At 38.6% G+C, this 62,303-nt stretch overlaps 1 long non-coding RNA gene across 1 annotated transcript; it reads right to left on the minus strand.

Moving 5' to 3' along the window:
• Window positions 1-27,647: 27,647 nt before the first annotated feature.
• On the minus strand, window positions 27,648-43,552 carry LOC150064554 (uncharacterized). Its single transcript, XR_016535165.1, has 3 exons — window positions 43,472-43,552; window positions 41,009-41,077; window positions 27,648-27,727 (listed from the first exon to the last, which is right to left on the minus strand). It is a non-coding gene; the product is annotated as an uncharacterized LOC150064554 (long non-coding RNA).
• Between the last annotated feature and the right edge of the window lie 18,751 nt (window positions 43,553-62,303).

Genomic DNA, 62,303 nt, shown 5'->3' on the forward strand with positions numbered 1-62,303 from the left:
GACACTCCACAAGGTACTAAGGGGAAACATTTGAAAATAAATTGTGTACAATGACAAAGTATACTTATATGTATGACTCGTGAAAATGGATATGTACAAAGTTTTAGATAGAAATGAGAACCTAAACAATGAGAACACAGGTTGGGCTTGGGCTTAATTTTATTCGTATTACAAAATGAGGATGGCAATAAATGTGACATGTGCTTGTGACACTTCTTCAGTAAATTAGAATCATGTCATTTCCAGGTGATGGATGTGGAAGAAAATGCCTATTTTTCTCCTAAATGTAACACGTGATCCATAATCATTTACCTATTTTATTTTTTCATGTAAAGATTGATATGCAGTTTATAATATTGTTGTAATATAGTAAATAATATATAAGTTCTCATTTAATATATGTTAGACAAAAACGGGAGGTAAGGAGGAAGGAATGAAGGGTGGGAGGGAGGAACAGGAGGGAGGGAGACAAGGGAGGAAGGGAAGAGGGAGAAGACAGAAGGGAGAAAGTGAAGGTGATATAAAAATAGAGAACCTCCTTTCTCCATCCTCTATAAAGTGCATACATTTTTCTATAAATTAGAGCACAAATAGCACATTGCTTTCCTTTTAATGATCTACTTCTATTTTAGTATTTCATTCCATAAGGTAAATGAGAAGCTGGGTTTCAGTGGTCTTTATAGTCTGTAGCCTGCTCGGTGTCCAAAGCAAGGACTTTGTTCCACCACCATCCTTCTGTGTCTTCTCCTTCAAGTACCATGATGGCCCTCAGGCTTCACCCTTTCCCTCTCATATCATACCGTGTTCTCTCATCTAGATAATGATGCAGGCCACTGTAGGAGGGTGCAAAATGGATTGGAATAGAAATATCATAAAAAGTCTCTTCAGCTCTTGTTGCTACTGTTTTCTCTTTGAGACACTTTCTATGCAGCCCAGGCTGACCTCAAACTCACTATGCCTTTGAACTCATGAACTTCCCTCCTGTCCTGGAAATCAGGTGCATGATGTTGTACCCAACCTGAAAATAAATAACAGCTTTCCTTTGCCATAACAACATGAAAAGCCTCTGAGTCTGAGACTACCAATGGCCCCATCTCTTTATAGTCAGAAGTAATTTAAAATGTAATGGTTTTCTTACCATATGACTTAGTCTTACTTAATTCTGAGTCTATGTGTCACTGAAAATAATTGTACCTCATGCTTTGAGAAGCACTGGTATAGCTTTCTCCTCTTCCTTAACTAATGTAGAATTGACCCCTGGAGAAAAGGGGTTTGTAAATCTCACTCCTGGACTTCTTAGTTGGTCTCCTAAATTTTTGATCAGTGTTTTTGCCCTCCAAAGCCCTATCTTGTTTCTAATTTGTTATCTAATCATCATTTATCCATGCCCTGGTGTCCAAGCTCTGGAGCTATGACTATTTTATTTATGTGCTTACTCGTATTTGGTATCTTTCACTCACTAGAGACTCAATTTAGAGCTAAAGTGTGATTTCACGTAACATGCTGGTAGTAGTATAGCACTTGAATAATGTTTATGAGGAAATAGAATTGTTCCTCTTCTGACTGAAGAGAATAAAGGAACATCATTGCCAAGCATTGTCAGAGGATTGGGTAATTGAGGCACCATTCTGCCACCAGGATGTCCAGGTGTGGAAGGAAGGATGGGAGATTGGAAATGTGGTGGGGAGAAGGAGGGGGTGGGTGGGGTCATAAGTAGAACTCTCCTACAGGCAAATGCAATAGTAGAAATTTTCTACAAAAATTTAAGGAGTCCAATGGAAAGAATCACTGTAAGAGCAAACAGAGGAGAAGCTAAAGAGGAGTGGGGAAGTAGAAGAGAAGAAAGATGAATTAAGTAAGATAAACACATGTGCACAGAGGAGTAGGTAAGAGCCCAGCTAAGTACCAGGTAGAAGGACAATTTATCTTTCATTAAAACAATGAAGTGAAGCTTCATAGATTACGAATTGAATGAAAAGTAGCCAAAACTTCCAGAACAACGCTAATGGATAGTGATTTTCAAACTCTGTATATGATGTGGTTTGGCCATGATCATTTTTATATTTCTATCTCCAGCTGTCCTGAAATCAAGTTGGTACCCTAAGGATTTGCTCAGCAGAATTTTCTGTGAAAAGCTTGGAGCCCTAAGCCAGCCAAGCCTCCAGCAATAGGTAGAAGAGCAGTTAACAGGAAGTTGAGCTGTGCCCAGCCATCCAGCCAGATCTGACACAGAATGTCCTCATGTACCACATAGGAACTTTGCTCTTTTCTTTGTTTCTGAATGTGCCTGAGGGCAAATTTATTGGCATGGATTTATGTTTCTGAGAAAACTTGTTCCCTGGGTAGTAGCCATCTCCAATTTCGCTTCATTGCCATTTTGTCATAAACAGAAGACAACTCTGGGCAGCTGCTTTGGCAGAATATACTAGTTCAGAACCCTACTCTGGTATGGTGAATACCTAAGAGCTTCTCAGCCTCCCTTATTCCAGTTCCTCTTCCAGCTCTCCACCCTCACACCCCTACCATCCATTCCCACTCCTACTCCTCTGGACTCACTATTTTTCTTGGAGATGTACATTTCTATGTCAACCAACCACAGCAATTGACGCTGATGTGTTATAATCTAACAGTGCCCCTTGAGAGGGTTTGCAGTTATGTCAGATTGAGGAAATGGCCATGTTCACTCCAAGAGAACTAATTAGCCTCTAATAACATACCATCTCCAGAGAATGCAAAAATCCTAGTGTCAGAACAGGCCAAACTATGTTCACATTTATCCCATTCCAAGATGTCAGAAATCAGCTTTTTCAAATTCCTCTTATATGCTTGTACTCTTTCTCCTTTGAATAATTCTGCCGGATTGTGAAGGTGCTGGTGGCCTTTGCTTTAGGAACTTTCACTCACCGTGCCTAAATCCCCCAAATCTAACGCAGAAGTTGAAGTGAGACTAATGCTCAACAAAGTTTTGCCAAATGAGTGATTCGTGATGTCTTTCTCACAACTAAGCCTGGAGATTACGCATGAAGGTGAAGCCCATGTTGTGTACAAATATAGAACTGGGAACTTTCTGGTCATTCAGTCCCTCCTGAAAATCAACAACTTGAAAATTTTCCCTAGATCACTCACATTGAAAAACTTCTAGCCAGCATGTGACTTTCACAAACTCCACAACCTTCAAAGAGCTGCTTAAACTTCTGTGATGGAATGAATTGAATTCTAAGTTCGCAGTGCCTGGGAGAGTGCTAGTATTTCTTGAAGGCCTACCATGAGACTTTCCCAGATATCATGCAAGCATACAGACCAGTGTGGAAAAATGGTATACGGATCACAGTGAAAGCAATCGATGGAAATATAGAAAGCAGGTCGGTAGACTGTCTATGAAACAAGGCTCAAAACGGGAAAAGGAAATAGGTGAAAGCATAGATATGAAATGTTCCGGCATTATCAGTCTGTCCCTGGATTATTATTGATACCTGAGGTATCTGATCTGCTCTATTGAATATGTACAGGGATTCTGCCCTGGGGTGTTTTTTGAGTCAAGTGAGCAGCAATTAGATTGGTGACCCTAAGAGATCTATCTGATTTTTCTTTTTTTTTTTTTGCCAGTCCTGGGCTTGAGCTCAGGGCCTGAGCACTGTCCTTGGACTTTCTCAAGGCTAGAGCTCTACCACTTGAGCCTCAGCACCACTTCCGGCTTTTTCTATGTATGTGGTACCAAGGAATTGAACCCGGGTCTTCGCGCATGCTAGCCAAGCACTTTAACCACTAGGCCAAACTCCTGGCCCGATCTATCTGATTTTTAAGCTTAATTTCTGTTGAAAGCTAAGAATGCAAGTAGGAAATTCCAGGTACAACAAAAGCAGTTTGCTGGAGAAAGAATGAGTACCTATCTTCTCTGCAGCTCTATAGTCCCAGGTGGTAGAGGTCCGTAGGACTGCAGATGAAGACCAGCCTACAAAATACTAAATGAGACCTCATCTCCATCAATAGTGCCTTGTATCTCTAATTCCAGCTACAAGAGAACCATTAATAGTAGGATTATCATTCAAACCTTCCTTGGGTAAAAAGTGGCTGGATGCAGTGGCTCACACTTATAATCCTAGCTACTCAGGAGGCTGAGATCTGAGGATCAAGGTTCAAAGCCATCCCAGGCACAAAAGGACCTGAGACCCTTATCTCCAATTAACCTCTAGAAAATGGGAAGTGGGGCTGTGGCTCAGGAGTAGGGCAGTAGCTTTAAGCTGAAGAGCTCAGGGAGAGCACCCAGGCCTAGCTCGAGCCCCATGACCCACCAAAAAAAAAGTGAAATACTCTTTTTAAAAAAATAACTAAAACAGGGCTGGGAATTTAGCCTAGTGGTAGAGTGCTTGCCTAGCATGCATGATGACCCAGGTTCAATTCCTCCGTACCACATACATAGAAAAAAAAGCCAGAAATGGTGCTGTGGCTCAAGTGATAGACCTGTAGCCTTGAGAAAGCCCAAGGACAGTGCCCACGCCCTGAGTTCAAGGCCCAGGACTGGCAAAAAAAAATAGCTAAAACAAAAAGGGCTGGGCTTGGCTCAAGTGGTAAATGTCTACCTAGCATATAAGAGGACCTGAGTTCAAATTTCAATTCTTAATTTAAAAATAAAAGAAGAAATAATATACCTGTCTCTTCCAGAGTCTTCATTTTGTTAGCATAAAGGTTTGCAAAGTATTCCCTTACAATGTTCTTAACCTTGATTGGTTTTGCCATGATGTCCTCATTTTATTTCTAATTTCATTTATTTTGATGTGTTCTCTTCTATTTTTATGGTCAGATTTGTTAAGGATATGTAAATTTTGTTAATTTTTTCAAAGAACCAAACCTCTGTTTTGTTGGTTCTTCCTGTGGCTTTTTTAGTCTCTAATTCATTTATTACTAATTGAATTTTTATTATTTCTGTCTATTTGTTTGGGTTTTAGCTTATTCCTGCTTGTCAGTGAGCTTAAGGTGCATCATTAAACTTTTGATTTGAGATTTTTCCCATCTGTCCATGTAAGCACTTAGAACTACAAATTTTCCTCTGAGTACTGCCTTCGCTGTATCCCAGAGGAGCTAGTATGTTATGTGTTCATTTTCATTAAATTCTATAAATGTTTGAATTTCTGTAAAAATCTAATGATCCACAGCAATGTACTGTTCTGCCTCCATGAATTAGAGAATTTTCTATTACAAAGCCATAGTAATAAAAAAGCAGCTTGGTACTGGCACAAGAATAGGCTTTAGGACTAATGAAATAGAATAGAAAACCCAGAAATGAACCCACAGACAAATACCCTCCTAATCTTTGATCAGGGAGCTAAAAACACAGGCTGGAAGAAAGATATCCTCCTCAATAAACAGTGCTGAAAGAACTAGCTATACAGATACAGAAAACTAAACTAGATTCTTATATATCACCTTGCAGCAGAATCACCTCTAGATGGATAAAAGACTTCATTGTAAAACTAGATACCATGAAAATATTACAGGTGTGGGTAAGGGAAACATAAAGGCTCTTAGGCACTGGTTGAATCTTCCTAAGTAAAGATACAGAATCACAAGGAGCCAAAGAAAGATTGGATAAATGGGATTGTATCAAATTGAAGAATTTGCATGGCAAAGGACATAGCTAGCAAGATTTTTTTAAGTTCACAAAAATGCATCATAAAGGGCATATCTAATGCATAGAGCTCAAAATAAACCCTCAAAGAAACAACACAATTAATAAATAGGCTGAAGACTTAGAGATTTCATAGAAGAATTAAGATTGACCAAGAGAGGCATGAAGAAATTTTCAACATCTCTTTCCATAAAGGAAATGCAAATCCAAACTATATTGATATTCCACTCCACCTCAGTTAAAATGACCATTAGCAAGAAATTTAACAATAATAGACTCTGGCAGGGATTTGGCCAAAAGGGAGCTCTATTAAACTGTTGATGGGAATGTAAGCTGGTTCAACCACTCTGGGAAACGGTATGGAGGCTCCTCAAAAGACTAAACATAGAGCTTTCATATGATCTACTAATTCCATCGCTGAACATGTATCCAATAGATCACAAATAAGGCTACACTAAAGCTACCAGAACAACTATGTTCATTGCAGTATTGTTTACCATAGTCAAGATATGGAATCAACCTTGATGTCCCTAAATGAACAAGCAGATCAAGAAAGTGTGGTTTATATAAACAATGGAATTCTTTTGCTCCTGTTAGAATGATAGTCCACTACTTCCAAGGAAATGAAAAAAACTTGGGAAAAAACACATTAAGTGAAATAAGCCAGACCCAAACATAGGTTGCATGATTTCCCTAATTTTTGGTCATTAGAATATAGCTATAAGTCTACAAGTAAACACACTAGTTGGTAAAAGACAAAAATTACACTTGGACGTGATAAATTACCCAGGACTCTAAACACTCACAAAGTGAGACGAAAGGAGAATATTCTTAGAAGAGGATCACAAAAAGTCAATAGTTATATATCTATGAGCATATAAAATGATATTTATAGACATGAGTTCCAAATAGAACCAAGAGGTTTTTTGTTATTGTTTTGTCCCTTGTCACTAGATTTGTTTAATGTACCTTTTTCTTATATGTAAGTTTAGGTATGTTTTGGGGAGGGTAACAGCAAGCACAGAAACCACAGGCCAAAGGATGAGCAATTGAAGCCATGACACTCACTAGACATGGAAAATGAACTGTACAACCTGTGGGAAGGTGGTTGGAGGGAAAAATTGAAAAAAATAGGAAGAAATGACAATGTTCAAAAAGAAATGCATTGAATGCTGGAAATGTGGCTTCGTGGTAAAGTGCTTGCCTACCATGCATGAAGTCCAGGGTTTGATTTCTAAATACCACATAAACAGAAAAAGCCAGAAGCAGTGCTGTGGGTCAAGTGGTAGAGTGCTAGCCATAAGCAAAATGAAGCTCAAGGACAGTACCCAGGCCCTGAGTTCAAGCCTTCACAGGTATTGTCCTATCAAACTCTTCACTAGATAGGACAGGAAAATAAAAAGGAAATATATTCAATAGTTGACTTATATAACTGTAAGCCCTCTGTACATCACCTTTACAATAACAATAAAAAATAAAACAAAGACAGAAAAGCTATCTGGTTAAAAGAAGAAGAAATCTGTCATAGCCCCCTTCCTCTGTTCATACTTGAAAGTCTAACTCCTAGATCCTAGATAGTGACCTTATTTGGAAATAGGGAGATTGTAAATGTTGTTAGTTAAGATGAGGAGGGTGGATCTCCTTGCTCAACATAACTGATGACCCCCTGAAAAGGAGAACTTTGGACATGGCTAAGCACACGAGGAGAATCTTCTGGAAAATATGAAGGCACAGACTATGCTGATACTGCAGAGATAAGAGGACATCCCAGATATTCTAATCACTATGCTACTTTGGGTCTTTATGTGGCTCCCTCCTCCCCACTCTGGCTTTGTGTATATTTCTCTCCGACCTCTTGAAACTGTCTGGCTTCATGTACCACAGACACTATTTCTGCTAAGTTCTGCCCCATAGGACAGGACACTTCCCAGACAGGCGGCCAGAAGTCTGGGTAATCCCATGATCCAAGGCAGGAGTTGTGGGATAGTTTGATAATCCAATGTGATGCAAGTACAGAAAAGTATTAGCTATCTAAAAAGCATAGAAGTATAGTAGGAAATAACTATAGAGATTTATCTAAGTCATCTTATATTGCTATGGAAACACACCAGCAATTGCATCTGATTCTAGGCTTGGGTCATTAGAAGAGTCAAAGATTTTCATTCACCTAGGACTTTGCTGTATGGAGCAGGAGCAGAACTTCATAGAGAGACAAAGCAACAGTAGAGGCCAGTGGTGATAACAGAAGAGTCGATGACTGCTTCCAGCAGAGGTGAGTAGGAGTCTATAGCAGACTCTTAAGACAAAATCTGCCCGGCCCAGATTGAGCCAGGCCAAGGGGAGGAAGGGAAATACTTAGGATTCTCAGAGGGGCTGACAGAGGTATTTGCTCCTGACACATACATGAGAGTCCTAACAGCAGCTTGTTGTATGGGGTATTGGGATAGAAGAATGGAAATTAAAAGGAAATATGAATGTGAGTCTCATTCATTTTTACTAACTAGACACCATGATAGAGAAATCATGCATGGATTGTCCTGAGGCTTCGGAGAATATAAAATTATGCACCCACTGCTAAGGATCACCAAGATTTAGGGACCATCAAGAAACAAACTAGGAACCGGGCGCAGTGGCTCACGCCTGTAATCCTAGCTACTCGGGAGGCTGAGATCTGAGGATCTTGCTTCAAAGCCAGTCCAGGCACTAAAGAATGTGAGACCCTTATCTCCAATTAACTACTAGAAATATGGGAAGTGACACTGTGGCTCAAGGATAGGGCAGTAGCCTTGAGCTGAAGAGCTCAGGGACAACGCCCAGGCCCAGAGTTCAAGCTCCAAGATGGGAGAAAGAAAAAGAAAGAAAGAAGGAAAGAAAGAAGGAAAGAAAGAAAGGAGGAAAGAAAGGAGGAAAGAAAGAAAGAAAGAAAGAAAGAAAGAAAGAAAGAAAGAAAGAAAGAAAGAAAGGAGAAAAGAAAAGAGAAGAAAAGAAATAAACTAGGAGCTGATTTCTTTTCATAGCCTCCTCTTTTATCCATGATCCTTATGTATCCCAAACTGATGACCCAAAGCTATGAATGAAATCAAAACTCAGTTTACATCCAAGGATTTTTATAGCCCATGTGTTGGGTTTGTGTTTGCACAGGGAGTCAGGATCGGGTGGTATAATTTTTATTAAAATAAAATCTTAATTTTCTGAAACTTAGATGAAAAAGAAAAATTGAAGATATTATTACTTATCATTTGTAAGAAAGCATTGGGTAATTTTGCTAAAATAATAGCAGACAGAATTACTTTGAGTTAGAGTTTGAAGACTAGAAGCAGGCTGCCAAGGGCAGGGAACAAAGAATTCCTATACTGAATGACTTTCATTTCCTTGCTGGGATACATGGGGTGACTGTGGCTCAATAATTTGATGGACTTCCTGTAATCCCAGACACTGATGGCACCTAGCTTGTCAGCACCTGAGCCTTGAAATAGTCCAAGCAGCATGCTTTCAAGGGGAATCAAAGGGCAAATTGTCCTGTGCTCCTTAAGACTGAAACTGGAGCTGTGCACACCCAGGCCAAGAATAAAGTTAATCAAGTTTAACACACACACACACACACACACACACACACAAACACACACACACACACACATTTTTTAAACAATCAAAATGCAGGAGTCACCTGGTAAATACTTTTGCCAGCAGCAGCACTCAGTCTTTAGACTTGATTACTTTTCTCTCCTTTTGCATTTTGAGGTATTTTAAAAATTTTACTTTTGTCTGTTGATTTCTTGTGCTTGCAGTAGGGCTTGAACTCAGGGCCTGGGTGCGCTGTTTCTTAGCACTGTATCATTTAAGCCATAGCTCCACTTTGAACTTTTTAGTGGTTAATTGGAGATAAGAGTTTCATAGGCTTTTCTGTCCTGGCTGGCTTTGAACCACACTCTTGAGGCATAATAAAATAATAATAATAATAATAATAGAGCACGGGCAAGATCTATGTTAATTCATCAAGCGCAATGAACTAGGATCACTTACTTTTCCCACTTTTTCTCTTTTGCCCGATATGTAGAAATACAGATTTAAAAAAAAAAAACAAACGAATTTGAAACCCTGTGAAAATGTTATAAATGGTTTCTGTGAATCACACCAGAGTCTTCCAACAGGAGGCCTCCCTATCCCATTCCAGTAAATGTTATTCAAGTTCATGACTGTTTGCTGGCTCTGGTTGCTCCCTGGGAACGGCTTGGCCCCGGCCAGGCAGACCCTTTGGGCAATGGCCTTCCTTTGCCTGCTGGAAAGAATCACTTTTTAAACTCAAGAACAAATATCTTCTTTTGCATTTCAGTTGTTAGTTTTTATTAACCAACTGTGTCTGCTGAAGACATCTTGACCTAAATACTAAAATTCCATTTGAATTTGTTTTTATATCTTTATAGTCAATTTTTTTCACGTGTTTATCCACAGTAGATATTGAATATCTGGCTAATGCTGAGTATTGCTGAGCTGCTATTAGAATTGTCAGGCCTGGAGCTAGGAATGTGGCTTAGTGGTAGAGTGCTTGCCTATTATGCACAAAGCCCTGGGTTCGATTCTTCAGTACCATATAAACAGAAAAAAAGCCAGAAGTAGGACTATGGCTCAAGTGCCAGAGTGCTGGCCTTGAGCAAAAGGAGCTCAGGGACAGTGCTCAGGCCCTGGGACTAGAAAAAGAGGAAGAGGAAGAGGAAGAAGAAGAAGAGGAAGAGGAGGAGGAGGAGGAGGAGGATTATCAGGCCTGTATGTAGCCAACAATATTTTCTTTCTGTAAGACTCCACATATGATTAAATGTTAAAATTAGACAGGACATTCAAATTTTAAAAGATTTGCTACTTTTGACAACTAGACATATCACAGATCACTCATAATATATATGCCCATACGTAAAATAAGCTTTAAATCACATGCTTAGAGACTCAAATGATAACAAGATTCTGAGCCATGGGTATTAGGCAATAAGTCTAACATAGTTGACACGTACATACTTCTGTCTCCCCTTTTTTTAACTGATAGCAGATGAATTTTAATTTAAATCTGCAATTATGGGGAGTTTTATAAATGTCATTGTTCTTGTCAGCGTGTAATCAGATCTGTAGTCTTCTTGCTTTGACTCTCTTGTGATAGCTGTAGTAAAAGATTCCTTCTGGAGACCAATGCTGTCACCACGTACACTTGAAAAAGACGAAAGATAATTTTGCTGATGTGACTAGAAAGTCTTTACTCAGTCATTTTTACTCAGTTGTTTTTAGAACACTATTTTCAGAGTTGGATTAACCCAGGTTAAAGTTAACTTGTATAAGGCAGTCCTTCCTGCATCTCTGTGACTTAGCCACTGTATATTGACATGCTATTTCAGTACTGCTTAAAAGCAGACAGGAAAACAGAATTACATTTGCCAGTGACTTTCTAGGAGAGGAAGCAGAAGAAAGTAAAGAGATCTTTAAGATGATATTATAGGTCTCACATCCATGGAGAAGAGAGAAAGAAGAAAAGAAGCACAGCATTCAGTAACACAACTCTAAAAGGGCTTTGGCCAAACCAATAGGAACTTCTTGGGGTTGTGGAAAATTCTTGTTTCTCTCAGAAATTAGCCTTTGTTCACTTCCCCATTCCTCCTCACACATTTCCCAGTGACTGGCAAGAGGCAGTTCTTGGAAGCATGACTTCAGAACAGGTGATTGTAAATACAGCAGGGCTAAGCCTGTACCCTCAGCCACTGAAAATCTCCAAAGCAGGTGATAAGCGTGACCCACGGGAATGGCTGGCATACTCTATTAGTTTAAGCATCATCATCATCATAGCAAGTTTGTGGGATGTTTTTGTATGATTGTTTTTTCAGCGAATATTTATTATGTTGTTCTTATCTGGCAGGTACCATGTTCAGTATCAGAATTTATGGGAGGCAAAGGTCTCTGTCCTCATATAATATACTGCAGCATACAATAATTTATTCCCCTTGAAAATTAGTATCTTTAGCTAGATCACGCTCAAGGAAACAAATGTTTTTATAAGAAAATATTCACAGATACCATTTTCTTCTTGTTACAATAATCAGATATAGAGATTATTTCACGAATGAGAAAACCATTAGGGCAATTACTATTTACTTTATTGATATATATTAATTACCTAAATTGGTTTCATTATAATATTTCCATACACATGTAATGTAATTTAATCTTATTTATTCCTTGTATTACTCTTTCAAATTCCCTTTCTTTTTTTTGCATTTTTTAATTGTAATTAGTAAAAGGGTTACATGATATTTGCCAGATAGAAGGTGCATTAATTCACATACATTGATACCCTTTCACATGTCTTGGTACCCAGTTCCCTCCCCCCCCCCACACCCCCCACCCGTCTTGGTTTTCCCCCCTTCCCTATCAAATTTCAAATAACCAAATACAAATAAATTCAATATATCAGATAACAAAGTGAGATACTATAACAATATGAGATAACCAAGGGACAGCAAAGGAGATGAGAGACAACATAGTACATTAAGGACAACAATCATTTGTTATATGGCTTTTGTTTCGATATCCTGGAGGTCCTTTCAATTAGCTTCATACTATATGGCCTTATGTATCAAGATGTTGCTCTATTGCAGATCTCTGCTAGTAGATCCCAAGGTTTCTACTGATTATGACGAATGAGGGAAACCATTGAGCCTAAGTTCCTTTGAGTCTGGCTTACTTCACTTAATATGATTTTTTCTAAGTCTTTCCATTTCCTAACAAATGGGGAGATGTCGTTCTTTCTGACAGCAGCATAGAATTCCATTGTGTACAAATACAACTTGTTGATTCACTCATCAACTGAGGGACATCTAGGTTGGTTCCATATCTTTGCTATGGTGAATAGTGCGTCAATGAACATTGTTGTGCTAGTGGATTTAGTATGCCCTTGTTTCTGGATGGTTGGGTAAATGCCAAGTAGTGGAATTGCTGGGTCATAGGGGAGTTCTATGTTTAGCCTTTTGAGGCACTGCCACACTGCTTTCCATAGTGGTTGAACGAGTTTGTACTCCTACCAGATGCTGGAGGGGATGTGGTCAGGAGGGATCACTACTACACTGTTGGTGGGAATGCAAATTCCCTCATTTCTCACAATGTTTTGTGAGTTGAATCATTCTACTTGCATACATGTGGCCAGTGTGCTTCCTTCTTCACTGTTTCATCACTTTCTCCTTATTCCCTCCTCTTCTTGCTGGTTCCTCTAGTTATAAAGAGTACACTCCATTTTCCTTTTAAATCTACATTCCTCATCTGAGAAAAAAAAATGCATCATTTACCTCTCTGAGTCTACCTTTTTTCACTTAACAAGATGATCTCCAGTTCAATCTTAGGAAAAAATTTACTTTGCTGATCTTAATCCATAGTGTTGATTTGAGAATACAGTTTATTCTATTTCCTTATTATAATTTTCATGAGGTTTGTTGTAGACATATAAAATAGTGTTGCTCACTTTTTAAAACTTGAATGCATTTGAGTGAACAATAGTATGTTTTAGTTTACTTATGACATTATTTGTTTAGCACTGTTTAGAAGTGAAATCAGGGTCTCATGCTTGTAGACAAACCCTCTACAACTTGAGCAATATCTTAGTCCTTCCTGACTATAAGATTTTTTTTCTAGAGTTCTGCACTTTGTCTGGGCAAACCTTTACAAAATCCTCCCACCTCTGCCTTCCTAGTAGCTAGGATTACAGAGCCACCATACCCATACAAAAATAATGTATTTTCAACATATCAATTTATCATCAGTACATTTGTCCCAACAACATCTACATCCATGTGTATTTGTGGTAGTTCTTTCTAATGTCCTAAAGTGACAGAAAGAGTAGGAGAGGGCATAGATAAAGAGAGGGAGAAATCTAATGCTAGGGCTGAGAGTTTGGCCTAGTGGTAGAGTGCTTGCCTAGAATGCACAAAGACCCGGGTTCAATTCCTCAGTACCACATACATAGAAAAAAGCCAGAAGTGGTGCTGAGGCTCAAGTGGTAGAGCTCTAGCCTTGAGGAAGTCCAAGAACAGTGCTCAGGCCCTGATCTCAAGCCCAGGACTGATAAGAAGGAGGAGGAGGAGGAGGAGGAGGAGGAGGAGGAGGAGGAGGAGGAGGAGAAGACATCCTAGCATTTTTCCCTCAACCGCCTATCTAGTTTCCTGTGTCAAATTCTACACACATAACCCACACTGGATTTATTTTGACTAATAGTTGAAGGTTTTGTAACAGTTTTACTACAAAGGAAAGTTCTTCATCAAGTGAATCTCTGAGACCTGTGTATTCTTTGTGAAAATACTTAGCATTATGTACATGCTGCTCCTTCCTGGTAGATTGAGATAGCTCAACAGGGTCTATTACATGTCAATTAACACTGGGCTAATCACTGCCACAGCACTGGAGATCTGTCTGGGTTCTTAGCATCACCTTGTCATGATCTTGCCCTCCATGGTTTTGTATTGCCATCCCTACCAAGTTTCCAAGCAAATAATAATAATAATAATAATAATAATAATAATGCATTATCTTTTTCCTACAGTGAGACAGTATCACAATCGGCAAATAATGTCTATCTTAACACCTTTGTTTCATTTCCAAATGAATGAAGTCAGTCCAGAGGAATGACCTATTGAGCATTTTTCAGTCTAGATAAGAATAATAATATTAAGCCATGTGATTAGCTACTATCTATGGTGCATTCATTCTTTCAACACACACATGTTTGATATCATCTCTCTGCCAGGCTCTATGAAAGTTTCTGGGAATATGGTGAGCAAAACATATTTCTGAGTTTCACAGGGCCAATAGTGTAGAATTCCAATTCCCAAACTGTGCCAATAACAGCTATATTCTTTGAGTATTTACACACCTGGGACCTTATGCAGATTAATTTCAAGCTTTACAACAACTATATGAATTACATAGAAGATAATTAGCTCTATTTAACAGATTCCAAAGGTCATATTGTTTGCTTAGTATCATGTAGCTAGTAAGGACAAAAGCAGTATGAAAAATATCTACATTTGACTATGGAGTCTATTTTTTCCATTGTTATTCCTTTAAAATAAGATACAAGGCACCTAGTATTTTGTCCTACTACATGGACTTTTCCCCTTTCTTTCTGTATGTTTCTATCTATCTCTTACTTTCTGTGACACACACACACACACACACACACACACACATACTTCTTTGTTTTATTCATAATATAATTATATTTTACAGGAATGCTTAAATGATCCCTCCCCAAAATGAAGGAAATGCTATGAAAACACTGTGCACACAAAATGCCATTACATATGTAATATTGCCTTCCTGAAGGTTCACAGTTAAGATAAATTCTTCTTTTGGTAACCTAGGTGTTTATGGAGACCAGGCTCAGAACTCTTTCCACTCTGTGTAACATTTTCAGTAAAAATTAGGACTGCCCTTGGCTGCTCATCAGGCAAACCTGAGTTTTCTGAAAAATGGTGCCAATGGGTATGGTCCAGTTAGCAATTAATTTCTCTATACCAGTATTCAAATAAAAGGCCTTCCACTTAATATAACAATCAAAAGAAAACATTTGAGTATGCATAAAACAATTAGGGCTGTAACTGCCACTGTACAAATTGAAAGTTTTCATATTTCCAATTGGTTTGGCATAATTCCAGTTCATGGTTCCATAATATCACCTTTTATTTTTAATTATTAAGAGTCTTATTAAATAACTGATTGAGTTGCCAAAGCAGAAGAGACCAATCTCAAATGTGATCTTTATTTTCTGAATTGTAGACCAGAATAATATAACATTTTTCTCTAAATAATATAACATTTTTCTCTAAAGACTTAAAAGGCTATACAGGGAATCAGGGGCTTAATGAAACAGTGGTGAATCATCTTCTCTTGGTCCACAATCTCTTTCTGTAGATCATAAGTGTTAAAATCAAGTTTTTAATGATCTGAAGCTTAGTCTAAACCCAGTAAAGACTATAGTGTGGGAAATACATATAGATCTGAAAATTATCTCATGACCTTTATATCTCAAACAGAACTGGTCAGCAAATGGAAAAAATTTGCTCAACTAATGACCCATACGTATGACCAATATGTCAATATTATAAACCAAATTAGCAAACTGTGGAATAAAAATATGATCTATTCCATCTCAACGTGTTAAATATACATTAGAACAACCTGCACAGTTAGGATAAAAAAATCAAGTTTTTAGACTGTTATAATTTCGAAATCATAAAGCTCCATTTAACCCCACTGTGTCCAAGTGGCATCCAGAAATGATCAGAGATATTTGTTTCAAATAACACCTTTTCAAAAGAATATTCATTTCAATATTGGTATCACTTTCATGGGTACTGTTTTACAAAAGCAGCATTTACATATACAACCATTTTCTTATAATAATCATTAACATTTGGGTGCCTTCATATTTGAGGACAAGTAGATTGTCTTTCAGTAGGTGAAAGTATGGAACTATTAGTTATTCATTGATAGCCTACGAGGCCTAATGAGTTGCTACAGTGTTTCTGAAATATCGAGCCCAGAGTAGCCGCTATAGCCTCATCGGGCAGCTCACCTGATATGCAAATTATCAGGCACCATCCCAGACCTATGGTATCTGTAACTTAGTGATTGGGTCTAGGGATTTCCCCTTAAGGCCCTCTAAGGAATTCTGACACAAGGCAGTGTTGGAGAATCACTGAATTAATGCAAGTCTCAATTATGTCTGATTTACTCTGAAACTAAAACTGTAGTCACTCAGCTAAAGTACTGTGAAGTACAAAGTTCACCGACTAACAGACAAAGTCAGGGTTGATAGTTGATTGACTTGTTTTATGGAATCTCTGTAAGGAGTTTCAAAATATGGGAAACTTGAGCTCTGAGATGTTATGATGTTGGTATTGGCAGCCAGCACTGCTGAATTGCAGAGAAATACAGGATACTCCTGCTGTTTTCTTTTTGCTGAATTCCTTTCTGGCCTCTTGGAAAGGTTCCCTTGAGGCAGTTCTGAAAATATAAATCTCTCCATGTAAATGAGTTGTTTACCCTCCTGATCATTTGTTAGAAAGCACTGAATTCTGCTGAATCAGGCATAATTGCTTTTGACAAGCATATACAAAAAACAGTAAGTGATACTGAAAACACTCCGTGCAAGTCTCGGGACTTGGAACTCTCTAAACTCTTAATAATGGGTCATGCCATTTGGCACATCATTCATATAATCTTAAAGTTAGTCCAACAACAGAATGATGAAAAGTGAATAGAAAAAACTGGACATAAATGAGATGTTATTCTGATAAAGGGACAGAAGACACCAAAGAAACTTCAAAATGGGCAATATTTACACAGAAAAAAAGTTTAACCTGTCTCAAAAATTTAGTCTATCTCAATGCTTCTTAAATAAGAAATAAACCTACAAAGAGAAAAAAATTCAAGACGTGATTCTTCTTTTTTTTAACATTTCAGAAATATAGAAAAATACAGAGTAAAAGGTTAAATATATCTATCATTTCTTTATATTTGCTTTTATACTTTTATTTTTACTTTATACATACTTTTATACAGAATGATAACTGAAAAGTGTCTGTTATCTACATTTTTAGTATATTTTATATATACATCCTTAAATTTTAATCATATTCCACCTGTAGTTTACTATTTTGTTGTATGGACTTGACTTGATACATACTTGTTGACTTCAGAATGTACATTTGAAGGCTTTACAAACAGTATAAACTAAAAGTATCTACAGTAAAAACAGATGCCCCGAATCAAATTTATGTCACATAGTCAAATTCCGTGTGATTTTGTTAGGCATTAAGCTGAATCTCCTATTGATGCTGAGCTGAAGCATGAACCCAGACAGTGGGAACAAATATTTCTCCAAATAATGGTTGGATGTTCTATAAACAAATAATGAAGACCACATGGTTATTTATGTATTGTGAACTATTTTATGTCAAGCTACATACAATTAATTCACAGAAAAGCAGTCATCCTAAAGTGACAGCTATCACAGCCTTGCCTCTATGGAATCCAATGAGACTGTTTCCACTCATTTGTTATTCTAAATAGTCCTTGAATAGGGATATACACTTTCCATCAGTGACCGTCCTTACACACTCATCTGCATCCATTTTGGTTTTTTTGTTTTTTTCATATATTTTTATTGTGATTAATAGAACAGTTACATTATATTTGCCAGATAGAAGGTGCATTAATTCACATACATGGATACCCTTTCACATGTCTTGGTACCCATTTCCCTCCCCCCACCCCCATCCCTCATCTTGTTTTCCCCCCTTCCCTATCTGATTTCAAATAACCAAATACAAATATATCCAATATATCAGGTAACGAAGTGAGATGCTGTAACAATATGAGATAACCAAGGGACAGCAAAAGAGATGGGAGATAACATAGTACATTAAGGACAATAATCATTCATTATATGGCTTTTGTTTCTATATCCTAGAGGTCCTTTCATTTAGCGTCATTCTATATGGCCTTATGTATCAAGGTTTTGCTCTATTGCAAATCTCTGCTAATGAAGCCCAAGGTTTCTACTGATTATGACAAATGAGGGAAACCACTGAGCCTATGTTCCTTTGAGTCTGGCTTACTTCACTTAATATGATTTTTTCTAAGTGTTTCCATTTCCTAACAAATGGGGTGATGTCATTCTTTCTGACAGCAGCATAGAATTCCATTGTGTATAAATACCTTATCTTGCTGATCCACTCATCAACTGAGGGACATCTGGGTTGGTTCCATATCTTTGCTATGGTAAAAAGTGCTGCAATGAACATCATTGTGCTAGTGGATTTAGTATGCCCTTGTTTCTGGATGATTGGGTAAATGCCAAGTAGTGGAATTGCTGGGTCATAGGGGAGCTCTATGTTTAGTCTTTTGAGGAACTGCCATACTGCTTTTCATAGTGGTTGAACGAGTTTGCACTCCCACCAACAGTGTAGTAGTGATCCCTCCTGGCCACATCCCCTCCAGCATCTGTTGTTATTAGTTTTCTTGATCCTGGCCATTCTAGCTGGAGTGAGGTGGAATCTTAGAGTTGTTTTGATTTGCATTTCTTTTATGACCAGAGATGTTGAGCATTTCTTCATGTGTCTATAGGCCATTTTTGTTTCTTCTTCAGAGAAGACTCTCTTTAAGTCTTTGGCCCATCTTTTAATGGGATGGTTGTTTCTTTGAAGGTTAGTTTTGGAGTGATTCAATTTTTTGAGTTGTTGATATATTTTAGATATGAGGCCTTTGTCCGCTGTATGGTTGGTGAAGATCTTCTCCCACTCTGTAGGCTTCCTAATTAATTTACTAGCTATGTCCTTTGCCATACAAAAGCTCTGCAGTTTAATGCAGTCCCACTTATCCAGCCTTTCTCTGATTTGTTGTGATTCTTGGTCCTTATTAAGAAAGTGTCAACCTGTGCCAAGGAGGCCTAGTGTATCTCCTATTCCTTCCTGTAAAGTTTTCAGTGTGTCAGCTTTTACCTCCAGGTCTTTGATCCATTTGGAGTTAATTCTAGTGCAGGGTGTCAAAGAAGGATCCAACTTTAGTTTTCTGCAGGTGCTTAACCAGTTCTGTCAGCACAACTTGTTGAAGATGCTATCTTTCTTTCATTCTATTTTTTTGGCTCCCTTGTCAAAGATTAGGTGGCCATAGGTCTGTGGTTTAATATCTGGGTCCTCAGTTCTATTCCATTGGTCTTCAGGCCTGTTCCTGTGCCTGTACCAAGCTGTTTTGATTATTATAGCTCTGTAATAGAGTCTAAAGTTTGGTATTGAAATTCCTCCTGTGCTGTTCTTTCTGCTAAGAAGTGTTTTTGCTATACGGGGTCTTTTATTACTGCATGCATTTTGTAAAGACAAGGAACATTTAAGGTTTTACCTACTGCCCACGAATGGTGTAAAAATAGTACATTAGAAAATAAAAGATTCTAGCCCACATTATCACTGAAACAATTATGTTATCATAAAAATATTTTTATACAAGCTATCTCCAATCCCAGAAGAAAATTAATTGACCTTTCTTTCTTCATTGATAATACAAATATTTCTCCAATGACCATATGCTGAGTTATGAAAAAGTGAAAAAAATAACCCCCACTGAATTCAACAATGAATAAATTTGAAGCTAAAGAACAATGTGAAATAAGGCACAAGTAACAGCAAAATTGGGGTTTAAAATATAACCATTTACTAAATGAGTTCATGATTCCCAGTTCATGTGTGATGTCTCCCACAGAGGGAAAGGCATATCAGTAGTCATGGATGCTAATATGTTCATTTTGCTGAAGATCCAACTGTTTTAAAATGGGATCATCTGTTTTTGTTAGCAAGGAATGTAAAAATATTACTTCCATGTTTTCTTATTATATGGATCTTTGACTTATCTCATAATTGGACGAGAGATGAGAAGTCCAATTTCATTCTTTTCAAGTAGATATCCAATTGTTTCGAGATGTATAAATGAACAGACTTTTATTTCCTCCACTGAATTGTCCAACGGTCTTGGCAAAGGTCATAAGTGATTAGCATGATGACCATCTAACAGCATAGTGGAAGTAAACATTATGCAGCCACATTCCTTAAATTAAAAAAATGTATTTGTCCAATGGCATATTGACCAACTTGAGTTTATGAAACTTTATCATTTCATTCATTCATACTCTTAGTCATATAACATGCTTTTAGCAAATACTCCAGGGTACTTTGTAAATAATTCTAAGGTAAATAGGATGGAGTGATTCCCTCCAGAAATTCATCTGGGTATGAATTCACAGGAACCAGAATTCAGTGCAGTATAAAATATGCCTATGTACAACTTCTTAAAGATAATATTTCAGGCCCAGTGCAGTGGCTGATGCCTATAATCTTAGTTATTCAGGAGGCTGAGATCTGGGGATCAAGGTTCAAAGCCAGCCCAGGCACTAAAGACCCTGAGACTCTTATCTCCAATTAACCACTAGAAAATCAGAAGTAGTGCTGTGGCTCTAGGGGTAGGGCGGTAGCCTTAAGCTGAAGAGCTCAGGGACAGGCCCATGCCCAGAGTCCAAGCCCCACCGCCGACAAAATAATAATAATAATAATGTTTTAAATGCCACACTAAATATGCATCAGGAAAGTTATATGAAGATAAGAATCTCAGCCTGGGAAAATGAAAAACATGAGCCACCATCCATTAGCCTTTCCTAGAGGAGGAAGATCAAATCACTTCCTCAACTTAATTTAGAGGATTCTTCAAGTCTTTCAGAACCATTTTATCATAGTTAAGGGAAATGAAAGTGACAAAATGAGCTGTGGTTTCTGTATGTATGTGTAGGATTGCGGCAGAGTTGTCTACAGATCTTCAAGGTGCTTTCTGGTGCTTGTAACTGACTATAGGGCCTGCACAGATTCACTGGAGTCAGAAGCCCAGATAAAGATTCCAAATTCCTTGACTTCCTCATTGTCACCTGCTGGGGAAAAAAAAAGTCTGTTTTCCCCATCACTGTAGTGGCTCTCCTTATTACTGAATTTGGTCACAAACCTATTGTTCTGAGCAGATATTTAGGATGGATGTCATTTCAGGAGCACACATTCGCATCCCAGTACAAAAAGAAAATAAGCTAAACCTCAACCCAAGAGTAAACTACTGAGCAAGAAAGCCCTGGAATCCATGCTTGAATTCAACAAGAGATGAGAAACAGAACCCAGATATGTACTTTGAGAGTGCCTCAGTTTGAGATGCATTTTTTCACTAATCATAGTTGTTCTCTTTAGCTCCCTTCTCCTTTGAGGGAAGGAAGTGAAATGAACGCCCAGAGTACCCATAACTGTTTTGAATTGGGAGTGGGTGGAGAATGATTCTTACCTCCCATGACCTGGCAGCTGACTTGCTGGGGTATGGCAGTCTGCCACTCATACATTATTGAAATGGCCGGAGGCACAGCCAACAACCACGCATGTGGCAATGGAGCTGCCCCCAGAAGAGCTCACTGTACCTTCTCAGCAGGAACACTGCTCTGCCCACATTCACTGGCTGAGTCTGTGCATCAGGATTGAACAAAAAGAGGTTAAGTACTGTTTCTTCTTCTGGGATAAACATTTACCCACTTGGGTGAGCATCTACTTAAATACCCACCAGTCCTTCTGAGAGGAGGTGCACTGCTGGCTCAAGTAAATCTGCACAGATTGCTTTGACAGTGGAGGGAGACAAGTGAGTCCCTCCCTTCCCCAAATCCAGGCTTTCTAAGGGACTAGTTGCTAACTAGGTAGAGGCTCAGGAAAACAGGCTACCTGAATCTGAGAAAGGCCTAGTCCAGCATTAAAAAAATTCTGGGTATCCCAGGTACTGGTGACTCATAGCTGTAATAGTAGCCACTCAGGACACTGAGATCTGAAAATGGTTGTTCAAAGCCAGTCTGAGACTCTTATCTGCAAAGACTTCCAAAGTGCCAAAAATGGCACTGCAGCTCAAGTGGTAAAGCATTAAGCATAAAAACTCAGGAAGAATGCCCACAGCCTAAGTTCAAGCCCAAAGACTACATTCCCTCCATTAAAAAAAAAATTCCTAAGTTGCTTATGTTGATACTCAATCAGAAGACCTAGTCTACCTCACCTCCCTTTAAAACAGATCCTATGCTCTTTATGATCTGATGTCTGCTGCATAAAGCAAACATCCTGTGTGTATTTCAATTATTTGATGTGGTCCTTCATTCAGGTTCCCTCTATATCTTATTCTGTATGAGATTATTCATTGATTTAAAAATATTACATTCAAATATTACTTACCTTGAATGCCAAGTCTGTGCCATTTATATTTTGCTATCAAGACAAGATGGTCCTTAGTTGATCAGCATGTTACTTTCAGGGATTGTGTGCAATTGTCTCACATTGGTCATGATGGAAAATCAAAAATGGTTAAAACTATTATTACATTCCAAAAGACATGTAATTCTAGTAATAAACTGCCGACTATCAGGGTCAGTAATACTAGACAGAGAAAAGCAGTATCTCTCATCCCTGAAGATTTGTTTCTGTGAAACTTTTTTAGGAATGTCCTAGGAAATGTTCCAGTTTAGCCTAAAGATATGTAAGAACGGTCTCTTCAACATTATTTTTTGTCTTTGTATTGAGTTTTGCTATGAATACAAAACCATAATACAAAACTAAAGTGCAGCGAAGAGAATCTCTCAAAGGACACTGTATTATTTACTCCAAGAAAAGAGGCTCCCACTGGTATGCGAATACTGATCAAGCAATGTGGAAAGTAAATGATGAAGCTAAGCAAGAGACATGGATCCTTTAATAGTTTTCTGCAGTTGTGACTTTTCCATTAATCTACATGATTGATGTATGTTTAATGATGTTTATCTGCTGCATTGTTATTATTTGGGTGAGTATATGCTACTTTCTTTATGAATGAAAATTGTTTTATTCACAAAACAAAGACATTTTGCTTTTTAAGTTGAGTTCCCCTTCGGATATTAGCTGTGTTCCTCCAATTTTAAAGATGTGACTGTTTTGACAAAATGGTTACAAATGTCATCAAAAACATTTGCTGGAAGGAAAGAGAGACAAATGAAGGGAAATATCTAAATATGGCTACTCAATCACTTAGAAGCAGACACACGACTGCATGCTCCCTTCTCCAAGACCACAGCCTTTGCTCTCATCTCAGCTACATGGATGCTTCTGATTAGTTTTTATGCTTAGGTATTAATTTATTTACACAAGTTACACTATTTCATATGTGAATTGCAGCCTCCATTTATTGCACTAGTTCTTTCAAGGTGAACATAGTCTATGATCACAGGATGGCTTTCTCTTCCTCTTTTTTTTATCACAACACTCCATATTCTATTGATTTCTATTCCACTGGCCAAACCTCCCTGTCTACTGTTTACCTCAGAATCTCTTAGTTCCCAAAGTCTATGCACTGATTTTCATGAAGATTCAAAACAGGTAGTGTGCAATTAAATCTCATTTCTGCAAATGCCTGTGATACCCATAGAATCATTATTGACCAGCACAAGATTTGACCTCCTCCATTTCTGATGGAGGTCAGTCTAACTGTGCTTGGGTAGCCTCGGCTAATGCTGAACTTAGTGCAGATACCTAATAAGCATAGCACACTACAGTCTAAAACTCCTTGAGTCTAGTGATCCTCGTGCCTAAGCATTCTGAGCAGTTAGGGCTACAGGCATGGGCTATTCTACCTATACATTTCATTGAAATGTTCTTCTGCTGTTTATGGAAGAATGAGAAGATCAGCCAGGCATGGTGGTACATGAGTGCTATAATCTCAGCACTCAGTAGGCTAAAGCAGAATGATCATGAGTTCAAGGCTAGCCTAGGCTACGTAACGACATGAAATAAAAAGAAAAAGGACAAGAGCTATACAGAGACAGACAGAGAAGCAGATAGAGATAGGAAAGAAACAGAGAGACAGAGACCAAGGCAGAATGATATCTAATCCAAAGCAATACCTTAGATGTTCCCAGGTTCTTCTTGAAAGTCCTTCTTCAAATTAAACCACAGAGCTGACACATCCGGATTCCTGATGAGTCAAGGAAACATAGGAGACTCCCTCCTAAGAAACAAGGGCATCCTTTACCAATCTGCACATCAGCCATCGTTGTTGAAGTCCCAGTCCTTGACGAGGGTCCTGGTGACTTTGGGCAAGCCTTTGACTGACAGGCCAACCCTGGGTCCCCTGTGCTCATTTTCCATGGCACTGTGGCCTCGGTTTGCTATAGCCTTGGCCTAAATGCCTCCTAGGAAATAAGAGCTGCTCAACACCGAGCAGTTAGATGGAATCCTGACTAGCAGTGGGCATTTGATGTAGGCATGTGACACACAGCTTGTGTTCAAAAAGATGTCTGCAAGTATAAAATTATTCCTCTTTTTCAACAACAAGAGTCTCTACAGACTTAACTGAACCCAGTGATAATTATGGCAGAATTTTATATTTTTTTTAACTTTGTTGCTTTTATGTCCTGGGTTTCTTTGTTTCTTTTTGTCTTTTTTTTTTTTTTTGGTCAGTTGTGGGGCTTGAACTCAGGGCCTGAGCACTGTCCTTGGACTTTTTCCTCAAGGCCAGAGCTCTGCCACTTGAGCCTCAGCAACACTTCCAGCTTTTTTTCTATGTTTGTGGTACTGAGGAATTGAACCCGGGCCTTTGTGTATGTTAGGCAAGCATTCTACCATAGGCCAAACTCCTGGCCTTCTTTTTATCTTTTGAGGAAGGGTCTTACTACGTTTCCCAAGCTGTTCTCAAACTCATGAACATCCTACCTCTGCCTCCCAAATGCTTCCCAAATTATTAAACAAATTAAGCATATCTTATTGACTAAATTTCAGTTGCTAGGAAGAATATATTTCATATGTTGATAGAAAAAAATTTACATGCTTTTCCTGGCAAAGTTTTCTTCAGAAACTGCTTGAGTAGAAAAATATTTGACCTCATGACAATTTATAGGACTGTTATTAAACTGTAAATTCCTCCATTTTGCAATATATGTTTTAAGTGTTCTTAGTCAAAGTATCATTTGATTTTTTTTCAATTTAGTTGAGATGCTTCTTTCTCTTTATAAAATTTTCTCAAACAGTAGTTAATAACCTTTTTTATGTGATACTGGTGATTGAAGCCAGGGCTTCACACCTCAAATGCTATACAACTTAAGTTACACTTCTCATCAAAGGACTAACTTCTAAAAATTATTGATTATTCAAGGTCCATATTAGAGGGCTTTAAAGTTCTTCTAAAATCCTAGAACTGAAATGATGACCAAAGCTTGTCAAGAAACACAACTGAATGCTTTCTTTTCTGGAAAATACTGTATGAAAATATCATTCTTCTTTCTAACCTTAACTGACAATAGTACAAATATTGTTTTCCAACCTGTCAGGAAGGATGATTTTCAATTCCTTTCTTACAAGTTTAATTTTCCAACTATTTATTTTATGTTAGTGCCACTGAACTGATTTTATCCTGAATGATCCATAATTCTTTTCAGCTGTGGAAACTGCAAAGAATCATGCTGTTACAAGGTTGTGACAAATGTTAGGTGTGATAATCTTTACATCCTCCCATCATCTGCCCATTTCCTACAGCAGTAGATACAAATTCTGAAGTCTACTAGTGTTCTGATCAATAGTTATCTCACCCAATACCAGTCTCTCCTTCGCACACACATGCACACATGGCCTTTTGACTCCTCAAAAAACATGCTCTTTTCCAACACTGTGCCCTGTGGAAATTGTTACCTCTGCTAATTCACCCCCAGTTCCTACGTTTTCCCTCTTTGAAACCAGGTGAGCTCCCCCACACTATTTTATTTAGCTCTTTATTATAGACATAATCACACATCATTATCACATTATAATAATTTAGCTCCTGTCTCTCTCACTACACTGATGCCATAAAAGGGAATTTGATAACCCTATTCTATTGTGGCTAGTTGGAGAGAGCAAGGAGAGAGTAAGTTAGTGGCAGGGGAGGGAATCATCTTCGAAAACCCAAGGAAATAAACTGCACTGCGTCTCCTGCTATTCAAAGTCAGAGATAGACCATCAGAATCCAAGGCAGCTCATCTCTCTTCTCTCCTTCCTGAAGCTCATCTTCCCTTCATCTTCCCTATGCCTCTGCTTATTTACATTATTAGTTTCTTTCTACCATCTGATAATAAGGTAAGAAGAGACGAGTGCACTTCTTGGTCAGAGACCCATCGCTACTTGACTCCATTTCTGGGTCAATAAGTAATTGGAGCCAATAAATTCTGTCTAGCTGGTGTAATCCCTGACATATATTACTTATGTAATAAATGTAAACTTTTGACTGAATGTTTATATAGGTGATCTAGGTTTCATAAATATTTCTGGCTCACGGATCATTTCCATATGACACAGAACAACATTGACCACATGTGTAGACCAAAATTGTTGAGATATGTCATAAAAAGAGACATTAATGAGGGCTATAAACCGATTTGTTCTTCACTACAAAGAAAATATAAATGTGGTTGTGTTTAAGTTCTTGTAATTCTAAAATTACAAGGGATCTACTAAAAGCCACCTGGAAAATTTGCAAGGCCATAGCCATCAGATGCCCACACTGAGGTCTGTCCTTTTATAAATGTATGCATTCCAATAGAAAGATTGCTTTTTTTAAGGTAACAGTTTTGCTATCTTGTCAGGATCAATTTTAGCTTAACTTATTCATGGCCAGATCGTTTTCCTGCTCAAGAGAGCTATAACAAATTTAAATTTCATTTTATTGCTCTATTATTCTTTCAGTAGTAGCAAAATATAGCAGATAAAGACTCATAATAAATTCACATCGTCCTGAAAGCATCATCCTGAAATAGCTTCAGGTGAAATTTCTCTGGACTTTTATCTCCCACACTCTGCTTCTTCTTACTGCTGTTCTTTGAGGCTGTTTTGAACTTGTCACTGAGTTGTGTGAGTGGCTATTGAAAATTTCATTTCTCTAAATATGCCCAGAAAATGAAAGATTAAAAAAAACCCTGAATGAATAGCCTTTGGAAATAAGAGAGAGATACTTCACAGGTCAGAGAAGCAGGCCTCTCAGCATCTTCCTTTGTTGATGGCTTCTATATCTGAGAATAAAGAAATGCAAGTTTCTTCACTTCAGAATCACAGCCTTGTAGGCAGGAAGCCTGATCAGGAAAGCTAGGAAAACCAGAGTTCTTGTAGGAAATAACTAAGGGACATTCTCTCTCCAAGTATTTCCTGTTTAAAGAAGTAGCAGAACAACTAAATTACTGTGATTTTCTTGAGACTGACTTTTTGCATATTAAAAATAGTTTGTAAGGAACTAGCTACAAAAAAAAAGAGGAGACCTGTGCTAAGTGGGACAGTGGAAGGAAGTATGCAGAAGAGACAGGACAAATCCTTGAGCATATTATCCACTACCAAGCCACATGCTTCAATCAGCAGCATGAAAATATTCAGTGGTAAATTCTTACCCTTAGGTCTCTTCTGGGCTTAAAGTTCTCTGTAGTCTTCTGAAACATAATACTTTCCTACTAATGATTTCATATGATCAAGATTTGACAGACTGGTAATAAAGAAGAAGGTAAGGCTATGTTAACATCAATCTTAACATTGTATAATCAAATCATAGCATAAATATTAACTTTGGGGTTAGTACTCTTAATTGCTGTCATTAATAACATTGGTTCAGATACTCACCGTCCATTCCTCAAACCCTACTGAAGAAAAAAATTATTTACCCATAAAAGCCTATTATATATGAAAGACTTGTAGGTATATTTAGAATAGCATATAATAACAACAAATAGAGGTGGAAATAGCAATGATTGCCTACACATTCTAAGAAATCCAGCTCTATAGGAAAAATAGCCAAGAGATTTGAAGATATATATATTATATCCACACCAAACACTGACTAGTGAAGAAGTATGAAAAAATTATAACCTCTTTCATAATTGGAGAAACACAAGTTAAAATGACAGTGAAGTGATAGATAAATTAGAAAGCTAAAACAAAATCTATTGCACGGCCAGATAATGGAGAACAAATAGAATTATTCCCACACTGTCAGTGAGTAGATGAGCATACTGTAATATCATAAAATACAGTTGTTCCCTATACTGCAGCATGGAAGTCTAGTACATTCCACTAGGATATTCACCTTAGAGAAATGGAAAACTTGTGCTTAGAACACTAGATAAGAATGTTCCTACTCAGAATAACATGATATACAAACAGCTTGGATGTTAACCAACAGGAACACAAGTATCTTTATACTGTGGGATGCTATGTAGTGTGCAGTCAAAAGGGCTACACCACTAACTGACGACATGGGTAATCTCACAGGCACAAATGAACATCTAAGATATGGTTCCCCTCTCTTGTTCAAAAACAGTGCAGATCAACCAATATAATTTGAGGTGACACAAATAGTGGTGAAGCTCTTAAGACATTAAAGAAACATGTCATTAAAATTATTATGTGAAGGGGAGAATGATGTTGGATGAGGGGACAGGTAATATTTCTGTTTCTGGAGCTGGCTGACAATCATGTGACTTGTCTCCTTCGTAACCACGTGGATAAACATTGATGATAGGTTTTCTGTTCTGTCTGAGAATACGTAATATTTCACAATATCAAGATTTTTATGAGGAAAGAAAGACAAAAAAGGCTGACATATTGATGAATGAAGATTTGAATCTATGTTATGAATCACCCTCAGTGACTGGGCTGAGGTGCATCAGATAACCTTCTACAAAGGAAATTATGAAGTGAAATTATTCCTTTTTAATTTATTGTACTCTTACTGTCTTTCTAAAGGAATTCAGAGATTTAAACTGGGCTATATGTACATAATATCATTGATAATAACACAGAAACAAATACAGATCGACATAAGTTACTTCCTGAAAAACACCTGTAAAACCAGCCAAAACAGAGGAGAATCCAATGTGTATTCCAAAAATAACAGGTTTGCTCAATTCCTACATATGAATTGTTCATCTGAATTCATACCAGCGGCCCAGATTTTTTTTCTTATTTCCATTAGCAATGTATTATTTTGCTCCAGTTATTGTATATCTACTTAATTTGATCTTCCTTTACAGAAGATGGAAATGGACAAATCTTAGATGACCTTAGCTTCTTTCCATTATAAAGCAGCTTGCTCTCAACCTCAGTTAAACCTGCTCAAGTCTGCTTTTACTTAAATGTTCCCAGTGTGGGGTAAATTCCTATGGTATCTTACCAGTCAGAACTCTTTGTACTTCTCTGATTGCTCTCTGTTCATTTCCTACCAATCTCTGGAACATCTATAAACATAGTTCAGCTCTTTATTTTCTCTTTGTAAGCATTATCTATTAAATATAAAATATGAAAGGCTCAGAAAAACAATCTGGAGAACATTCATTATCAAACATCATAGCACTAGAATAGATTTGCATTTTTATGCCTACTGTAGTCTCCCCCATATGAGACTAAAGCTCTCATCTGTGTCTCACTGGAATGTGTTGACAAAGCATCTTTTCTTGAGGAAAAAAGGAAAAGGTGAGGGATGGGGGACAGGAGACAGGACAGACAGCAAATAAAACTTTGCTTCACATGTTTGAGATTCAGAATGTCCATGTTTCCTAATAACTCATTCCAGTTAGAGGGATGGTTTTCTCCCATTCCTAAATCTGACTTGTAACTACATGGTTTTCATTATCTGATTAAACACTTTCATTCCATGCTCTCAGATGCTTCCTGAAATTTCACTTTGATACTTCGCAGCCAAGCACCCATTTGGTCAAGGTTAATATACAACATAATCATGAATGTCATAATTCAGGACAGACCATCAGAAAATGTCATTTTACTTCGAACCACAAAGAAAAGGAAATACACAAGTGCATTAAACATGGAAATCCCCCTGAGATCTGAAATTGCCTCAAGTTTAAGTCACAAGATTAAGAAGCCTTGCTCCCTCTTTTGCCTCCCATCAGCCTGTGTTCTGAGCTTGGATGAAGGTGTCAAAACACAATGGGCAAGATGTCAGAGCAGAGTGGTATGGGATGGAAGGGCCCTGTCACTTTCCTTCTGTCACTCCTCATGCTGCAACTTTGGATGATACACTTTTATTATAAACTGGAGGCTAAATTGAAATAAAATATTAGCTTTTTCTTCTGTGATCAACGCTACCTCTTAGGACCTATTTCCTATCCATATGACTGCATGTGGAAGTTGGAGAAATACTTCTATTTGATCCAATCATTTACTTCTTTAAAATACAGAAAAAATGTACAAACAGAAGAGAAATCCAAACATCTTTTTTAATGTCTCTGTCAATATTCTGTCTATATTCTGGCTTAAATTGGTTGAATAATTACAAAGCGAAGTTATTCTTTCACTGTGGTGATAACCAAATGGTAAATGGTTAACATATCTGGATGGTCCACAATTTCTGACTTTTCCTATGTCTTTATTATCTGACAATATCAAGGCTCTTGTAATAAAGAACCTAGAATAGTAATTTTTCCATAAACTTGTTTATTTATTTATGTATTTAGGTTCATGTAATAAGGACTTGCTATATGGCCCAGGTACACCACTATGCCAGGCTCTGGTGAGATATTTTTAACCAGGCCTGGCATAAGTCTAATGTTTAGTTAAGTTTTTGATATTGCTTTCAGATCTTCAATTTTTACCACTCACAATCACAAAGCATTTTCTCTGAAAAGAAATTAAAAGTGACCAAGGCAACCATCTCTGGCAATAAATATATCAATTGTATTTTATGTTGTTATATTCCTTTTTCTTGAAGGAGTTAAATTTCTTCAGAAAAAACTCATTCCAAGATGACTAAAACTCAGAGTCCCCAAGGCAAAAACAGGACAATTCATACAGGCAGCATTTCACAATTAGCTCACTTATGTTGGACAGGACTGTGCTTTCAGGGCCTTAGAGCAAGATTTCTCCATGCCTGAGCAGAATGGAATTATGGCTCTCTAGCTGAACATTTCTGATTTTGTGAATTGGGATATTGGAAAACTAAATAAGCCTTTCAAAATGTGTTTTGGAAAGGAGAATTGTAGTAAGGTGACAAGGGGACAGTTTATAATCCTGGCTACTTGAAAGGTTCCACTAGGAAAATCACTTAAACTTATTTAAGGCTAGTCTGAGCAACAGAGCAAGAATTCATCTCAAACAAACAAACTAATAAATTTAACAACTAGAAAATTAAGTAAAAAAAAATAAGGGATTCAAGAAGAAAAGAAACAGAATTTATTTCATGATACCCAAAAACAAATCCCTCATAAAAATCCAACTCAGCTGGGCTCTGGTGACTCATGCCTACAAATCCTAGCTACTCAGGAAGCTGAAATCTGAGGATCATCGTTGGAAGCCAGCCCAGGCAGGAAAGTCCAAGAGATTCTTATCTCCAATTAACTACCAGAAAACGGAAAGTGATTCTGTGGCTCAAAGTGGTAGAGCTCTAGCCTTGAGGGATAAAGCTCAGAGACAGTGGCAAGGCCTTGAGTGCAAGCCCCACAACTGACATAAAAAAATACAAGGACAGGGTAGAATATGCATCTGGCTAAATCATGCATGTGCTGCTTCTGAGAAATGTGGCCCCAGGCATCTGAAGTGATGCTCTGAATTCATAGCATTTTCAAGACCACTGGAAATGCTTGGTAATTGTTTCCAGCTGTTGCTCAATATATCCTTTACATTCCATGGCCCTTGAGAAAGAAACAAAAAAGGCCTTCTTGCCAGTTTTTGTGGATCATAGCATTGGCCATAAATCTACTCCACAGTAGTCTATAAAATTTAGTTTTATATTTCATAGTTTCTACTTCATGCCAAATCACAAATGTTAACAAAAGAAAAAGGAAAGAAACAGGTAAAAATAACATTTGAAAAGCTCTATTAAGTTTAAGGAAATTTCCCTTTCTAACACAATGAAAGATAACTAAGTAAAGCCTAATTAGTGAAAATTCTGGATTATAGGTAAGTAAATTATAATATCTAAGTTTTTATTACATGAATTTTTTTGCTTGTAATTCTTTTTTTTTAGATAGTACAGACAATGCTTAGAGTATTCCAGAAAAAAAAACACTGGATAAGATATGGGAAGCCCTGGACCCAGTGATGGCTGTGAGATTCCTAAAATGGACAACAATGGGTTGTAGGTATGTGGTATGCAGAGTAACTCATTATACAATGACCTATCCACTCCAGGAGCAAACTGGGCATATTTCTTAGCATAGGGCTCCAATGAACATCCATCCATCTGTCAAAATGAGCATACAGTTTTTGGACTCGAGAAGACTAGAAAATTGCAAGGTTTCTTTCAACACTGTAACTCCAATATTCCTATAGAGTCTTAAGGAACTTGCTTTAAAGAAGGCAAAAATGAAATGGCTGCCATGGTGCATGTCTTTAAGAACTCAAGACACTGAAGTAGGAAGTTCACGTTTGAGTGAATCTGGGCTATACAGTGAGACACTGCCAAGAAACACTTTCAACCTGTGTAGAGTTTATTGTATACAAAAAAATTCCAAGTTGCTTTACAAGTACTAAAAACATCAACTTGCTTCATAAGTGTTTTTCATCAGTATGGCAGCTGGCTTCATAAAATACAGTAATTTGCAACGAATAAGAGGCAGGGATAGCAATGGGAAGGATGAGGCCAGGATTCAACTGGACTGGAATCAACTAAATGTTGTTTTTTAACCACCAAATCTACATTCCACCATAGCAACTATGTCTCCCTAAGGCCAGGATGGGTAGCGAATGGCTGTAATCCTAGCTACTCATGAGGCTGAGGTCTGAGGATCACAGTTCAAAGACAACCCAGGTAGGAGAATCCCTGAGATTGTTATCTCCAATTAACCACCAAAGGGAAAAAAAGCCAGAAGTAGAGGTGTGTCTCAAGTGGTAGAGCATTAGAACGCTCAACCACAGTACCCAGCATAGAATTCCATTGTGTATAAGTGCCACATCTTCTTGATCCATTCATCTACTGAGGGGCATCTTAGTAAGTAGTGCTGAAATGAACATCATTGTGCTAGTGAAGTTAGTATGTCCTTGTTTCTGGACGAGCCAGCCCAAGAGATTCTTATGTCCAAGTAACCACCAGAAAACCAGAAGTGGCACTGTAGCTCAAATTGGTAGAACACTAGTCCTGAGCAGAAAAGCTAAGGGACAGTGCCTGAAGCCCTCATTTCAACCCTTCAACTACTACCACCACCAGCAGCAACACTTAAGAGAACCCCTTGAATCTCTTGAGTTTCTCACTCCAAAATCCTTGAAATCTTTCTTAGCTCTCTTCTCTTCCTCTTACAAACTCTGTCCAAGCTGTTCTGCTGGCTTTCACATCATCACCTCTGAATGTTTCTCCCCTCCCACCACACCAGTGTTCCAACAGTGTCTGGTTTCAATCCTTGACATTCATTCATGGTCTGCTTCAATATTTGACATTCACTCTTTGGTGGTACTGGAAATGGAACTCAGGCCCTTGGGGCATGCTAGGCAAAATGGCATTGCCCTGTGCAATATCACCAACCCTCCCCCACAATACCCCCCCCATGTAGAACAGTGCCTAGCACACAACAATGACTCAGCTGATGTCCCCATCAGCCCATTAGTGAGTAATGACCAGCCAGGACAGAACAAGGTTTTCTGGAAATTTACTGTCAAACTTCCATAATTCAGTTTCACTGTCTCAAAAATGCACTGATCATCCTTCCCTTTGAGTAAGTGACAGGGTTGCACCTAGAACAAAGAGGAAATTGTAGGAATGTGGAAGAAATGTTTTGTCTTATCTGAAACATTTGGAAAACAATTACATGATTTTTTTATTTCTATCATTTATCTCACATCTCTTCCTATACTGTTTCACTTAACATTTTCTCAAACTACTGTGAACAAAAGGATAAAAATAGACTCTAATAGACTCTAATTTCTTTGCAAATTACATTAAGTAAATCACATAAGGCACAGAGAGACAAAGGATTCACATTTGCCCTTGTATGTGGAAGCTTGGTTTAGCTTACAAACTCATAAGTAAATATTCTGGGTGGCATGCAAGTATATCCCTTAACTGAAATAAAGTAGATTCAAGGTAGATCTCAAATAGAGGAATTCCTTAGAAAGGCAAAATCCAAGTTTGGCAAAAAATAAAATATCAGGAAGTGGGTACTCAAGATGGGGGAGGAAAGGTGGGGTGTGTCAAGAGAAAGGGAGACGAAGAGAAGAGAAAGAGGAGAAATACAGACAAGAATCCATAAAAGAAATGCAAATCACAACAACTCTAAGATTCCACCTCGCTCCAGTTAGAATGGCCAAGATCATGAAAACGAATAACAACAGATGCTGGAGGGGATGTGGCCAGGAGGGATCACTACTACACTGTTGGAGGGAGTGCAAACTCGTTCAACCACTATGGAAAGCAGTGTGGTAGTTCCTCAAAAGGCTAAACATAGAACTCCCCTATGACCCAGCAATCCCACTACTTGGCATTTACCCAACCATCCAGAATCTAGGGCATACTAAATCCACTACCACAACAATGTTCATTGCAGCACTATTTATCATAGCAAAGATATGGAACCAACCCAGACGTCCCTCAGTTGATGAGTGGATCAACAAGTTGTGGTATTTGTACACAATGGAATTCTATGCTGCTGTCAGAAAGAATGACATTGCCCCATTTGTTAGGAAATGGAAAGACTTAGAAAAAAATCATATTAAGTGAAGTAAGCCAGACTCAAAGGAAATTAGACTCAATGGTTCCCCTCATTTGTCATAATCAGTAGAAACCTTGGGCTCTACTAGCAGAGATCTGCAATAGAGCAAACCCTTGATACATAAGGCCATATAGTATGAAGCTAATTGAAAAGACCTCCAAGATATTGAAACAAAAGCCATACAATGAATGATTGTTGTCCTTAATGTACTACGTTATCTCTCATCTCTTTTGCTGTCCCCTGGTTATCTCATATTATTACAGTATCTCACTTTGTTATCTGATATATTGGATTTATTTGTAGTTGGTTATTTGAAATTGGACAGGGAAGGGGGGAAAACCAAGACGGGGGGGGGGGTGGAGGGAAGGGTAATAGGGACCAAGACATGTGAAAGGGTATCAATATATGTGAGTTAATGCACCCTCTATCTGGCAAATATCATGTAACCCTTTTATTAATTACAATAAAATAATAATAATAATAAAGAATCCAATGTATATCCTACAAAATTAAGAGAGTAAAGGATGGGGTGAGTAAGAAGAGGATATGAGATGCTGAAGAAAGTGACATAGATCAAGATACATTTAACCATAAACTTCTTTGTTAAATGACAACTCCTTTGCAGAAGTACTTAAAAGATAATTTTTAAAAGACAAGAAAAAAAACACATCAAATGGGTACAGGTGGGCACCAGATAGCTCACACCTATAATCCTAGCTACTCAGGAGGCTGTGGTCTGGAGATTGCCATTCAAAGCCAGCAAGGGCAAGAAAGTCTTCACTCCAATTTACCACTAGAAACTGGAAGTGGTGTTGTGGTTTAGAGTAGCAAAGTGCCAGCTTGAGCAAAAAGAGGTCAAGGACAAGCACCCAAGCCCTGAGTTCAAGTCCCTCAGCCAACAACAATAACAACAAAAAGCTGGGTGGTTGTGACTCATGCCTATAATCCTAGCTAATCAAGAGACTGAAATCTGAGAATTATAGTTCAAAACCAGCTCAGGTAGGAAAATCTGTGAGACTCTTATCACCAATTAACTACCAAAAAGTCAGGTGAGGAGTTGTCAGTCAAGTGCTAAAGCACTAGATTTGAGCAACACTCAAAAACAGTGCCCAGGCTCTGAGTTCAAGCCCCAGGAATGGCACACACACACACACACACACACACACACACACACACACACACACACAGGTTCAACTTAAATTGAAAAATAAAATTTAAAAAATATTGTTGAATTTTCCTCATCGTTCTTCCCTTCTTTTCTTCTCCTCTTACTCCCTTTCCTTTCCTGCTTCTCCCCTCCTTTCCCTTCCTTTTTTAAAAAAAAATTTAACTTATTATTTGAGTTCAAGCTTGGGGCTTAAACTCAGGGCCTGAGCTCTGTCCTTGGGCTTTCTCAAAAGCTAGATCCCTTCCACTTGAGCTTAGCACCATTTCCAGCTTTTTTCTATGTATGTGATACCAAGGAATCGAACCTGGGTCTTCGTGCGTGCTAGGCAAGCACTCTACCAGTAGACCAAACTCCTGGCCCCTCCCTTCCCTTTTTTTATAAGAAATATCTGGATATGAAATGTAATTTAGAACAAATTACAGGACATAAATAAAGTTTTAATAAATGCAGAATAATGGCTAAACTCTATGAGGAAGGCATTATATAATAGTTTTTCATGTTTGATATTATTTTAACCCTGCTTAAATTCTAAGAAGAAAGAGTATATTTTAAGTGGGTAAAGCATTTTGCCTAATGCTACAAAGTGAAGATGACAGGGCTGTGGTTCAATTTCAGTCCATCTGGATCCAAAGACATCATTGGTAAGGCATCCATTTTCCTATGACATTGATCTGTAGTGGTAGCACGAAATATTTCAAATCAGAAAAGCTGTGGAAATGTTGCCGCGTGTTCCATGTTATCCTGAATTTATAAGAGTTGACTATAAAAATCAAAAGTTAACATAACAGATCAGAGGAGGAAAAAAAACCCACTGAAAATAGCTTTCCCATCCAAGAGTTCATATTATAAAGTACTTTCACAATAGATACTAATATAAAAGCACTGGTGACAGAAAAATAGCATTTGTCCAATTCATTGGATCAATGAGATATACAAATTGAATGATTCAGCTTTCAGAGTGCTTTTTTAATCTAAATTAGCAAATCTGGCTGTCTCCAGAGATCAATGAACTGACGCTGAAATCACAAAGTCACCTCCTGAATTTCTATCTGGATGACTTATTTCTATATGAAGCTATTTTATTAAATGAGTGCCTAGATTAGATGTCTTTGAAGGTAAATATTTGTTCCTCTAGCTTTTGCAGAAAAGGTGGGAAATCATAGACCTTGCTGACGAGAAAGAAGACAGTAGAGGCATATGGAGGGAGGGTGAGAAAGTGGGGGGAGGGACTTCCCATTGTTATACTGCATCCAACACAGAGAGTGTAAAGTGTGTAATGGGGAAATTCTGGAGATGGATCCTTCTCCCTTTCGCTTCTATTATTATATAATCATGACTTAAGAGTCCTTGCAGACTGAAAAGTAATGTTCACTATCAAGCTCACGCCACCAACACAATCACTGTCTTTACTTTTATTTATGAAATTTCTTTCTTTAGTTCATGAAGTACTTGTGTGACCATTTGGGAGACATGGAAACAAGAGCTTTACCTTGTGTGATTGTTGTTCTTAATGTACTATGTTATTTCTCTTCTCCTTTTTTGCCCTTTGGTTAATCTCATATTGCTACTGTATGTGACTTTGCTATGAATGTACGTTTATTTGTTTATTTGAAATAGGAAAGGGAAGGAGGGAAGCAAGATGATTGGGACGGCATTGAGGGAGGGAAATGGGAACAAAAACATGAGAAAGGATATCAGTGTGTGAGAAGTAATGCACCGACTACCTGACGAATGTAACTGTAACCCCTCTATACATTACCCTGTCAATAAAAAGTAAAATATTTTTTAAAAAACTGTGTGATAGAAGAAAGGGAATTTCCATTTAATGTAGCTTTTCTTAAAAGTCATTTGATCACTTGTTCAAATCTCAGTGGATCTCTCAAACCAAAAGACAGAGGATTAACATGAATTCATTGAAGCTGACAAGTGGAACAGGAGGAATCTTGACAAATGTCAGAACAGATCAATGGAAAACTGTCAGGAGAGATGAATGGTGATGGCAAACAGGTGATGGGACAATCGACAATGGCCCATACGCCATCCATGAACCACAAGCTGAAAATAACTGCTCCTGCTACAAAATGAGCTGCCAATCCCAACTCTAATGTGTGACCAAAAGCCTTTCCCTTGAATTAAAAAACCTTTAATGTGTAAATGGCTATGCTACACATTAGCAAAAAACTCAAAGAAAAATATCATATTTAAGGAAAAACAAACTTGATATTAGGAAAACAAATCATCTTAGAATTAACTCAGCTGAGAACATACATTTTTCTAATAAAGAAAACAGTGTATTTAGAGCTAAAAGCAGTTGTTAAGTCTTTAGCTATGCCTGTCCTGGGTCCTGGTTGAGAGTCTGGAATGAATCAGGTACAAATGTTCCAGGGAGAACAAGTTCAAAGCAAAGGCCAGGGATCTGCTCACTCATGGAAGGTTTAAAAACAATCACTAGAGACTTACCACAGTAAGGGTCAACACTGCCTCCAGGATCAGACTACCCATATTGAAATCCAGATTCCTCTACTCATCAGCTTCACTGGCCTCAGAGATGTTACTACATACTTAATATTTTCTCTTGTAGAAAGTAGGGATATAAATGAGGCCATCTTCCTGGGGATTTCATAAGAGTCAAAAGCATTCATACATATAAACTACTTGGGATAAAAATTTCGCAGAGGTTAAACATCATAGACTATTGGTTAGCTGTTATTTTTCTTATTACAGGCAAAATACAAGCTGTAGACATCATTATTGTAGGTGACTTTAGGTAACATAAGCAAGGTGACAAAATAGTGGTGGTAAATTATTAATGTAAGTGCATGTGAATAAATATGTTAATAAGCAAATCTCAGCTGAAGACCAGAAGAATTAAAGCAAATCTGAATGTGTGTGAGTATGTATACATTGTAAAAACATTTGAAACAAGATGAGCTACCAAAGAAATGGATGTATTATCAGCTATGCAAGCTGGGTATAAATTAGTTTGAAAGAGCAGTGCTGAACTTCGTGCCAACAACAACAAAATAAGTAAATGCAAATAGATGGCCCTATCTACTCACAGTTATGAAGCCTTGCACTTTGATTTAGAGGTCTGCAGTTGCTGGGATAGGTGGCACTTTAGAAGTCTGAACAGTAGAACAAAATAACACTGTAATTCACAGGATAATTTTGGTACAACAACAAAATAGGAACTGTGACTAATATGCCCCCATCTTATCTTTTTTCCGCAATAATTAACCAGTTATTTTTGGATGGTTGATATATTCTTTTCCCTTCCCATAACCTTCCTTTCCTAAAACACTTTTAGAGATCATGTTTGTCATAAAGGAATCTATTTTATCCTCAGCATACTTTCCACAAGCTTCTGTCAACAGGAATACTCTCATATACTCTAAAATCATTGTTGCTAAGAAGTCTTACCGAAAAGCCTTCACCCTGCAAATATATTTTCGGGTTCCCATCTAGTCATTTCCAGGAAGCCGGCCAAATGAAGTAGAGAGAGGGCCCTGACATAAACATCTAGGAACAATCCTTATCCATTTTACTGTGCTGAGTCTCAGTCACTGGCAGTGGTATGAAGAAAGTCATACCTGACAGGCCACCAACATGAATTCTTTTGAGTTAAATAAACTATTGAGGGATAAAACTACAATTTCAAGGGCTTAGTTGCAATAAAGAAGATGTAAACATATTTTGTGTGTGTGTGTGTGTATGTGTGTTGCCAGTCCTGGGGATGGAACTCAGGGCCTGGGTGCTGTCTCTGACCTCTATTGCTCAAGGCTAGCACTCTTTCACTTGAGCCATAACTCCACTTCCAGCTTTTTTTTTTTTTTTTTTGGTAGTTGATGAGATAAGAGTCAGGGATTTTCCTTCCCTGGCTGGCTTTGAGCAGAGATCCTCAGATCTCAGCCTCCTGAGTAGGTAGAATTACAGGTGTGAGCCACAGCTGCCTGGCAATGTGAACATTTTAATTGCAGACACTGAGAGCACTGTGGAGGATGAAAGCTAAATTCACCAGAGCTGCCTGAGAAAAACAGGACAAATCCAGAAAAGAATTGTATTAGAGCTTCCAGAAACTGTCCTCTTAGGACAGTAAAAGCATCCTGCTCAACCTTTTAAATTCCTCATCAGGTTTTTGGGTTTAAAGGATCTTGCATCTGTTCTAAAGAAGTTTCCTCACTGTATCTACTACCTTTTGGAAGGCAGATACCCTATTTTTTTAATCCACTGTAATTAGGAAGCTTCACATAAAATCAAATGGTTCTCCATTCTGGCTTCTCAATAGAACTGATTGAAGAGATTCTAAGAAACTTAACCTACAGATATAGTAAATCAGAAACTCTAGAGGAATTTTCCAACCCTGGTACTGTCATATTTGCCCCAGTTGATTTAATATTCAGCAGGTTGGAGAACCACTGGAATGAATGATACTGGTTGGTTCCTCTGACCAGAAGCTATTAAACATGCCTGATCAATTCTATTGAAAGCAGATCCATACATATAGAAGAATTGAGTCAGTCTTTGCAGCTGCGAATGGGTGCAGGATATTGTTGGTAGTTGATAAACAGTAATGAGCTAGGACAATTGCATCCATAAATACATGTGTATCTGGTTTCTTCTGGGCTTTAGGAGGCAGGGTTTTACTGGATAACCAAAGACAGCCTTGAGTTCATAATCCCCTATGCTAGCCTGTTAAGTGCTGGTGTTACAGACATGCACCCTTATACTAACCACTACAAGCCCTTATTTTTTAAGCACATCCTCTGCACTTTGGTTTACTTAAAAGTCATCCCCAAGTAGTTAAGCCCACTCCATTCCAGACTGATTTCATCCTTACTAATAAACATCATTGACCTTGATTAATGCAAAACAATTCCAATTTGATTTCCAAATGGCTTTACTTTGCCAGATTTACAAAACAAGTGTCAGTGCTCTGATAGAGACGTACCTTTGATGGGGTCTTGGAATTCCTTTCTGGGTATAATCTGTGAATGCTGCGGCCATGGATCTTTGAGAACTGAGAAGAGCACGAACATATTCAGGGTTTTTTTTGGGGGGTTGCTTACTTTGGTTTGGTTTGGCTTTTACCTTACGTCTTTCGAAACTGGTCTTAAATTTACCATTCACCTGCCTGAGCCTCCTGAGTGCTAGGCTTACAGGTACATTCCCCCACACCTAAATGCTACTTTTTAAACTATTTTTTAATTACAAGTAGAATCCTCCAGCTCAATAATTATCTATTACCCCACCTTTCACTGCTCTCTACATAGACTAACTCTTCTTAAGTTTTTTCATTGGCACATGGTAAAAATTATTCCCCCCTGAAAACAAGATGATTGGGGGGGGGTTGGGGAGGATAGGGAGAAAACATGAGAACAGGTATCAATGTGTGAAAAGTAATATACCTACTATCTGGCGAATGTAACTGTAATTCCTCTATACAGTACAATAAAAAAAAATGTAAAAAAAAAAAAAAAACAAATTACCCCCTGCCCAGGGCCTCCATTGTCGGGGCCCTGTGCAGGAAGCCAGTTCTGAGGCAGCAGGTTACTTCGTGATGTCCAAATGTGCCATTTACACTGGCCAGCAATATTTTAGTCTTTGTGGTTTCACAGGCCTCTCAATCCATCCTTCCTCTAGAATGGAAAATGCATTTTCTTCAGCCCTCCTGAGACAAAGCACACTTCCCATTCAGGGAGTGGCTTTTTGCTGGGAGAAAATTCCATTTCCTACTCGCTACTGACTTCCTCTTCTTGGAGCTGATGGAGTTTGAAAACTAGGATTTGGGTACATTATGCTTTGCTTTAAGGCCCCTTTAAAGTGAAATTAGATCTAGGAGTCAAGCTACCACTTCTAAAAGGAGACTATGCAAAAAATGTAAGTAATATTGATAGTATATAATGGGCCTGAGCTCAATATCTTCCAGTCTTAGAGCTGGACAGAGAGTAGATATTGTTAAAACATATCTCAATAGACACCTTTGTCTTGACCAAGATCTTATCAAACAGATGGAAGCCATTAAATCAGTGGTTCTGAGCATCCTGTTATGGTGGTGCATGCCAGGACTGAGAAGGTTGAGTCAGAGGCTCACGAGATGAGACCAACCTATACTGACAGACTTTGTCTCAAAGAAGGAAACAAAAGAAAAAGAACAATTCATGCGCTATAAATTCAGGAAAGATTTACCTCAATCCAGTAGAACAGAAATTCTCCCCATTCCAGCTAAATTAATAGTTATTCAACATTTCTAGCTCTGCATTTTCAAACTTTCTATGGAATCTCAGTCTAAATTTGGGATGAAGCCTGGCTAAAGCATACTTATATGGGCTCAACTTTCTAATCAATTGCATTTTGACCCACAGCCAAACATGTTCCTAGTGCATGCCATTTCCTGATATGAAAAAGAAATGTCAGTGATGGGAGCTTGTCCTGGAAAATGAAAATTAGGGTAAATAAATTCAAAGGGATGAAGACATTGGTTACTAACCATCTTCTGGCAAATTAGTTGCAACTTATTTGACAATTGAGAGCAAATATGCAAAAATGAGGAGGTTTGTGAAAAAGGTGAAATATTTTATTTTCCTTAAAAATGCTATACTCAAACATCACACTACACTTTTAACTGTGGACAATTACGTATGACTTAAATTTTAGGATCTAGGAGAATAAGTAGAACTGTGTAGCATATGCTAGACTTTGAATTAATAAAAAAGTAGTTTTCCAAAACAACCCACTAGTACCATGAGAAATGAAACAAAAATATAGTGCATTATTTCATTGAATTCTAAGAAATTAGAGTCAAGATTTAATTTTATAATAGTTCATAGACTTTCTAATATGACATTTACATAGACCAAGTAAGATTCGGCTGGCTCTTCATAAATAAATAAGATTTTAAAACAAAGGGTTAGTTACATTAGGCCATGAAAATGGCTTAGTGATTACAGTTATGATAACCTCACACATACTAGAGAGAAAATAGAATAAGCTACTTTTTTTTCTTTTGTGGCTATGTGGGGGGGATGGGGGGTGTAGGGGGATGGCATTGGGATTTGACTTCAAGGCTTAATTCAGGTGATCTATAATTGAGTCATGCCTCCAGACCTTTATGACTGATTTATCTTTGAGATAGGGAGTGCTGGGTATATCCTTGTACTACAGTCTGCTTTTACTCCACTTCTTATTGCAGCTCTAGTGACAGGAATCGTCTACCACACTCAGCTACTTACCATTGAGATGGAGCCTTATGAACATTTCTGCCACTGCTGGCCTGAGACCCTGATTCTCCTAAATTTACCTCTCAAGTAAAATCTCAGGTAGGTGTCCAGTACTGGTTGAAAAAGGGTCTCAAATACATGTCTAGGCTGGCTTCAAACTGTCATCCTTCCATTCTCTAACTGTTTTGAATTACCTTAGCTTCGTGCAGTACACCTAGTCGAGCAAGTAGTTCTCTCAAGAGTACTCTTGGATTCCACTTGGACCTCTGCTTGATTCTAAATCAGACCCGCTGAGTCTGTGGATGAAGGCATCCAGGATAACCAAGCTGTTGACATCACACTGGCCATTATCACCCAATCACTCTGTGAATAATTACATACACTACAGAAGACAATGTCTTCCTCCTGAAGTTGATCAAAAGAACATAGTTCAAGTTGCAAAAGTAATGACAAAGAAAAAGTAATGGCCTCCTACTAGAGTTTCACCATTGAACAAACACATCATCTGATGATGACTATTGGGAGAAAATACTCCCATTTTGGATCAATGACCTCTGATATAACTTGTAAAATCTACAACTTCTAACATCTATCTTATAAATTATGGGATTTCAAAACTTTCTTAGGTCCCCAATTTCTTTTTTCCTCATTTAGGGACAAGGGGGATTAAATTGAACTATTCTCTAGTGGTTGATTAATGAGAATATGTTATGCAAACAAAAGATCCAGAGCTTTGGGGCCAGGTCAACTGAGTTTGAACCCTGGATCTAGGAACATATATGGTCTTCAATCAGTTATTTAACCTAACTGGACCTTGTCTGAAAATCAGGATAATCCATAATAATGTACAATTCCTCCATAAGGTCCTTAATACCTGATAGATCGACAATAACTAGGTATTGTGGTTTTTGTCATAGTCATTAATATTTACTTGTTTTAATATTTCTGATGTAACTCTGGGCATAAATCATTAACTCTTTCCAGATTGCAACTTGCCCCTGGTCATACATAAGTAGAATCTTGTGACCATGTCTCCATTTCCTTCCAGTTCTAAGAACTTCATGAAGGAAATCACATCTGCCACTAATATAAATAAACCACAAGCACAAGTTATGAATTTCTGCTGAACAGTAGTTCTACTTCTGCATTAACGGAAATTTCACAACTTAACTTCTGAAGACAAAGCAATGGAAGCGAAGGGTTTTGTGTGTACATTCTCAAAAATGTTCTCTCAATGATGAGTTTCTGGTGACAAAATATCCACTTTCATGAAGAAATCAAACACTGTGGTATTGAAAGAGCAAAACTGCTGCAATGATTTCTGTAGAACTATATTCATATTTGTTTCTAAAATACATTATTTTGGGTGCATTTCTTATAGGAGAATATATGCAAATGATATGCAAGTGATGTTGCAAGACACTAGGACCCAGGTTTTGTAAGCCTTGCCTGTCTTCTCAGCTCTACCTCCATTTCAGCCTTGTAAGATGTTGTCCATCAGTACTGCAGCAGCATTGAAACACACCAGGAACTCCATCCTTATGCCTCAGCAGTAAGGAATTCAAGTAGACTTTCAGTTCTAGAGAGCTGACATGACTAGATAGTGAAAGAACAGATGGAGAATAAGCATTTGTGGAATTGAATTGGATACAAATTCTTTCAGGAGTCAGAGAAAACTGAAACAGTTCATTTCTTCACAAGAACTGAAGCAATGACCTATGGACATTTTATCCCTTAGCTTGAATGAGGTTCATTTAATTAAAAGTAACACTTGGCAAATTGTTGGGGCAAGGGCAATTGTTCAACTCTTAAATGTGCCTGAAAAAGCTAGTATTCTACTAACACAATATCCCTTCAATCATGGAAATTCACAGGCTGAAAAGACAGCTTACAGGGCTTTTAAAACCATACTGCTGTAAGAAACGTGTCTCGGTATGATGAAGCCCATGTAGGTCGGGAGAATTTGAGAATGGAACCTTGGAAACACATACTGGGAAATGCTTTTTTTTTTTCAAGGAGACTCAAAAGAAAATAATAAAAAATGTATACTATGTTCAGATTTTAAAAGCCATTGTAAAATCTGTTTAAGAACTGTAATCACTGAGGAGTTTAGAGAAATATTTACATGTTAAGAAGCTTGGAACTAAGCATATAAATTAATGTGATTAACATGTGGCGTAAACTGTGTAGAAAATAGTGTACTGAAATACTTCATGGTTCTTCTTCTAGATAAGTATCATTTGAATCTGAAAATAAAAGCTCAGAGAAATGGGTCAGCATTGTCCCTTGGTTATCTCATATTGTTACAGTATTTTACCTTGTTATCTGATCTATTGTGTATATACTTATTTGGTTATTTGAAATAGGATAGGGAAGGGGGAAAACAAGATGAGGGGTGGGAGGGAGGGAAATGGGGACCAAGACATGAGAAAGGGTAACAATGTTTGTGAAGCAATGCATCTTCTATCTGGTGAATATAACGTAACCCTTCTATTAACTACAATAGAGAAAAAAAGAAATGGTTCAGCATTGATAAGTTAAAAAATAATTAAATTTGTCACAAACAAAAAGCTGTGACTCAAGAAATAATAAAACTTAGGAAAATAAGTAAAACACCTTAAGATTGAACAAATAGAGCCAGGTGTGGTGAGATATGCCTACAATCTGCATTCAGGAGGCTAAGGCAAACGAATTATATGACTTAAAGACCAACTTAGGCTACAGGAGAGACCTTGTGTCAAAGCATCAAAACTCCAGTAAGTCTATGCATAGCAAATAAATTTTAATGTGAGCACTTAGAGTTAAGTAGGTAAAATCCATCAAACTTATGTATATAGTAAGTGCCAGTTTTATGCCGGTTATGATGCTGGGTTCTAATAATAAAACAGTGAAGAAAATCTTTGTCCATAGAAGTTAGACTATACAGAGAATAAACTTAAATTGGGTAAATTTTATTAAAAAAATAAGTGTCACTCATTTGTAAGGTAGTCCTAGCAGAGGATCACAATAGCTCAATAGCTACAGTCATATGATCATATAAAATGATGCTAAGGTGTACTCCCAGTTATGAAAACCAGGAGTTGTTGTTGTTGATGTTTTTAGTGTACTATATGAAGTTAGGGGTTTTTTTTCTTCTTTTTCCCTTGGTTTATCCTCTGAGTCACTGTTTGTGATTCTGGTACCCTGAATCTTGTAAATGAATGTATTTGATTTGGGATAAGGAAGGGGGATAACAAAATGGTGAGGCAAAGGACAAAGGGTAAACCAATGCAACAGTGATACAGGCTGCTAAGTTGGAAATGAACTCTACAATCTGGGTGGGGGGAGGGGAAGGAAAATTGGGAGAAGAATGAGGGAGAGGGATAACAATGTTCAACAAGAAATGTACTCACTACCTTACATATGTAACTATAACCCCTGTGTACACCTTTGCATCAAAATAAAATTTTAAAAAATTAAGTGTTAAATTGTACCCACAGTAAGTCCTCTAAAAGGCAAGAGACATATCCTCTGATTTCAAGTTTAGAAAATTAAATCAGGAACTACACAAGCTTTGTTCACTGTTTTATCCATAGCTATTGGCAGAGCGCCTTGCATAGAAGAGTTGTACAATGGATATCTGTTGAATGAATTGAATAATTGAATAGATTGGTGAATGGACAAGAGGTGCAGAAGAGAGTGCTGGCATAGTCACGGTTGTCAGGGAAGATGATCACTAACTGAAGCTGATTTCTAAAGGGCGCTCTGCTGGTAAAGAGGCAAGGAAGCCTGGGGCAGGGAACTGCATGCATAGAGGCATAGGGGATCAGCAGGCCTACAAGAGGGAAGGTAGAAGGGTCCAGATGGGGTGGGATTCCAAGGAAAAGAATGGATGCGTAGTTCAAGTTTTTATCTTAAGGAGTATGATGAGAACTCTCACTGTGTGCTCATGATGGAGAAGACTGACAAGAGGAATTCAGAAGGAGAAGTTATAATAATGCCTGTACTAGAAAAAAGAAGGGGTGAGATCCACAAAAATATCTGTTAACTGCAAAAGGCTGGGAGTATTCTTAGTATCCTTGAATTGTCATTTCACAAAATAGTCGAGATCAAAAGCACTGGGAGGTTAAATGAGATTAATCCATTTTGATGAATTCATTAATGTGGTGGACTTGAAGAGATGAAGCCTGGGCATGTCAACTGCTCTGAATGGTTAGTGGGTTAAACCCATGAGATAGCTACTTTTTTTTTTTTGCCAGTCTTGGGCTTAAGCTCAGGGCCTGAGCACTGTCCTTGGATTTTTCTCAAGGCTAGAGCTCTACCACTTGAGCCTCAGCACCACTTCTGGCTTTTTCTAAGTATGTGGTACCAAGGAATCGAACCTGGGTCTTTGTGCATTCTAGGCAAGCACTCTACCACTAGGCCAAACTCCCGGCCCCGAGATAGCTATTTTCTAAATATCATTACTCATTAATCAGTTCAACAGCTCCCTACCCAAAGGCCAGTTCCATGACAACTGCACTGTATCAATGATGACCTTGGAAGACTTAAACTAGCAGAAACATGACGTGAAAAAAAACACAGTTGGAAGATTTTCATAAAAACATGTTTAAATGAAATAATAATGCACTTCTACAATAGTAGAACTTTTCTCTTTCAGTTGTTGTCCATTTCCCCAACGAGATGAGATTTTTTTTCTCCCCTGGTTCAACATTACAAATGCATAAATTATCCAGATTAAAAAGCACACGGAAGGAAGAGAATATACTAAGCAGGCAGTAGGTTTAAATGTCATTCTCACTGTGGTGTTCAATGTGCTCTATAGGTCTTCTGGGAGCCCAGTGGAGGGAAAATTCCTTCAAAAATAATGTAGTTATTGACATCAGCAAGTCTGAACTGAAACAATTAAATGCTTTCAGCTCATTTTTTGAAACCAATGATTATGCTTTGAGAGTTAGCTATAGGTCTGATATTATCCTAAAAATTGCATAAGGGCAAAAAGTTTGTCATTTCTGAATTGCAAAAGCATACAATTGCTTCATGAGGCAAGATATGTACATAGGAAAACACATCAGTGCTCAGGACGCATGCAACTGGAGGCCAGGCAGAGTGAGCAAAGACTACTACCATGAGATGATAATGAAGGGTGGGAAGAGAACACACGCTAAGAACATTGCATTTGACTTGAGCCTTGAAGAGTGGCTCACTAAATTTTTCTAGAAAAGTCGGAAATATAGTCTAGCAGCACTGATAAGAATAACAAATGTAGAAGAAAGGATGTTGCATTATTTTTATATCTGCCAAAAAAGAGAAAATCAAAATGTGATATGCATTTAGGATAGTGGAATGAGAAGATTTTGTCAATTGAATTAATGGCCCTAGACTAGAAGAGAACAATGTTTATGTCAATGTTTACATGCATGTTTATAGAAACATATACTAATTAACCGGCAAATGTATTAGTTACTTACTGAGAAAAATCAGTGGCTGGGTATTCAGTTTAATATGATTTCTAGTGACAATGTTAGCCCATGTGTATCTGCAGCCCGTAGATTCTAAACCTTAGAAACACTAAGGCTTAGAGTCTCTGAATATGTCCACCTAATTCTTTATCAACCAATCTACATTTAGCAATATATAGGAAAGTTACTTTCTCCTGTAATTTCCAGACAATGGTACACAGATTTACATCTACAATCTCAAATAAGAATTTTATGCCCTTGACTTTTCTAGTATAAACAATGGTCTCTGAAGGACCATTGGTGTGTTTTATTAATTAAGCAACTGATCCCAATACTTTCTGAGTGTGGCTGTGTGCTCAGGCCTAGCCCTGTCTAATCTTCTCCTGCATGGACACAGTGATCCATATGCTTCCAGACCTACGTTAAACCCAAAGGCCCATTACCTTGTTTCACAGTCCTTAGTTCTCTAGGCCACCACGCCTGTCCCTGCTACCTCAAAGCATCATAAAGTTCTGCTTTTCTGCTACAATAGGCACCTCAAATGCTGACCACTGCTTTGTTGTGTCTATGTATGCCTGCTCATTGGCAGCTGTGTTTCCTCTGGGAAGCAGCAGTCTTCAGTCTGCTGTGGCAAGCAACAGTCACTTCTTCTTGTAGTGAGAACTGAAACCAGAATCACCATGTGCCATTTCCTGGACACTTCCTATTAACTAATGTAGTTCCCTTCCTCTCCATGAAAGCTGTCCTGCGGTCCAGAGCACGGGTTTTGGGGTTTGAGCACCAGCATCATTTGTATGCTTTTGGACAGGTTACATTTCTGAGCATCAGCTTTCCTATTTAGAAAGAGATAAAGGCAGTGCCAACCCCACAAAGTTATGGTAAAACATAACTACATTTATTTTTTTATTACATCTCTTTAATTACTTGAAAGAGACTTAGAAAACTAGAGGACAAGAAAAAGAGTTGACAGATTGTTGACATGGGTATATCCATGTCTAAGTGTACACTCAAGAAAGAGTGTACACTCATATATTTATTATCATTTAAATATTTTAGTATCTTTCTTTATACATGTGTACTTACACAGATAATGAAGCCTTTTTTTTCTAAATATTTGGAAAGAAAAGTCTTGCTGAGAACTAAGAAACAATAGAAGTCTTTCAATACCTTATGCAACTGGCAAACCTGAAAACCAAAGCAGAATAATCCTGTGAACTGACAAAGAGATAGTTGCTATGTTCTTGCAAACATTTTAGAAATGTTTGTAAGTTTAGATTTATAAACTGTGCTCATTGGCAAGTTGAAGAATCTCTGAATCTATAGGCTAGAAAGATAGATTAGAAGTAACATAAACAATGGAATTTTTATAGATTACCTTGTCATAATGCTAGATTGCTTTGTGTAGGAAAAAAAATCAGAGGGCAAAACAAAATGACCGATTTCAAGGTTGGAGTCTCATTATGGAATTGCAATATTGCATTATAAATTTAATCTTCAATATTTTAAAACTTAATTTTAAATTACATGCTCTATTTCTCCTAATTATTACAGTGTTGTTATATGTAAAAGCATATATAATTTTCTTGCAATCTTATAATATTGATTTACAGTATAAGACCAATACTATAATGCATGTGAAAAAACTATTAAATATATAATTTAATCACAAAAAATGGAAAGGAATTATAGGAAGAAACATTAAAAATGGAATAAAGTAACTTAGTTGATTTTGCCAGTGCTAGGGCTTGAACTCAGAGCCTGGGTGCTGTCCTTGAGCTTTCTCAAGGATAGTGCTCTACCACTTGAGCCACAGAGCCACTTCCACCTTTTTCTGTATACGTGGTACCAAGGAATTGAACCCAGGAACTTTGTGCATGCAAAACAACAACTCTACCACTAGGCCACATTTCCTGGCCCCAAGATAACTTTAGAAGAATGTGTCATATATATTTGGAAATATACACATATATATGAGAGAGAGAGATGATTGGTTAAATGCACTCACTAAAATCCTTACTGAAATAGAGGGGTATGGCTCAAGTGGTAGACTCTCAGCCCTGAGTTCACACTCCCATGGTGCCATAAAAATCAAGATTTTCCAGGAACTTAGATTTGATTATTTTCCTGAGATTTCTTGGGTTCTCTACTGTTATAATTCTGAAAAAAAAAAAAAAGCTCTTGCTATTTCTAGATCTCACATTTTTCAAAGCTAGTAAGAAAACACTAAATTATAATTATGCTGTTTGATATATTTTTCTAAAATGGTTAAGATATCTTAAGTTTTATGTATTTATCCATATTTCTAATTAATTAAGGAAACCGGTGCTTAACATACTCTAACAAATAAAATTAACATTTTATTTAATTAAATTTTATCTACATTAATTTAAAATTCTTAATTTGAAGCAAGGACTGTTATTCTGATAGAGTTCTTGTATAATGTGTGTAAGACCCAGGATTTGATTCTATATATCATAGAAAGAAATTTTAGGGGCCGGGAGCATAGCCTAGTAGTAGAGTGCTTGCCTAGCATGCACAAAGCCCTAGGTTCGATTCCTCAGTACCACATACTCAGAAAAAGCCAGAAGTGGTGTTGTGGCTCAAGTGGCAGACACTAGCCTTGAGCAAAAGTGTCCAAGGACAGGGCCCCAGGCCCTGAGTTCAAGCCCCAAGTCTGGCAAAAAAAAAAAAATTTGTACAATTTTTCAGATATTTAAATCTTCCTCTGTATTTCTTGATTTTAGACACACTGCTGTAATCGAAAACATTCTATCATATTTTGTTTTGGCTTTTTGTTTGAGATAGCATCTAGTAGTCTGAGCTGGAATAGTACTCTGCTGTATCTCTTGAGTTCTGGGTTTATAGGCATGTGCCACCAGGCCTGGCAAAAACACTGGATTATATTGTAAAGACATCTTAGTAAAGTTAACATGAAAGAAGAATGTTGTCTAATAAAATAAAAACACAACTATAACATACTAATTTTTTAAATATTAGAATCATCTCTTCAGAAAAATAATATACAACAGATACTTCATTTCACCACCACCACTGTGTCAGCCCTGCTCCTGGGGTAGAGACTCTGTCAGGAATATGTTTCCACTACTGGTTTAATAAACACCTCTGCTTTCGACTCAAATTTGAAGAACTATTGAGGGAATACTTTACATATCTTTTTAACTGTGACTTTTTGGGGAAAAAAACTTCTTGTATTTATTTATAGAGCCTATAAAATTTTCCAGGTACTAGAGGAACATATATAATAAAAACAAAGACATGGCAGGATGGGATGGATATATCTATCTGGTTAGGGGAATTACTCTAATCTGAGTGGTATACACATCTGTGATCCCATTCTGCTCAGATTAATTTCTCTGTCATGTTCTGCTTTTGGTACGCCATAATGGGACTGGCTCTAGCAGTTTATATTTTATAATTCTCCATGTCAGCTAATTTATGTCTGGGTTTAACCAATGGCACCACCCATGTGAGATTTCAAGACAGGAGTGCTGAGAAATTAGTCGGAGTCCTAGTTCCTTTTGTGATCTCTGAACTCCAGTTGTTAATTTGCAGCTTCTTTTTGTTCTTGCAGCTCTCTACTATTGCTAATCCCTGGGTTTGTTTTATTATTATTTTAGTTATAAAAGTTTATAATTATGTATTATGTTATTTGTTTTATCTCATTTGACTTCCCAGTCATTTGATCATACTCATGCATAGCCAATAGAACGTATTTCAGTTCATCATTTAATACACTTAGAAGTAACTTCATGCTCCTGTGTGGACCCTAGATGTGATAGGAAGTAAATGACACTCAACTGAAGAAGTGAGATTTGTAAGAAATGGAGAAACAAAAGGACCTAGGTGTGTGGGGCTCTAGAGGGACAGTCCAGACGTGAAAGTGAATGCTAAGTCAGGAGTAATCTGAAAATCTCTTAGGAGAGAGCAAGCCAATATAACTTACAAGCATCATACAAGGATAGGGTGACCAGAGTTAAGGCCAGAAAGTTAGATGAATGCCGAATCTTATCAATTATTATTTTAGGAACGGAGAAGAATTTCAGTTATTACTCTGTTTTAATGGTATAGCCAGATGTCAGGAGGAAAGACAGTCCAGGATAATAACCATAAATATGGGGGGGAAGTGAGTTGATTCACAAAGAGTTTGTAGACAGATTTGACTGAATTCACTAGTCGTATCAATGTCGATGGTGACAAAAAGAAAGGAAATAAAGATGACTCTCAAAATGTTATCCACACAACCATGTGGATGCTGAGAACATCAAGCAAGCAGGAAGAACAAGGAATCATCAGGATACCAGGAAAATGAAGAATATTTTCACCTGTTAGGTTGAAATGCTTTTGGATCTCGCAGTAGACACACACACACACACACACACACACACACACACACACACAAGTGTGGATGGAGTTTGGGGAAGAATGTAGAGCTAGCAATATAAATTTTGGATTATAAATGTTTCTTTTTTAAGCCATGTATTTGAATAACACTGCCTAAAATGAAAATGAGGTTGGAAATGGTTCATTACAAGTCAATGATTGCTCTAAACACAGGGTTTTGAAAGGGAAAAGAGCTGTAGACATCACCACATTTTCTTAAAGAGCAAGAAGAAACATTTTCTTGTGCATGTGTTTTAAAAACACAGTCTATAAGCCTGAAGGCTAGCTCTACACAATTAATTTGATTAATGCAGACAGCTTTTCAAATAATTATGCATGACAGATGGCTTGAATGGTCTTTGCCATTCACATAGTCTAAGTGAAACAGATGCTAATTAGAAACTTGGCCCTAGCAGACATGTTTTCCCAAGGAAATCCATCACAGTTAACACATTGTCTAAAAGGAATGTGCAAATATCTACTGATCCTAAATATTACAATGCTTTAACAATGTATCTTCCATTTCCTCTATCCTTATCAGAGTCAGTGATGATAATTACTCTCAGAAGAATCTCTCAGATATTCAGAAAAACAGACACTCTGAGATATCATCAGCTATTTTCCACCTTTAATATTTGGTGTTTAGATGGCCAAGCATAACATTTACTTCATGGAGCTCATAGACTTCTTCGTTAGTTCTCCTGCAATTTTAACTTTAGTTCTCACATCTTCTCTCATCTGGATCGTTATCGTCTTCCTTGCAGCCCTTCCCCAATCCCACTATCCTCTTCAAGTGCATTCTCACTGCCACTGCAAAGAAGTATCTTATCCTAATATTGGTGTCTAACTTCATTTAATATAATTTATTATTATTATTATATTGTTTGTGTGGTACTAAGGAATCATGCATGCTAGGCAAGCACTCTACCACTGAGGCACACTCCCAACCTGCCTTCTGACTGCTTAATTACATGTTACATGTTTTTAGTCTTCTAAAAATTGGCTCCCATGATGCTCGTATGGAACCACAACTTCTTGGATGGCTTCAAACTAGCGATAAGTGTATGTAGGAGACCAAGCAACTAAGACTAAAAAGGCTGGTCTCTTAATACAGACCAAAGTTAGCTTAAAGATTTAGAAATTATCAGAGTCCTGTTGACTCATGCCTGTAACCCTAGCTACTCAGGAGGCTGAAATCTGAGGATCACAGTTCCAAGTCACCCCAGGCAGTAAGAGACCATGAGATTTTTATCTCCAATTAACCATTAGAAAATGGGAAAAGGAACTGGGCTCAGGGGTAGGGCAATAGCCTTGAGCTGAAAAGCTCAGGGACATTGCCAGGGCCCAGAGTTCAAGACTCAAGGCTGGAAAAAAAAACTCCATAAGATTCTTATTTCCAATTAAGCATCAAAAAATCCAGAAGTAAAGCTCTGGTTCAATTAGTTGAGTGCCAGTCCTGAGCAAAGAAAACAGCTAAGGAATAGTGCCCAGGTTCTGGGATCAAGACACAGTATAAGCATGAAAATAAATAATGGTTTGGGAATGTGAATGAGGCTTCATTGCAAACTACAAACTAGTAAAGCCTAAAAAGTGTAGAAGAAAAGCAAATTAGACTGCATTTATTGGCTGTTTTCTCCTAATTGGTAAGAGCCCATCTCAGAATTGGAGGATGACTTAGGAAAATTCTTCTGCACCCCTCACCCCTTTTTCTGATCATGGTAAGAGAAAGAGAATCAAACTTAGAAAAGGTAGAGATCAGCATAAGATAAATATGTCTTACTAAATATACCACAAGGCCATCTCTTTCTGAAGGAGAAATACTAATTTTGAAAACTGGGAAATGAACATGAAAAAGCTATTGAGAGAATACAAAATAAGCATCAAAAAGAACCATGGCCACATCTACAATATCCATACAACACAGCTTCCTATTCATCAGATGAGAATAAAACAGGAGTTGTACAAAAGGAACATCAAGTGTTGTATGATGACTTCGTTGCAACAGAGTTTCTCTAAAAGAATATCAATTATCTTTAGGAAAGTAAGCAAACTTAGAAAAATAACCTGAAGGTTGTTTGGGGTGGAAAAAATGAGAACTCTTTTACTAATCTATACTGCATGAGTTTTAAAAAGGCATAAGGCAGACAGCACAGCCTGTAACACGGGAGTCAACAAGAAAATCTCAGTAGTGAGGTGTTGAGATGGTCTTGGGAAAAGTAGCCACACTCTACAGATAATCGTTGTTTGTACTGTGATAGGATTCCCCTGCACTTTCCTAAAACTTTATAGTCAGGTTAGCTATGCATATTTGTGCCAAGGTTTTTAGACAGTATCAAAGTAATTGGATTTTGTTCAAGTCTAGAATGGCCTAGAGCAAACAGAAAGAAAGAATTCAGGAAATGAAATTCCCCTCCTCCTCCCTAAACAATGTCTGGATTTACTGGAGAAACAACTCTTGAAGATAGAGATAGAAACATTTGCATTTAAATCTTGAAAGAAGCAAGGATCTCACTATCATATGAGTTATGTAAGCATTAACTAGTAATAGTTAATTTTGCCAGCCATACCAACACTCTGGAAGCAGTGGCAGGCAGGATATTAAGACCAGTCAGGACTTTCAGAGCAAGTTTAAAATTCAGCCCCAACCTTGTCACAAACAAACATGCAGAAAACAAACTGTGGACTTCCTTGGAAGAAGTTAATTTTATTTGCAACCCAACTAATTTCATGTCCAGTATTGACGTATGTTTATAATTTACCAAAATCATACATCCTTATAGGAATGTTTTTTTTAATTTCTTGATTTTTGATTTTGATTTTGGATGAATTTTCTACTATTTCAACCATGTCCCCTTTTTTAGCTCTGGTTATTTATTTATTTTTATTTTTATTTTTTCGCCAGTCCTGGGCTTGGGCTCAGGGTCTGAGCACTGTCCCTGGATTTTCTCGAGTCTAGGGCTCTACCACTTGAGCCACAGCACCACTTCTGGCTTTTTGCTATGTATGTGGTACCGAGGAATCGAACCCAGGTCTTCATGAATGCGAGGCAAGCACTCTACCACTAGGCCAAACTCCCAGCCCCAGCTCTGGTTATTTTTTGAGGTAAGGTTTTTGCTTTTCTCTCCTGACCAGGCAGACTAACACTCTCCTATGTGTTTCCCATAGTGGTTCAAATTATATCTGCAACAGCACCAGTTCCAAAAAGCTACATTTTGAGGTACTCTGAAGTTCTTGTTGGGGTAGAAGTGAAATGAGGAGCCATAAATCAACCCATATGAACAGAACAGGCCCATCCTGGGCCTGAAGAAAATCTAAAAGTCAGTCAGTAAGCCTGTGGGTTTGAAAGACCACCCTCCTAAGAGGAGGTCACTCAAGTGGGAGGCCTTCCCCAAGGAACAGCGAGACCACTCAATCGGATGCAAGCAGCAAGAGGTTTTTTATTTAGGGTATCGGGCGCCCGGGCAGCAAAGCCTCCTAGAAGACTTTGCGCGCCAGGCTGGGGAGAGGGGTATATTTTTATAGACAGCTGAAGCAGGCTTACAGAAGCAGAGGCAGCATAGTTACAGGGTTCTGATTGGTTTAACAAGTTCCTCTTATTGATATACTGGCGACTTTCTATTTTAACACATTTCTCTAACCACAGGCCTGGCCCAACTGCCGCCCTGGTGTCACTCCATTCTTTTTACCAAACATCTGTTCCTCTTGTTTCCTGGACCCGGGTCAGATGTTGGCCCATACATTGTTCCTCTTATTGCCCCCCCTATTTTTATCCTAAGACTACACTTTTATTTCTTAGTTCAGGCCTTGCAAAATGGCGTTACTAATGCTAAGCTGCTAAGTATATGATATGCTTTTAATTTGTTTATCTTTTCAGGGGGAGGGTCTTTCATTCCCCCCTCTTTCTTGTACCTAAATAAAATCTTTTATTTTAAAGACAGTCTTCCTGAGGCACCTGGTTATATTGCTGCGTTAATACCAGGGCTTGGACTACTGCCACCCGGTCCTTGACAAATTGCAGTACCCGGTTTAGTATACAGGGACCAAATAATAGAATTAGAAAAATAATGGCTAACGGGCCCATAATACTGGAAAGCAGAGTGACAAGCCATGGTGATTTATTAAACCATCCTTCAAACCATCCTTGTTGTGAATTAAACATTTGCTGTCTCTGTTTGAGTCTCTCCCTTAGTTTGGCCATATTGTCTCTTACTACTCCAGTATGGTCTGCATAAAAGCAACATTCCTCTTTAAGGGCCGCACACAGTCCCCCTTCTTTTAAAAACAATACATCCAACCCTCTTCTATTTTGCAACACAACTTCAGACAGGGAGGTTAAGGACTTTTCCAAGGCACTGACTGATTCTTCTAAAGCATGGATGTCCGAATGCATTGCACTTTGCAGTGCTTTGATTTCTTTGCTAGCTAAAAGGGCGGATGTCCCAGTTCCAATTCCAGAGGCTATTCCGCCCATAGTTATTCCTCCCAATATTATTGCCATAGTCAAAGATATAGGTTCCCGACGTACTCGGGTATTTTTCTCATAATAATTATACATGTAATCTGGATTGTAATAGGTTATTTTAGGCCATAATTCTATAATTACACAAAAGTCTGAAGCGCGATCTAGAATTTTAGATGACACACAGGGGGTCAGTCCGGTGCTACAAGCCCACAGGGTATTATCAGGAGGAACTAAAAAATAGGACCCAGTTGGCACTTTGACAGTCTGAGTACACAGTTTCTGATAAGCCTGAGGTACTGTTCCCACACACACTCCTTGTCCTGTGACCTCAGAAAGGGTCAGCTTGTGTTGGGAAAAGGCCCTGCATTGAGGAGGAGGTGTTGTGAAAGTACTGAAATTTCTTTTAATTGCAACTCCTTCATAGTAAGGGGGCTGGGGTGCCAGGCATAGCCAACACTCTTGGGTTAAATTGGGGTTGGTGGCATTTAGGAATAAGTAGGTCCCATTAATCAGCCCTTGCAATAGTTCAATATTTCCTGGAATTTGAGCACTCCGTATGGCTAAATTATGTTTAATTACTGTTGGGGTTGATGTGGTTGGCTGAGTGGGAGCCAGGGTTGGTGTGGTTAATGGCGGGGTTGTGGTTGTCGGAGGGAGGGTAGGCATTTTAGGTGTAGTCTTTATTTTTCCAATCCTTTTAACAGGCATAGGGCCTAAACCTACAACCCCACTCGGAACTGCCTGGATTTTTAGTTTAATCTGAAAGATTACTCCGGGGTGATGTCCAGTAACCTGTAGTCTAAAGCCCCAAGTGCGCCCCCGGATCCACTTTCTATATCCCAATTTTTTTCCTTTCTCTGTAAAGGTTATGTTTAGGGGTAAAGAGAGTCCGTAGTAGAATCTACTTTGACCCCTCAAGCAATCTGTAGTTGGTTTGCCTGTGCCAGTCTCTTTTCTAAATTTTCTGTTGACCTCTATTACATCTCCCGGTAATTTCCAATTGACTGTCCCAGTAGTCTCACAGCCCCGCTTTGCACAATAGAATTCCCCTGGTCCCCCACACTGTTCTGACTTGAGTCTGGACCTATCTTCCCGGGGGCAGACATAGAAATCATAATGAGCAAACTTGCATCTTGCATATGGAGTGCGGCACCCTGCTGTATCAACTATCCCCGGGTGGGTGCTCTTATAGAGGTCTTGTAACTCCACATTCCCTACTCCCCAGTTAGGGTCAGTTCCAGCTGCTAGTTGACAGAAATCTGGGGTAAGCATGGGCCACCAGGTATCGGGGACGGTATTTTTGGTGGTTTCCCATACTACCTCCGCATTAGCAGACAGAACCTGCCAGGTTAACGCCTTAACCTGGTGGGGAGAGTCTCCTTGACAACAAAGGACATTGAGATATATAAGAACCATTATTGAGAATTTGTTATGAGTCTTATCTTGAGGGGATTTTGAGTTCGCTGGACTCGCCATGTCCGCTGTCCGGTCCCGGTCTCCGCGGGCGTTGCCGGTTTGACGTGGGAGGCGTGGATCCAGGCAGCGATCCCGTCTACCTTGAGAGCGGTGGGAGTGGTCAGCAGGACAGTATAGGGTCCCTTCCACCTGGGTTCAAGGTTCTTGGTTTGGTGTCGGCGGACCCAAACAGAGTCACCAATCTGAAACTTGTGAGGCACCACAGGCCGGTCCTGTTGTTCTTTGTAGGCTGCCGCCAGAGGTCTCCAGACCTCTTTCTGGACCAGCTGAAGAGCCTGCAGGTGGGCTTGGAGAGTTTGACTGTTAGCAAAACTGGCAATATTAGGATCTAAAAAGCTGACAGCAGGTGGGGGAGCCCCATACAGGATTTCAAAGGGAGTCAACTGATGGGGTCCTGGAGTATTCCTGGCCCTATATAAGGCCAAAGGGAGGAGGAGTACCCAATCCCTAGAGCCAGTTGCAAGCGTTAATTTGGTTAAAGTCTCCTTTAAGGTCCTGTTCATTCTCTCTACCTGTCCTGAACTTTGGGGTCTATAGGCACAATGCAATTTCCAATCAATCCCCAATAATCTGGCCACCATCTGACTTACCTGAGAGACAAAAGCGGGCCCATTATCAGTCCCGATTACCTTGGGCATGCCATATCGAGGAAAAATCTCTTCCAGAAGTTTCTTGGAGACCACTTTAGCAGTTTCTTTCCTGGTGGGAAAAGCCTCCACCCATCCCGAAAAAGTGTCCACAAATACCAATAGATACTTGTATCCATACATTCCGGGCTTGATTTCAGTAAAGTCAATTTCCCAATGGACTCCTGGTCGGTGTCCTCTTTCTCGGGTCCCTTTGGATGCACTGTGTTTTCCTGCGTTGACCTGAGCACAGACCTGGCAGGAATCTGCAACCTTCTGAAGTATTTGCTTTTTATTGGGGAAATAAAAGAACTGTTCATCTCTGTCCAACAAGTCCTTAAGCTTTTTAGGACTGAGGTGAGTTATTTTATGGATTCTGTCTATTATCTGGTATGCTATTGGGGTAGGCAGTACAGTCTTTCCTTCTTTTAGCCAATCTCCGGTTTTCTGGTCAAAGGTGGCTCCCAGGGTTTTTAACAGGTCTTGGTCCTTTGGCCCGTACCAGAAGGACGACCTATTAGGTGCTTCCATAGGTAAGGCTGCTGTGACATCAGGCATGGGCTGCGGTGCCACTGAGCGTGCTGCCACCGTGCGTGCAGTCTCGTCGGCCAGTCTATTTCCCATGGCCACGGGGTGGTCTCCTTTTTGGTGGCCAGGGCAATGCATAATGCTGAGCTTGGCTGGCCAGAATAAAGCTGACAGTAGGGCCAGAATTTCTTTTTTATTTTTAACTTCTTTACCTTCCGAAGTTAAAAGCCCTCTCCTACGATATATTTCCCCATGTATATGGGCAGTGGCAAAAGCATACCTGCTGTCTGTGTAGATGTTGACTTTCTTTCCTTTGGCCATTCGAAGAGCTTGGGTCAGGGCCACGAGTTCTGCCCGTTGTGCTGAGGTCCCTGGTGGAAGGGGTTCTGCCCATATTACCTCCTTCTCTGTAGTCACCGCGGCCCCTGCTTTCCGTTGTCCATCCTGTAGGAAGCTACTCCCGTCCGTGTACCAGGTACAGTCCGCATCAGGGAGTGGAACATCGGTGAGATCTGGTCTGGTTCCATGCACTTCTGCAAGAATCTCTAGACAATTATGAGGTTCTTCCGTCCCCTCTGAGACTGGGAGTAGGGTAGCAGGGTTAAGAGTGACTACTGGGCCAAAATGGATTTTATCAGTGTCCAGTAACATGGCCTGATAATGAGTCATCCGGGTATTAGACAGCCATCGGTCCGGAGGCTGTCTGATTATTGCCTCCACAGCATGAGGAGCCAGTAAAGTCAATGGCTGCCCCATGGTCAATTTACCAGCATCCTTGGTGAGCACTGCGATGGCTGCTACCATTCGAAGACAAGGCGGCCATCCTGCTGCTACTGGATCCAATTTCTTTGACAGGTATGCCACTGGGCGTCGCCAGGGTCCAAGTTTTTGGGTGAGGACCCCTTTGGCATATCCAGACTTTTCGTCCACAAACAAATCAAAAGGTTTAGTTAGGTCTGGTAACCCAAGGGCTGGTGCTGATAGGAGGGCCTTTTTAATTTCCTGGAAGGCTTTCTGATGTTCTTCTCCCCAAGTATAGTTAGTCCCTTGTTTGGTAAGGGGATATAGTGGGGCCGCCATCTCAGCAAACCCAGGAATCCACAATCTACAGAATCCAGCAGTCCCCAGGAATTCTCTCAGCTGCCTCTGGGTTTTGGGAGCTGGCATTCGGAGGACTGTCTCTTTTCTGGCTTCTGTTAGCCATCTCTGCCCATTCCTGATAAGGTAGCCCAAGTAGGTAACCTGTTCCTGGCATATTTGTGCCTTTTTAGCTGAGGCCCGATATCCCAGCAAGCCTAAAGTTTGAAGCAAGTCCTTTGTTCCTAGTTCGCATTGCTGGTAAGTTGGGGCTGCTAGGAGAAGATCATCTACATATTGAAGCAATGTTAGGGATGGGTTCTGAATCCGGAAATCAGCTAGATCCCGGTGTAGGGCTTCATCGAAAAGGGTGGGGCTGTTTTTAAACCCCTGGGGGAGTCTAGTCCAAGTTAACTGCCCTGATAATCCTAGTTCAGGGTCTTTCCATTCAAAAGCAAAAATTGGCTGACTACTGGGATGTAGTCTTAAGCAAAAGAAGGCATCTTTCAGGTCCAGCACAGTATACCATTTATGAGCTGGTGTCAAGGAGCTCAACAAATTATAAGGGTTAGGTACTGTAGGGTGGATGTTCTCCACACGCCTGTTTACCTCCCTCAAGTCTTGTACTGGCCTATAATCCCCAGTCCCGGGTTTCTTCACAGGCAGGAGGGGGGTGTTCCATGGAGACTGACAGGGGATTAGGACCCCTTGATCGATCAGCCGTCTGATGTGGGGTCCTATACCCTCCTGTGCTTCCTTTGACATAGGATACTGTTTGATGGAAACAGGGCTTGCTGTGGCTTTGAGGGTAATGACTAAGGGGGCTTGCTGCACTGCCAATCCTAGGCCCCCTGTCTCTGCCCACGATTCAGGAAATTCCTCAAGCCAGCTTTTTAGATCTGCAGTCTCTGAAGGTTTTTCATACAATCGATATTCTTCTTCTATATTTAAAGCCATTACATGTAGGGGCTGCCCTTTGGGTCCCATTACTCGGACCTCTGTTTCCTCAAAATAG

This window comes from Megascapheus bottae, chromosome 4 (assembly GCF_031878675.1).
Source record: "Megascapheus bottae isolate mThoBot1 chromosome 4, mThoBot2.hap1, whole genome shotgun sequence".
NCBI classification, from domain to species: domain Eukaryota; kingdom Metazoa; phylum Chordata; class Mammalia; order Rodentia; family Geomyidae; genus Megascapheus; species Megascapheus bottae.